Source organism: Leuresthes tenuis, unplaced genomic scaffold (assembly GCF_036924035.1).
Source record: "Leuresthes tenuis unplaced genomic scaffold, fLeuTen1.0.hap1 SCAF_7, whole genome shotgun sequence".
NCBI lineage: Eukaryota > Metazoa > Chordata > Actinopteri > Atheriniformes > Atherinopsidae > Leuresthes > Leuresthes tenuis.
Window position 1 is genome coordinate 23,994,153 of NW_027325361.1, and position 57,183 is coordinate 24,051,335.

At 39.0% G+C, this 57,183-nt stretch overlaps 2 protein-coding genes across 4 annotated transcripts; one reads left to right on the forward strand and one right to left on the reverse strand.

The window, feature by feature from the left end:
• Nucleotides 1-1,418: 1,418 nt before the first annotated feature.
• On the reverse strand, nt 1,419-25,800 carry gabra5 (gamma-aminobutyric acid type A receptor subunit alpha5). Of its 3 annotated transcripts, none has more exons than XM_072390072.1 (10): nt 25,342-25,800; nt 24,385-24,469; nt 24,062-24,186; nt 22,112-22,179; nt 21,460-21,680; nt 18,613-18,695; nt 8,526-8,669; nt 4,047-4,199; nt 3,535-3,746; nt 1,419-2,863 (listed from the first exon to the last, which is right to left on the reverse strand). In XM_072390072.1, the coding sequence occupies exons 2-10, from the start codon at nt 24,465-24,467 to the stop codon at nt 2,573-2,575; spliced, it is 1,380 nt and encodes a 459-aa protein (XP_072246173.1). In that variant the 5' UTR covers nt 24,468-24,469; nt 25,342-25,800; the 3' UTR covers nt 1,419-2,572. The 3 variants fall into 3 exon arrangements, with proteins under 3 accessions (XP_072246173.1, XP_072246174.1, XP_072246172.1); XM_072390073.1 differs by lacking the exon at nt 25,342-25,800 and adding an exon at nt 25,162-25,325; XM_072390071.1 differs by lacking the exon at nt 25,342-25,800 and adding an exon at nt 24,974-25,079.
• Nucleotides 25,801-29,269: 3,469 nt separating this feature from the next.
• gabrb3 (gamma-aminobutyric acid type A receptor subunit beta3) lies at nt 29,270-56,126 on the forward strand. Its single transcript, XM_072390074.1, has 7 exons — nt 29,270-29,323; nt 42,146-42,366; nt 43,254-43,336; nt 43,894-44,031; nt 45,638-45,790; nt 51,347-51,591; nt 54,149-56,126. The coding sequence occupies exons 1-7, from the start codon at nt 29,276-29,278 to the stop codon at nt 54,494-54,496; spliced, it is 1,236 nt and encodes a 411-aa protein (XP_072246175.1). The 5' UTR covers nt 29,270-29,275; the 3' UTR covers nt 54,497-56,126.
• The last annotated feature ends 1,057 nt before the right edge of the window (nt 56,127-57,183 follow it).

The window sequence follows — 57,183 nt, forward strand, 5'->3', positions numbered from 1 at the left end:
TAGGGTGTTTCTCTGTGTGTATTTATCCAGAGATGATGGAACATGGCCATCCATGTCAGCTATGTTCTTACTTTGATAACATGTCCTATGATGCACTAAATGTGATTCTACAACAGATATAATAAAGGCTTTTAGTGTTTCATTATCATGGAGCTTTTTGACCACTAAAAGCAGGCAGATGGAATCAGACAAGATTTATTGGAGTCAGGTACATAATGATAAAGACAAAGGTTGAGGTTTTAATGGTGACACAGAGCTTTATATTTATGATCTGCAAAGACCTTTTACAGAAAAACTGAAATTCATACTGGTCCATGAGTACTGTACCTCCAATGATCAGGGACGAGAGACTAAATAATTAGAGTATAGCTATACAAATATTTAAAAAAGAAAAGGCATCTGCAAAAAGATAAAAACTTGATAAAAATACATTAACAAAAACAGGGTCACAGATATTACCTTGAAGATAAGTTAGCATTCATATGAGCATTATTTATTGCTTCCGATATTTGCATTTAAAGGACAGCCTATATCTATAATTCACTTTAATGAAAAAACACTACAGTTTTTTCAATAGAGATGTCACATGAAGCAGGTGTTGTGGGCATCATGTAAAAAGACCTAGCTAAGACAATCAGCTTAGAAGAAGACGTTATTAAATTAAATAAACTGCAATATATTTTGGACATAGTTATTTTCTTTAGTTCAAAGATCTGATGGGAACACTGATATCAGTATCATATTTCTGTAAGTGATATGAAGCCTGTGGTGGATTAGCTTAGTGTAAAGACTTAAAACAATAGAAAACAGCAAGCTTGACTCTGTCCAAATGTTAGAATAATATTCATTCCTCAAAAATATATGGCTCACAAAAATCAATAACACTAATTATATTCTTGTTTGTCTTAATGTGTTTTCAAAAATTGGAAATAAGTAGTGGTTTTATTGAGGTCTGTCTAATAGACTTTTTACTTTTTGGGGAAGTGGCATTCAGCAGCCTTTTGCTCCAGCTCAACATATACTGGCTCAAAGATTTAAGTCATTCAGCTACAATGTAACTTGTTACTATTTAATTAAGCAGGAGATTGTAAAGCGTATCATCATGTGTGATCTCCAAAACAAATGTTTCAAATCATGTCTGTTTGTTAAATATCTGCAATGATTTTTTTTTTTTTTGGTTTCAAACAAAAGAATCAAACAAGAGTTAAATCATATTTATCAGATGGAGTAAAAGCAACTCCCAGAAAAACAGGCTAGTTATTTCATCCAGTTTCCTGTCTGTACAAAGCTAAGCTAAGCTAAGCTAAACTAAGCTAAGCTAAGCTAAGCTAAGCTAAGCTAAAAACATAGCTTCTTATTATCTTTATGCTGATGAAAAATTCAATAATTCAAGTTTGTTATTTAAAAATTATACAAACAATGTGACTTTAAAATTGTAGTGGAGCAAAACCATTATGATTATGACTTTTCCTTTTTGTCTTTTCATTAACCAGATGTGCTCAAGTCAGTTTGTTATCTTCATGGCGACTAAGTGATTATGCTCAAACCATTCAAATATTTGCAAGTTATTATCAAAGCTTATAGAAACAACAAACTTATCTAAAAATAATAAATAAAAATAACATTTAAAAAAAGCATATTATTTTCTGTCAAAATTGCTAAAGTGCACACTACTTGGCTCATTTCTCTATGAAGCACTACACTTGAGTTACATTGCGTCAGTATATGCATTACATAGAAGCTAACCCTATTGGCTAAGTGGCACTGTAAAAGCAGGGCATATATATACAAGTTTCTGACACTACCATCATACATGATTCTTAACTTGGTGACTTGGAAACAGAAATTACCACCATCACTTTAGCTTCAAATGTGTCCCTGTTTAAGTCTACTAAAGCAGAAACATAGATAAGCAAAACATACTGCAGTGAGAACTATTCATTCTAAGTCAATAGACGTAGGGAAAATGAACAAAAGCTGTCTACTACTGAATAAAAGCTCTAAGCCTAAGTGGGTGCAGGAGATTCAGTGCATTTGTAATGAGTTATCACACTCTGAAGGCAACACATTTAGCATGGCTATTCATCTGCTTTTAACAATGAAGCAAAGTTCCATGTGCCTCGGTCCAGCCTCACATTCCTGGACCTCTAGCCCATTTCTATTGTACAAAGAAAGAATTACAAAGGTAAAAGCCATTCTTCAGTAATAACACAGTAAAAATTTTGTTTGCATAGCATTTGGCCTTGCTGCACGTTCCAATATCAGAGACTCAAGGAGAAAATATAAATGCCAAATGCTAAAATTTGAAAATAATTTATAACAAATGAATTGCTTACTGAGTTCTGAATGAAGTGATTGATATAATTAATTTCTATTTATCTAAGTTGTTAATCATACATGTACAAAATCAATGCTAACATGAAGCAAAATACATGCAATGTTATCACATTAACCCCAAAAAAACACACATCTATGATACAAGGACTCAGTGCTTGGCATTGTTTTTGATTGCTTTCCAGTCATCAAATCCTAAAGAGGTTTTCAGAGGAATAAATAGCATTCATCTTAAAGCTTAAACAGCTCCTTTGATCACTGGTTCTCTATTGAGATACGTAGCCCAGTACACCAGGTTGAATGTCCCAAACAGCACGGGGAACACTATCCTGGACATCTTGTCAATTTTGCTCACACTGTTGTAAGTCTTTTTGGGGTCCGGGGCCTTGGTTTCTGACGGTTTGAGCTGAACAGCCGTGCTGTTTGAAATGGTGGAGATAGATGCATCCTTTGAAAGGTTAGCTGTGTAATTCACACCAGCGGAACAGGTGTTGTTTGGTTTCTTTGACAGAGCTAAAGGGTCTTTCTTCTGTGGAAAACAAAGAAAGCATTGACTCAAAAAATGGTGCTACACACTGTTCATTCAGCAAAATAAACATGTAGTTAAAAAAGCAGGCACTTACAGTACAGTCACATATACATTAAGAAATTAATACAAAAGGAAAAACATGGGGGGGGGGGGGGATCAATGTCCTCAGGGGACTAATGAACTGGCACGATGCCACTACACTGGCAGACTGAGATGTGTATTTATTGATCCATCTTTTTAAGTTCTAAATCATTCCTACTCTATCATTACTAACACATTATCAGGTTTGACAAAACTTTTCATTGCAACTTATTTCTCCACCCACCCCCCCACAACTCAGAAGAGGGAAAAGAAAGAGAGACTGGAGTCAGTTTAAAACTAATGACATACAATAAAATGAACCCACTGTGATCACTTCAAAAAGTGTTTTACCAAATATCCTTACAGATGCTCCATTGAACGATATCCTAATTCTTAGAAGTGTGAAGTTCTTCTTCAATGTAACTATGTAACTGAAGAGTAGCTGTTGTTAAATGCCTGTGTCAGGTTAGGTATTGATACTGAGGTCTGACCCAAATGTTGGAAGAAAACAAGAAGCAACAGAGAAACAGATGTTGTTAAACTGACAGATTTGAGTCCCCATAATGTGGCATCAATGAGAAAACACATACCTTGGGCTGTTGGGCCTCCATTGCTTTTTTTCCATCCCATGCCCAGCTCCTTTTGGTAAAATAATTCACTGTGGCGAATTCAATGAGGGCAGAGAAGACAAAGGCATAGCACACTGCGATAAACCAGTCCATGGCAGTAGCGTAGGCCACTTTAGGCAGGGAGTTTCGAGCACTGATGCTGAGCGTGGTCATAGTTAGAACTGTGGTCACACCTGTTGGTGGAGAAAACTGGGTCAGTCTTAGTCATCACGCTTGCAATTCAGTTTTTATTTCAGCAGATTTAGTCATGGAAAAAGCAGGGCATGTATCGGAGTATTATGGTCAGATCGTGGAGCAGCATCAGGGAAGAAACAGAGAAATATTCATGCACTAAGCACAACATTAAGGCCTAAACATTGTTGTCAAACTCTAAGAATACTCCTACAGGATACAGTATGAATACTAATGTTGCTCTTCAAGTTAATTACTTTAATCATTCCATTGCTTGATGCACCTGATTCTACCACACTCACCAAAGACGGTTCTTGCTGGCACAGACTCTCGGTTTAGCCAAAAGGAAACCTGTGACAGGATTACAGTCATAAAGCAGGGCATGTAGGTCTGGATGACAAAGTAGCCGATTTTCCTCTTCAGGTAAAAGTGAGCCATCATCACTGTGTATTGACCTGTTGGAAACAGTTTTGGATAAATACTGACATTTTAGTTTTCTCACATTCTAAAGCTCATTCTGCATATTTAAATAAATACCATGCTGTGAAGCTGGAGGATTAGCATAGGATGTAAAGGTATATTGTTGAGTTTGATTGTCTGATGACCAACTGTGGAAAACAATGTATCAGCATTGTACATAAAAGATAAGCCTTGTTCACACGTATATGAGTATTCTTAATAACAGGCCATTCCGTGCATTTCTACTTTAGATTTAGTCTGAGGCCACTGAAATGCATCTCTTTAAAAAAATCCTTCTAATGTGAGGATCTTTGGTAAATCCATTGGTTGTGTTGCAGTGTATACAGGGAGAACAAGAGGATTTCACGACATCAGAGTTTCCATTTTTGTGACGTCAGTGTGCCATTATCGCCTTTGTTAACATGAAGCAGTTTCTCTGGTATGGTGAGCAGCTGTACAAACTAAGATGACAGTGTGATCCAGCATAAAACACAAGAGGAAAAACAGAAAGTTCTGAAATGGTATAGAAATGTTTTGGAAGGCTATTGTGCAGGAGTGCAAATATGAGAACGATTTGGTCCAGACTTGTTGCAAAGATTTTCTACCCAGCTTTCTTGTAAAATCTCAGTGTGAATGTAGCAGCAAATCTTCCAGTGCATTTCCTGCAGGTGTGAGAGTGAGCACCCATTTAGAGTCCTGTTTCTGACCACCTGGTGAATGTTACGGTGTAATATTTAATCTCATTTTTAGCTATGTTTTGGTATGCCCTCATTTAAAAGAAGACAAAAAAAACTTTTTGTCTGAAAACAATAGCCAAATCAAAGCTGTGTGGTGTGAAACCAAAACATTAGGCTAACAGATGGAAATAAAATGGGTGGAATGGACTTGTACAGCGCTTTTCTAGTCTAACTGACCACTCAAAGCGCTTCACTACTACACACACTCATGTCTTAAAATACTTAACTACGTGCTTTTTTTTTCTAATCATTCATACACATTCATAGCCCAATGATACACTGGGAGGCAACGTGGGGTTCAGTGTCTTGCCCAAGGACACTTTGACATGTAGCCCGGGGAAGCCAGAGTCGAGCCACCGACCTTCCAATTGGTGGGTGACTGCTCTTCCTCCTGAGCTACAGCCACCCCTCAGAAATCCCCTTTAAAAATAAAACCGAATTGAATTGTTTGCTTGAAAAGCTGCATTGCATTGAGTTATTTTCATGTTTCTCAGTGAGCAGGTGTTGTGTCATCGCTCAGCACTTCAACTGTGATTAAGTGCTCCACAAATGAACTTCAGCTGAAGGAAGCCAGATGTGTGAACTAAAATATTCGGGGGGAAACAAAAAAACAGGTTGGTGGGAAAATCATCATATCCTGTTAACCGATGGAAGATTGCATTTGAGGGATTTTTTTTCTAAAAAAATCCTGTTGAGCTGTGGAGTCTGATAAACTATAGAAAATCCACAGATGACTGCTGCTTTCTCCGGGCAAAATCGGATTTTTCTGTCTCACTAATCCCTTGTCACAATCTGCATCCTGTATATCTCTCTCACTCTCTCTCTGTCTCTCTTTCTATGTGCAAGTGCGTGTGTGTGTGTGTGAGTTGCGAACAGAGAGTCCATCCCTTTCTGTCAGGCCGGGCCACTCTTGATTGAGGACGTACATCTTTGCCTCGCCTGACCGAGAACACTAAAACAGACCCGGGTCAGTAGTGATTACAAGCAGGTGCACAGATGCCTGAAGCAGAAAGGGGGCTGAGAGGGACTGAAGCAAAGTTTGGATGGTCTGTGCGATGCAACTAAGAGCATCATGTCCTCGATGAAAAGAGCACCTGTGTTGCCTTCACTCTGTGGACTACTAGCCAGCAGCCCTGCTCTGTGTTGGCACAGCCGGGGCACCTCCACTCTTATCTGACCGCCTGCTGGGATTGGAAGTGGATGGAAATCTTCAAGGTGTGAAACAATGCGGTTGTGGTGGATTTTACTGCTTGGTTTTTGGAGTGTCTGTGGGGAACTGCCATTCATAGCGGAGAACAACGCAGCTATGTTGGTCAACTGGTAAGTAAAGATCCAAACCATCTGTTGCCACTTTATATTAAGATCTGAGGGCACGGGTGATCGTAATGAACTGAAATGACAAGTTTTGCTTATCATAGCTTCAATTCTTGTATCTATATCTTCATCCTCATTTGGTAAACCTGAGAGGTCAAGGGTCACTTCTACCACAGAGGAGCACATTGCTGAGCTATTCTTGGCTTGTTAAAGAGGGTTTGAAACTCAGATTAGTAACGCTAATTAAGATCATGCTGGCTTAATGTGACTTACCACTTTTCTTGGCTAGTCTCTGCAGTGTATAAATAGTTACAGACAAGAAATACAAACCTGTCAGAGCAAGTTAAGATGAGCAATGCATGTACTCATCTGAGCTTGCTCTGACGATGGGTCTTCCACTACCAAGAGCATGCTTGGATTTTCTCCAATAACAAGTTCTCATATGATATCCAGTGTAAATATCTCCTGTCCTGACAGATGCAGGAAAAACTATGTAACTATTGCTGTTTACACTACCACTATAGGAACTCCTCCTCTGTGACGGAGTCACTACCAGCAACCAAGCAGCAGAAATGTATTATTCTTTACATAACAGAATTAAGCCGATGCCCCCCCCGCTCAACGAGCCTCTTTCACAGCAGCCAATCCCTGAGCTGTGACGTCACTCAGTAAAAGCACAACTGATGGGCCTGCATACGGATTAACCCTACAGACCCAATGGCTCAGACCAAGGATAAGTGATTTTTTTTGCCCCCCTCCCTTCCAATTCCACCCTCTCTTTTCTCTTGGCAGCCCCAGAGACAGCTGGCTATGTGTGGGAGGCATTCTCAAATCCTTGTGATTCATTCATTGTCTATATCCAGTTTGATTTGAAAAAAATTTCCTTCTCACATCTTTAGATGGCACACAGTGTAATAACACAAAGCTGAATAATAGGGTGGAGGCTTAAAATCCCAGCTCCTGCCTGAAGCTACTGTATGACTGGTGCTGTAATAGAAAAAATAACAGTGATTAAAAAAAGATGAGGGTACGCTTGTTGCTTGACAAGTGTGTGCACCTTTTAGATTTTTCATAATTTCTGCACAAGTATGACCCAAAATGTAATCAGATTTGAAAAAGTAAAAAAAAAAAAAAAGAGAACCTAATAACACCTAGAGGAAAAAATTATACTTTTATATTGAAAAAAAAAGATTAACCTTGATGGAGGGTTTCCTCACATGAACTGTTTGCTTAAGGTCCAATATTCCAAAATTGTTTCTTGAAAAACACGAACGGCCCATTTTAAATCAGGCAGCTATGTTTCCATCCAACTGTCAAGAAAATTTGAAGCAAAACTGTAATGTCATTGAAAAAAACATGGTCATTGGACATGTTTCCATTATAATAGATTTTATAGTGTCAGCAGTATAGATCTTTTTCACTTGGTTGTAATAAACAGCACTGTGGCTGTAAAAGAAGGACACAAACAAAACAAGTTGCCTTGACCACATACAAGAGAAAAATGGAGAGGAAATTCTTCTATAAAGGATGTCTTATTATCATTTAATGTCACATGAAAAAACCTGAGGGAAACCTGATTTGAGTCTTCAGACCTTTTCTTAAAAGGTGGACATGCTACATTGATAAATGCAGGAATTGGACCCGCATCATTTCTTGACAGAAATGACATTTCTACACAAATGAAAACATTAACTGGGTACACAGTCCCTGTGAACTCCAGAAAACTGCAAGCAGGCATTCATTTTCTTTTTGGAGAGCAGTGTGTTCTCTCCAGCCTTGACGTGCACACTATTGTTGCTCAGTGTTCACCTGCTGCTGAACTCATGGTCATTAACGTTAGACAGTGTGAGACTAACAGTGATCTCACATTGTCTTCATTTGTACAGAGTCTGTGTGGTTGTGGATTGATGGTGTCTGAACACTAAAATAAATGCTTTTGTAAAATGTTCTAGTTCTACTTCCACAAACAGGCGTTGTGAAGCTTAGACTTTTATATAATAGGGAGCCCTCTTGCACCTGATTGTCAGCCTGTCTCTGATTTTGTATGGTTGACAGTCACATACTTTTGCAGGTCATAGAAATCTAATTTTGGATAAGTTTCCTCAGTGAATGAATGAATAAACTGGGTTGTCTTTTAACCCTTTAGGAGAGAGAATATTGATAGTTTATTCATAAATGTAGTAAACTGTATGACAAACTTTCAAGCACCACTGAAAGATCAAAATGGCCATCTGCTGTGATCTAAGTCAGTTTACTGTCACTTCAGCACACCTCGGCTGGTGTAGATGTCCTCTGTCCCTGCTGTCTGTCCAATCAGATGATACTGGTTGAGCCTTGAGCCTTCCTCTGCCACCACCACAGACTTGGCTGCACCCTGAGTCCACGTGTAGACCACCTCAGAGACAGGATATGCATCTACAAAAAAAAAAATTAGCATGTGTTAAATTCAGATTTTTTATCCAAAGCCCTCTTTTAAAAAAATACATATGCAGTTGGTATCTGTAGCTGCATCCAAGAAGCATTGTGTGAGGGATATTATGTTGAGATAGCAGTGCATAAACTCCATAAGACTTACATGTATATTTACAAACTGAGTGGACGAAAAACTACAAGTACTGTTTTCAAAAGAGTAAAAACAGATCAGAAAAGTGCCATCGTTCACATATTCTCTCTTGGCACATACCAGTAAAACCATATAGGTCTAAATAGTTGACCCCTACATTGAGTGGATTTAGCCTGAATGTGGTTCTGTTCTGCTGGCTCTGTAGTGCTGGCCCCAGCTGATAATAGTTACATTCCAATATTCTAAAGGTTCTTCCACTCAGCGCTCCCCAAAATGAAAACAACAAAAAAAAACAAGAAAATCTCTGAACCTTCTACCTACTCCTGAAGCTAAAATCTAATTTCAAGAAATACAAATAAATAAATTGAGAAGCACATAGAGCTCATGTCTCACCAGTCCCTCATCCTCGGTAGATTATTTTCATGTTAGTGTGAGCTTGCACTGTTACCAGCTCTCAGACAAAAACAAGTTTGATAAATGACATGTTACGTGAGTACAATTATGTAACGCTGTGTTTGTGGTCATGTTAGTTTTCAGATGCAGGTGCTGTGGCATATTTGAGCCTGTGTTGAGAAGATAAACTTCAATAGTTCCATTATTCCAAACTTCCCGAACAAGCTGATTACTGATCCTAACATCCCAAATAGAGCTTAAATAAACTAAAGTGTCCATGTTGAAAGTGTAGGTCACCTCGTTACACCTTTTTGAAAACGTTTTTGGGTGGCAATGCTGTAATACGACATTGAGGGATAAGCTATAGAGTTTAATGTAGCAGGTTTTGGCGACACAGACTACACTTGGGATGAAATTAACTGAAAGTTTAAGCTCTTTGTTATGTAAGATAATAAGAGCCTCATCCTTTGTGACCTGGTTTTCCAGACAAGTTGCAACACAGAAACTTCTTATTTACATATCCTCTAAACAATGTGTAGAATTTTCTGTTAGCATTTTGCCCAGAAACAAAATATGTGGAGACACCCTGCTCCTGCAAATAAGTATGTTAGCCTAGCTTAGCATAAACACTTGAAACAAAAAACTGCTGGCTTGGCTCAGTTCCAAGGTAACAAATCCACATTCCAAGTAAAATGTTACATCTTACTTCATTTATTAAGTGTAAAAATGTCCTGTTACTTTACTTTATGCGCTAAACTGGGAACAGTGACTTTTTGGGACTGTATTGTCACTGTCTATCTGTGTTGGTATCTTTTTTTAAAATTTATTGGTGAATCTGTGGCCAGTCATTCCAACAAGTGCTTTATTAATGTTGCACACAGTGTTAACATTTTTGGAACTACATCTACTTTAATCCCAGGAGTTGATCTTTTATTAGTGATGCTGGACTGAATTTCAAAAAACAAATATTCACTCTCTTAACTGTCTTAACCACATATGAACACTTGGTCTGGATATGCTAAAGGCCAACCCATAATGAACTGGGTCGGCTTTTTTATTTCTCAATGCACAGGGTAGTCTTACAGACCTATACTTAGATAAAAGACTGCAGTCAAATGTTCTCTGCAAGTGAAAACACTGTGAAAGGATTTGTTATGGTGGGGGTTTGTTTCTTCTTATTCCTAATCAGGAGTTTTTGTGCCTAAATGTAAACAAACTGTGACTATATTAAAAAGAAGTGTGGATACAGTAAAACAAACCGGGCTTGAACTTTTTGTCTACAGTCCATGTGATTTAGTGTTCCATCACCCATCAGGTATGGAGATTGTCTGTTAAAAATCATCATCTAACATGATGCAGCTGTAGATCAGCTGAAAAATGAGGTATCCACTTCATTTCAGGGCTCCTGATCAAGCCTCAGTCTGCAAGTTTACATAATACTAGGAAAAAAAGAATTAAGACTCTTAAAATGCATCTAAACATGTTAGTCTGACCAAAAATTGTACAAAATCAAACTCCCAAAACGGGACTAATGTACGAGATAATGCAGTTGGGGATTGAAGCACTCCTGCATGTACAGAGAGTGCATGCGATGTCATAAAAATCGACAACTTGAGTTACGCCCAGTTTTTGCCACTTGGTGGTAAAAAAGAAAAACCCCTGGCTCACCTGGTTGCGAACTGACAGAGAACACATCTAAAGTGGTGAAAGGTTGTTGTGCAATCAGCTGCACCAACAGGTTTAGAAAGAAGTCGGGTTTTTCTTTTTACAAAAATCTCTCAAAGTAAAGAGGGAGCTAAATGGATTTCTGCCATTCACAAACATAACTGGGCTTGTTACAGTCTTGGAACATTTTGTGTCTGGTATTTTCTGGGGCAAAAATTGTTATTTTGCAATATTATGACAAACAACAGAAGAGATAAGGTGTTCAGCATCTCCCATTTATAGTCTGTGAAACTTTTTGTATTTTATGGAAAACATGTAACAATGCTCCTTTTAATCTGCATTTTGGATGAGTGTTAAATGTTGGCTTGTCAAGATGACCTAAGGGGAACAATAGCGGGTCTACTCTGCAAGTGACATTTTTTACAGAATGTGACCCAAAGTTTCAATTTCACTAATATAAATCAAGGGGGTAAAAGAAAAAAAGCTGATTAGAAACTGCAATAAAGTAGCAAGAAGTCTCAGGACTGTCCTCACATATAACATGGGCTGAACAGTGGATTCTATACCATAATTATTTTTATAGATTTCATTACAATATTTTGAATAAAATAAAAAGATGATCGTGCAAACCTATCCTTATACAAGCAGAATGTTGATATTTATGCTGACAAATCCCTCTTTGAAGGGCAACCAGACATTTGGACTTCTATATACTTCGAGACTTTCCTTTGTAAATTTGCCCATTGTAGAAATAACGTACATATAAACATCAGGAAACCTGATATCTGGCCAGATTTGTCATCCACAGATACTTTGGAGGGTCACAAAGCTATCATTCAAGATCATCAACTTTTAATTTAAAATTATCTTCATTTGCAACTTCCAATCCCACAAGTGGCAGCCACTCAGGAGCCATAACTTCAACCACTGTAGGTGTGGCAAGATAGAACGATGACCTAGGTGCATAACATTCTCCCACGGAGAAAATTAGAGGTGGCAGAATGGCACTGTCACAATGTCAATTGAGGGTCTGGACATAATTTGGTCAATAACTCGATTGCCCTCCTGTGCATGTTTACTGGGATGAGTTGCAGTTAAATAGCCACGTCAAACTCTAACCATAGCTTGACTCTACTGTGCATGAGCTGGGAGAGAGAACGTGCTGTTGTTAAGTCTTATTAAAGTAAAGCACAAAACTCTCCAGAATGCGGCAGCAGCACATTAACCCAACTAATGTTGTTCAATCTTTTAATACAGTAGCTTAAAGTGCATCTTTTATGTCTTACTTTTCAAGTAATAATACTTAAGCCATTACGTAATGCATCTTCAGACTTCCAGCATACAATTTGTATCCTTGATCTTTAGAGTCTCTGGAGTTTAAAAGTGCAGATCAACTCATAAGGAGCATAAAGAAATGAAATGTCAGTCGCACACAATATGATTTCTGCACTTGATTTATATAACGTAACTATTCCGTTGTCTGTAGCTCAGCCCTACAAAGTTTTGTTTAAGACAATGCTGTGCTGTCTTTGAGATGATAATCCACAGACTGGTTGATTCGGGTCAAACTAAATTGCAGTTAAGTCTTGTAACACCACAGTTGCTGGATTAGTGCAGCACTGTTAGATTGGACTGCACTGCGGTACGATTGAGAGAGAAACAGAGTGACACACACACACACACACACACACACAGAGATTTAGTGCATCTTCTTTACTGTACGTGTAAAGATTGTACGACAGTATGAGCGAGAGAGACTTCTGTATTTTGCAGAGCTTGCTTGAGTCCAGCAAGCTGAAAATCAAAGACTTGAAATACTTTACATCAGCATAAAGAAGCAGCAGGAGCAGCAGCTCTGTTTCATACTGAGTGTGACTGAATCTTTCACAGACCACTTACACATATACTGTAGCATCTTGGCATTAGTTACACCTGCCAATTGCGATACACTCATCTGATGAAATTACATCCAAACACAAACCAATAAATGGGACACATAATTGAACTTGTGTGTTTTAACACATAAGAAAATGTCAAGTATCACAGATTTTCAGCTGGTAAGTCTGCTTTTCCTCACAATGACAGTACTAAGTGGAGTTACTGCTTTTGGCCAAAAAGTAGTTTTATGCGTAATCCACTTGGAGGTTACTAATGGATGTACCTTACAACTTAAAATAACAAAAGAGATGTAAAAATTTTGATTATTGAGATTTAGAGGTCAGTAGGACAACTTAAGGCAGGAAAGCTCTTTGCTGTATGCTGATGGCACGAGGAATTCAAATGATAAATTCCTTCTTTATAATTATTCATTGTGGGTGTGTTATGGCCACTTTATAGACAGAAGGTGTAAACGTTATAATGCCAAAGTCTACTATATGTGGCAAATAAGGATTTGGGTCCTTGTATGGCAGCAAAACAGAACGTCTTAAGTCTTTTTTTAAAATGGTTCCAACATGCCTATCTAGTTTTTGCTTTCTATGACCACTTCATGTGCTTCCTGGACATTAAAAGATCTGTCCCTAGTCTAAATCTCCACTTAAAGTGATAAACAATATCCACAGTTCTCATTCTATGCAATCACATCTGAAAAGATGACACTTTACAGAGTGTTACACTGAAAGTGCAAAGGAACAGTGTTTTTCTAGTATGTTCTTACAGGTGGAGGGAAGACAGCAAGCAAGTTTCAGAGTTCATGTGTATGCATGAATGGTATTTTAGAACAGGTTTGAAAAACTGTAGTTGTCGTAGTTCTGTAGTTTGATGTGCTCCATACGAAACACTGAGAAGCTCTAACATTGTTTGTCTACTGTTTGTTCCCTACATCAGTGAAAATGACTGCAAGGCCACAAATAATGCATGAAATTCTCACCAAAAGCAGATTTTATGCTTATAGCAAGCTTGTCGTTTAAAGCCATGTAGTACAGCGAGATGAGTTCATGAAAATATTTATCCTGCAACAACAAAAAGATTTTTTTTAAAACTTCTCCTACATGTCAGGTTAGATTTTTCTAGATGAATCTGCAGCCATTACTGCTGAGATGTGGAACCAAACACTTTTATGTCAGAACAGGTGTGATTGGATTGGATGAATAGCAGCAGTAGGTCAACTGGGAGAAAGTGGGAGTTTTTTCCGGTCCAACAGCTCTGGTCTGAAATTGGTTCTGACCTTAGCTCTGTGGATACAGTAACATGTGTGCAATGTCTCTGACTGACCTCTTGTTGTGTGAATCACTGTGAAACTCACTATACTTACATACTTTCTCTGAAATACGTCTTGCACTTCAATCTGATAAAAAGCTGAATTAGATTTTTAAAAAATGTGTATGTAGTGTAAAAAGGAATTTGGGCCAGTAAACGTAGTGCCAAGCTGACAAGATGCAGATTTTTCCATCTTTAGCTGTCCCTGGATTGCATGAGGCTTAGACATGATGAATTACTGCGGATTTACTGGAGTCATTTATGTTTCTTGAAGCAGAGCCATGCAGCTTTTAATTTCTGTTTTCTACAACGTTCAAGATTTCTTTCAAGAAGAGCTCATAACTCATAGAAACAGGAAAAAAACTAAATTTGGTTGAACAATGCTATTTTCTTTCTTTTCTTTAAATAAACCTTTATTTAAAGAGGAGATAACCTTTTAAACACAAAATTTGAAATAGTAACCAAGTCTGATGTGATGTTATTTTAAAAATCAATATAAAAGAACTGTGAATCAGACGCATTTTCACTGTGGTTTCAAGTGCTTAAACTAAGTGTGATGTCACTACAGGGTGGAGATGTAGGCTATGTTACTAGTGGCTATAATTTAGAAGAAGAAATAGTTGTTTTTGAGGAAGGAAAATCAACAACTGCAGGAAAATGGAGACAGTTCTTCAGGAATGCCTCTGGGAATATTTGGGATATAATACCATATCTGGGCTGTCAGTAGTGTGAGTTAGTTGGGTGGGGGGTTTGCCATTTCATATCGAAAAAAGCTGGTGAATTGTTTGAATGTTTGCCTGACAATATTTGCTTATAGTTTCCGTTACCCCAATGCACATAAAGTCTTCTTTGAAACCTTCTCAAGCAAGTGTAAACGTTTTTAAATGGAAGTTTTTCAGTTTTTCTACCATTTCCATTCACCTTTAAGAAACAAACAGCAATTGAAACCAAGCTAGTGACATGCAATGTGTTAAAACAGTAAGCCGTAACACAGAGGCGATGCATACGCAAAGTCATTCAACAGCTTTTTACTGGTGGAAATACAATTCCCACTTAATGGTGGACACACTAATACCCTCATTCAGTACAAAAGATGCTTTTGTTTTGTTTTGTTTTTTAATTTTCAGTCGCTCTGTGGGGAGGTTTATGCACCAAAAGCACTTGGTTAGGTGTAGTATTTTCATATTCTTATGAATGAATTCTTACAAAGAAGCTCGTGAGAGCCTCATCACCAAGACATAGTGGTGCCAACATGTAATTTAAGCACATTATGTGCCTCCACCACAAAATGCAATACGAAGAGGTCATACACATTTTATATATTTCCTCTAGACAGGCTTTACATGAGAACATAACAACTGACATACTTTCATAATTATAGAAATAAATCTCAGAATTTAGAGAATGTGACTTAAAAGCAATTTTCTTATTTCAAATTTTCTTCTTCACGTTTCTCTTAAACGACTAAAAATCCTGCCCCTGTTCTCTGTCCATCACTAAGCGTAAACTGAGGAACATGTTCAAGTATGAAAGCGAGGAGCCTTACGACATGGATTTGGATGCCTAATTGTGAACATGGGAAACACTCGAACATGCTCCCAGGTGTGATTTAAGATGTCAAAAACAAGCTGTTGGGCTGAATCAGTTTACAAACTGTGTGGAATTCGGGAGATTATGTATCCTTTTGATTTCTATTTGCATTTCAGATAATTTATTAACAAGAGTTCTGAGTGAACACATCAAAAGATGCATTTTTCAGTCGAATCGTCCAAATGTAAAAAGGCAATGGCAGCCACAGAAACACCAATGTGTTTTAAGACAATATCCAGCACATACCCTGATAATGATCAGCAGACATCTGGGCTAAAACTTCCTGTTCTTTGCACCACTCTCTGTTTGAGTGTAGATTAATTAAAACAAAAAGAAAATACTCTAAATCGTTGTCAAATAATAATTCACAGTTTTCCGATATATTTCAGTTTTTCCACTTGTTTTTGCATTTATTGGCCAAAATTATTCATAAAATGTGAATTACTGAGCTTTTCAGGCAGTGGTAGGGGGAGGTTTGCTTACTTTTAGACAGAGTAACCTTCATTAGCTTGTTGCTGTTTGACCCTAATTTTTTTCACCTAAAGTCTTCTGACTTGACTTCATATGATAAAAACGACACAAGAGATTCAATTTTTTTTTAAAATGAGAAACTGACAACTGAAAGATAGAAAAGCTAAACTTTGACATGAAGTGAATTTACATGACAGCCCCTTAGCAGGCAAGGAGCTTCTTTAAGTGATTAGTGAGTAATCGAAGTGAAAACTCAGACAAAGCCATATGGTTTGCTTAAACGCAATGAAAAGCATCAAAGACAATTTTCTAAGGCACTGCTTCACATTTTACATCCATGGTCCATCTCCCTTTAAGTTACACCTCTCCTACAATAAAACAGTTTGACAGACAGAGGCCACAGTAGGCAGAGAGCTGCACTAATAGTAGTAGAGCTCATAGCATGAAAGGTGATTAACACAACAGCAAGGGACAGGTCTGCTGTAGCTTTGAAAGCCTTGAGCTCCTGTGTGAGTGCTGTCCATTAGGTCAAAGGATTAGCTGAGGTTAATGGGGTTTGAGAAAAACAGGACATACAGCTCAGTAACTTTTACAGCTTAGAACCTCACACGGGTTATATTTTTACGGTCACATTAGGGTTTAAAAGTCATTTTATGGTCAATAGAATACTTCTTGTTATTAAATGTGCACTCAGCGTAACTTTTTCATCCCCCACTGTAACAGATGATACTCATGCAAAGCTTATCAAAGCTGCTAACATACAAATACGGTGCATACCTCTGAGAATACGCGATGCCAACAATAAAAAATTAGCAACATGAACATAACATTTCAGAATGTCATTTCATTTCTGCAGCTTTTCTTTCTTTTTCCCAACTAATGTTTTAATATCAATCCACTGTCCATTGTCATGTAAATACCCAAATATAATCATATTTAGAATAAGCAATAGAGAAATCGAGCTATCTGGAGTATATACATGGACACACACACACACACACACACACACACATATATATATATATATTTATACATGCATGAACTATTAACCCCCCTTGAGTTGTCACAGCATTGCAGACACACACTTATGTTTCAGATGCTTGCTCTAGGCTCCAGAGTCCCCTGATCTGCTTAATATGAGCAACCTTGGTTTTTAGGAATACTGTTGAACACTTGTTTTGGGCTTGATCAGGTTGCTTATTTCTGTCACAAGATTTGGCAACACTGACTCCAACTGAGTTCAATTCAGATCTGGAAGGCTGTGGTAAATAGTAAACAGAATTTTGGGGCAAGCAACAAACCAGAGTAGGCTAATTCTCCGTGTTTTGAGGGACATATTTGTATTATGCTCTGCAATCAGGAAAATTAATGGAATGTCTGATATGCAGCGCATGTCAACACCATAACTGGAATATTGTCATTTTAAGATTAAGGTCAAAAGTCTGTTGCTGTGTATGTACACAAAATCAGTGTGTCTACAAAGTCTTTTTTTAAGCACAAACTCAAATCAAGTATAAAAACTGGCAGATAAAAATCCAGCAGCTGTTTTTTTGGCATCTTAAGAACTATTGTATCCTATTGCCATTGCAATGATAACAAATTCTTTGAAAGTCATCTATAATTTCAGTTACACTGAATCTACACAATATCAGGTATATGTCTCTGTACTTAAACTTAAGGAGAGCAGAGCAGTCATCTCAGCAACTCCAGCACTTAAAGAGTGATCTCTGTGTAAAAAGGAGCTTCTGTTAGCTGCCCTGATTAGCCCTGCCCCTGGTCTCTGCTGGGGGTTGGGTTAACCAAAGAAGGTGTGGGAGTAGATAAGTATCAGCGTGCAGCATGAGCAGCTCTGCCTCAATGGCCCAGGATCACCTTTCATATGTCAGAGGCAGGGAACACCTTAACTGCTAATCTTAAGCTTACATGGCAGAAGCTCCCCAGATATTTTTGCTCCACTGGGGCTATGTGAGTCAAACTGACTGGCTTAGAAGTCAGGTGGGGGGGTTGAGCAGAAGCCAGAAGGGTGGTTCAACTGTTTGTGTGCAAGGTGTACAATTTTTGAAGGTTATCTTGGTGGATAGTTTTCAGTGTGTGTGTGTTTCAGTGTTTCCTATCAAATGGAGCTGAACACAGTGAAGGAATCAGCAGAGCTGCCCTGACATGATGATTAATGGCTTAATCAGGAGTAGTGTGTCAGCGTTGAGATCTTATCTCCTGCACTGCCACCACAATAGCTTTGCACCTGAGGGACACGGGCTGTCAAACACACTAAGATACATCCGTCACTGTATTCTCTGCAAGGATAAAGACTGAGAAACTAAAGCTGTGTCAGATTGTCATGCTGTTTTTCTCACTCGTACCCTCATGTTTGTGGTTCATGCTCACTAGCATTTCAGACTTAAATTGTTCCTTTTCCTATTTAATTCATTTAACGCAGATATTCAATGAGCGCATTTTCTCAGAGGTCTGTTTACTCACAGCTTCCGAATTTAAGGGGACAGGCGTGGGCATCCATTGGAAAATCTTCCAGCTGCATGGGACACTCTGCCGAGATTGTGAGCCTGAAAGCAGAAGGGAAGCATCCAAAGATGGAAAAATATTTTTTACTGCAAAAAAACAAGACTTAAACTTCATGAACACTCCTTTCTCAAAAACACAATCATTTCATAAATCATTGTTCTGTTTAGGAGTAATCTAACTTTAGTTTGTCTTAATGAATGAGTTTCAGAAGATCAACAGCAGAGAAAAAGACATTTTTCATGAGCAACTGAGCCATCAGAGGGTCTTGTGATGAAACCAAGATGATGCAACTGTGAGTGTGAAGTGAGCTTGGGAGTATTACTTAGTGGAGAGAGGCTGCCACCTATCTGTGGAAGCATAGTAGAGCACAATTAAGCTTCAGTGGAAATAAAACGGCTCCCATTGTGGCTCTGACTGAGTAATCATGGAGCTTACAGCTTTGTGTAATGATGCCCTCTGCTGGCCATACTGGGAACAGTCACAGCTGTTAAGTCGCAAGGCTTCTCTTTGAAACCACAGGGTAGAATTACACTTGTGTGCTTTACAAATGATTTATGTGGCTATAGTTCTACTCCAAATGGATCCATCCATTTTCTACACCCGCTTAATCTGTCGGTTGGGTCGTGGGGGGGCTGGAGCCTATCCCAGCAGTCATCAGGCAAGAGGCAGGGTACACCCTGGACAGGTCGCCAGTCCATCACAGGGATTCCATGGATATTACATTGGATAGCTGGGGTTTTCTATAGTAACTGATGCATTCATTGTTTGTGACACTTTTGAGCCATTTTGAAAAAGGACAAAGTTCTGCCTTTATGTTAATGCAACATTAATATAGTATAAACACAAATCATATAGTATACATATATCAGCCACAACATTAAAGCAAGCTGCCTGATATTGTTTGAGGTGGGGGGCAGAGAACAGTGAAGATAAAGCCAGCACAGAGGGGCTTTTCAACATATTAAAGGGCATCAGCTGCCTCAGCTGTTTTAGTGAAAATTTGCTACACAGCAACACACATGTGTTGATAAGTGAGAAAGACTTTATAAATACTGATGACCCTGGAATTCTCAATAAGGTATATTACAGGGCACAATATTGAACTGCATGATAATCAGTCACCGGCCACTGTGGATTGAGTCTCAGTGTATGTCACCCTCTAGTGGATGATTCTAAGACATGAATGAGTTAGATATGATTCCCTGAATTTGGCATTTTTCTGGGTTGTGTATCCCTCATTTTTATTGGACATTTAAGACTTCTGCATATCTCAGCCCCTTTTTTTAAAAAAATAGGGATTTTTTCAGCAAAGAGGCAAAGCTTATTTGACTCCAGCGTCTAAAGAAAGAATATAACAGGTTTGTTAACTGCAGTCGGACCTTATGTTTAATTACAGTTGTGGCACTGATGTTCTTATTCTGACACTGGTCTACCTCGCTGTAGTCTCAGTGGTGGCAGTATGAGGACAGAGGGAGTTTAATCCTGTGTTTCGACAAACTGACTTTTCCACAATAGCTGCGTTATTATAAATCTACAGACTGATATTTCTCACACTGTCGGGGTGTCAGTTTTGCTTTTTATAACTCTGAGTCTTTTCTGAGCTTGACTAATTTCCACAGAAGGCCAGTGGTGCAAAGGCGCAGCTCGGACTGCCGTTTATTTGTCTAATATATACACTGCTAGCCTTGAATAAATCGTGAACAATAAGAACACTGCAGAATGGCAGCCAAACAAAAAAAGACAATTGCTACTATTTGTGTTTATTCACTCAGGTGCCTGATGTGCTTTAGTCATCTTCTCAGATATACAGAGTACTGCGGGACATTACACTGCCTGGATCGAAACTCTATGTTTCCTCAGAGAGATATTTTCATGGTACAGCAGTTATGGTGCTGCAGACTACAGTACTTGTTCTCTGTGCTAACGTAGGAGAGGGAAGGAGAGTAATGCAAGCATAAAATGTTTCTCTAATAGCCTCGTTCCCAGAACACAAATGCATTAATGGGCCATTGTGAACTAATTTCTATCAGCTTGTAGCATCAACAGTGCTGTAGATTTGTAGCTATTTTAAAGGGAGCGGATCAATGATCATTTTAGACGTGCAGCCATTTCCATCTGCTTAAACATCTTTTTTTATTATTTGATTTGTTGTCCTGATAAGATGATGACCCAGTAGTGAAAGGGTCTAAATTGGATGGGTTCCATAAAAGAAGGATACACCTCTTACTGTAGGAGAATTCGAACACATTTAACATCCATCCCTCTCTGAGTACTTCAAATAAGTGGATAAATATGAAGGGGAAAAGCAGTTAAAGCTTTTAAAACAACAGCCACTGCAAAATAGATGTACGCAAGATGTGTCTGTGGCATGTCGAATAAGCTTTAAAAAGGATACAGAGAGAGTTGAAAGCGGTAATAAGAGGAATGGATCGTGCAATTTTTCTGCCAAAGTGAAGGCTTCAGTGATGTAGAGATCGAGTTAATGACAGAGTGTGAGTAGGACACAAGTGCTGGGTCAAAGCAAACATTTCAAGTTCCCCTGACCTCCAGTTTACTGTACGAGGACAACATAATGACGCATCAGCGCACCACTGAGACATGCAGAATGAGTATGTGGGCTGCATCAGAGCAACAGGGGTCTTAAAAGCCATTAAACACAAAGAAGAGGCTGATGGAGGTTTTAGTCATCTCTTCGTTCCTAATTGGATTACACAACATGTCTAAACAGCACCATTCAGCTCTTATGAGTCAAAAGAAATGTTTATCCACCTTCAGTCCAGGAGGGGCCTCAGGGATGCATCTCACCTCATGGTGTACAGAAGAGTCCCGTCATCTTTGAGCCGCAGCAGCTTGTTAGGTGTGGTCATGTTATGTGCGATGGACTTTTTCCCATTGAGGAAGAAGGTGTCGGGGGTCCAGATATTGCTGGCCAGGAGGTTGTTCAGGGGCAGCATCTCCATCGGGCCTTTAAAGCAAAGCCTCTCATCTTTCCAGCTTTGACGGAAAAATACATCAATGGTGTATTCCTGCAGAGAAAAACTGCTCAGTCCCATGAAGAAAGGGGAGGTACAGTGGTGTATGTTAAAAGGCTCATACTCTTTGTACTGTATGTACTGAAAGAATGAGATAAGTATATTATGACACTGCACATAGGTTTAGCGTATATTCAAATGTATGGTGCATGCTGTCTACAGTGACGAATTAATCCAAATACAGGTTTCTTTGTGTAAGTGGGAGGATGGTGCAGGTGATCAGGTGAAGTCAGTCATCATATAAATACATGTCATGTGACTGCAGTTGTTTTTATACCTCTAATTAAAAAATCCAGTTAGGATCCAATTTACATTTTCACGTTTACTTTGTTGCAGTAATTTTCAGATCATTGAAATAATTATTTATTGTGTAAGAAAAAAAACCCGAAAAAAACAAATATGAGTAAACTGAAAGAGTTTCTCACCATTTCAGTGTCAGACACTGGACCAAAGCTTGTGACAAAGATGTTGGTTTTGATCTCTGTCACCTTCTCTGTGAGAATAGAAAGAATGTGGTAAAAACCTTGTTATTCCGAGTGTGCGCGCTGTTCGTGTACTGCCTGATAGGAGTTTTTAACTTCTGGTACATATCACTCAAGTTGAGTTGTTAGATTTTAACTCAGGTTTGAGGTATGTAGGATTGATCTGGCTTGTTTTATCCTGAAAACTAACCCAAGTTCAAGGAACGGTGTGTCACAATTACTGATATCTAGTAGTAAAGTTTGAGATAGAAACCATCTCAAACGCTGTCATTCCAACATCCAGTGTTGCCCGATTTCATGCCTGTATAAAAAAAAACACATCTAGTGCTGTGTTTACATCAGCAGGCAGAAGTGACTCAAGTCTGATTTTTCTTCCAATGATGTGACTCAGCTGTTTGGACACAGAAATCAAATCGCCACTTCCGATTTTCAAATGCTACCTGTGTCATTTCAGTATGTGGTCATAGATGTCTAAATCAAATCTTTCCAGTGGTCTCACATATATGTCACTTTTCTGTTGCTGTTGTTCAGGTAAAAAGGTTTCTATTGCACATACACATGCTGTTTCAATGGGCAATTGCTTGTAGTTATAATTGTGAACTACTAAATTGGACCTGTACTGAATCAGAATTGAAGAACATGAATACAAACCCAAAAGAAGCAACTGGGTTCTGAAAAAGAAGTCCAAAACCACATGACTTTACCTGAGATTAAACAGTCAACAATCTAACAATTTTTATATAGCCAACATAAATAAGAAATTACTCTATTGACTACATGGAAATATCCCACACATAGATCGGTCAGTGGTGTAAGAAGCATGTAGATCCTTAAAAGCTGTAATTCCACCATTTAAAAACACTCTTTTACATTGAAGTAAGATATGAGTGATGTGCAATTATTTCTATATCTGCACACTTGTTGCACATCGCCTTTAAAATGCACCCAACTGACACTTTGCTATATTTCATTCACATTTCAGCCACTAAATCCTCTGCATTGCTGGCAAAGTAGTTACACAAACTACTACTTTAGGAAGTGAAGATGATTGTTCAGGAACGATAGCATGACACACACTTGACGGCCTAACCTCAAAGTGAGCCCATAAAGAAGTTGTATCTTCAGGCCAAATTGAATTTTTTTATATTTTCAGACTTATCTGAGGTTGCACAGCAAATTCTATAAAATATACACAGTTCCAATCCTGCGCTTAAAGTATTGTTTTGTACTGTAGTTTGCCTTTTTTGCTTTTGGTGACTCCTAGTGGTCACATAAAGAAATCAGCACTTTTATCAAAATTAACCTGAAAAAAAATAGAGCCAGAATTACAAAAACAAGAATTTCCTTACTGAAAACCACAATGTGAGGTGACTGCTGCTCCTGATCTCAACATAACTGCAACATTAGATACTTCATTGTGGCTGTTTGTGCAGTGTATGTTTTTTTTTTCAAGAAATTAGTTTACGATACATGATTATTTAATGGTGTGCAGAGGGAAAAGTTTCTATTTATGGAATAGAACAGGATGAATGTCTTTTTACTCCGTCATGATAAGAACTTTCAGTTGCTGCAGAACAATAGACAGGCCATTAGACCAATGATAGAACGACTTACTCAAGGTTACGCTCGCACTGCTTATGAGTGTGTCCACAGCCACATTAAATCTTGGGTAGAGGAGGTCTAATCAGCTGAGCGTGTGTCTTTGTCTCTTAACACAGGCACAATTGTCTTGTCCAGGATTAGCAGAGGGCAGATGTTGTGAAGCGTGTGCAGACTAAACTGCTGCAATATTTCACACAGTTAACTCCAAGTGCCTTCATCATGCAGCATATGTGACTGTATTAATTACCCAAATGACCAGGGTGAGAAGGTGAATACATTCAGTGGGCATACCTCCCAATCCCGGGCGGAGTCTGTTGTCGTAGCCATCAAGCAGTCCGTCCAGGATGCGAGTGAAGATGGTGATGTTGTCGTTTAATTCAGCCTCTTTAGGAGTTCCGGTTACATCCTGTGAGAGGCTGGATGGGAGGTTGTTTTTAGATACAAATTTAAGACATAAAAGGAAGTAATGTAATCAAAGCCAGCCCTAACTTGCTTTACAATATGATCAATTGTTAAAAACATTTTTTCAGAGAGAATTTATTTTTCAATTAAGCTGTGAATAGGTCAAAATGTGCCTTTAGAATGACACCAGTTTACAGGAGTCAGTTTCTCACCCCAGACGGTAGGTGATGCTCACAAGCAGGACGCAGAACCACAGATGTCTCATTGCAAAGCTGTCGCACATTCCATCGCCCATTCCTGAAAACACACACTTTGTCTGTTTAAAACTACAACAACTGGCTATTTTACTACAGAGCTCACTGACTGTTTTAGTTCCAATAATGGAACTACATTTCAGAATTATTTTAAGTAAAGCTGCCCATGCTCTACTAGTTTCAGTATAGAAAATCAAAAATATGAAATAATATATAATCTGGTGTGTTTGCCATCTTTACGGCAATGTAACCTGGCATGTCAAAAAGAGAAAGAAAAGCAAATGGCAGGAATATGGAATTCAGCTATATCCATGTGCTCCAATACATCTGCATTCTTGCACACTCCAAGGCAACATCAGGATCTTTATAAGTTTGCTGATGTCTGACAAAAAAAAAAGAAAGAAAGAAACGCAAAGTGTCGAGATCTTCTCGGATCAGTATGTCCCTTCTCCCCTTCCAGCAGCCCACCCACATATATCTCACACTGCAAGTGTCCCACAGCTATTTAACTGATTAAGTTAAGTCCATCACAGGGAGCCGCTTCTACCTGCTATGCACATACAGTATCTACACCCTCTGTCCAAGATTCTCCCGCTTTCTGCACCGCAGTTGGACTCTTACAGTACAAACCCCCCTCTGTGCTCCTCCACCGCAACCCCGCTCACTCACAGACCCCCACAAGTCGAATAAATCCCCCCACCCCCTCCACGCGGACGACGCAAAGCGCGTTGATACCTCCTCTCTTGCTCCGGCTTTCATCACCAAGTGTAACCGGTGCGGGTCCACCCTGTTGTAGCAGAGACAAGGAAGCTCGGCTATTCTCCTCCAGCCACACGTCCCACTACATCTCACACCGTACTGGCCTTTAACAACGCTCTGCTGCACAGGCGCTGAGCCGCAGTTGCCAAAGCTTACCACACTCGACGATGCGCAGTCAAACTTCTCCGTAGATCTCACACGCAGATTGCGCTGCCTGGCTCGTACTAGGCATCAGTTCCTAAAAACGCCGACTCCATCCGTGCATATTAATTGCGTTTTGAGAAAAAGAGAAAGAAGATGAAAAAGGGAAAGGGGGGGGGGGGGGGGGGTAAAAAAAAAAGAAGAAGAAGGTGTTCACTAATTTCACTGACAGCGTCAGGTTTATTTCTCCCCAGAACGATTAAAAGGTTGGCAGCGAAAAAATAGCGGGTTCCCAACACTTCTGCTGACTGATCATCCTTTAGTTGGTCTCCGAGGAGCCGCGAGCGAGCAAGCAAGCTTAGCACAAAATCCAATCTTGTATCCGACGGCAAAGTGCGATGTAAAATGTGGACTTCGGTGTGAATTGAGCAGGCGAGCATGCAGAAAAGCGGGAGGATGGGTGGCCAGAGTGGAGGAGGGATAGAAAACGGGAGAGGAGGTGATGGGAGGGGATGAGGGAGAGAAAGAACCACGCACCGTGCTGGTGTTGATCATTAGTATTATTATGATTACTGTTATTAATAGCATTACTGTTATTATTATTGTTATGGTTATCATCAAAGCTGCTTTCATACACTTCACTCATTTTCCCTTTTACTGAGGTCTGGTTTAAGTGGGACACAAACCTGAAAACAGAGTCCTGATTTTTTGTTTAGTGGCCCAGATTGCAGGAGGCTACAATGTCACCCATCCTCCTGCAACACAAACAGAACAACTTTAGCTTCAAGGGTCAAGGTACTTCTCTTAAAGTTCACCACATGGTGTTGAGCCCCGAACTGCTTCACATTTTGCTTCAGAGCAGCCAGACTTTCTTGTAATCTCTCAGCCCGCATTAGTTCTCTCGGCTTTCAAAGTTTTTCATTGGAAATTGGCTGCTTCATTTTTGGAAGAATTTAATCTGTTAAGCTATTTACGACTGGCCCATGAATTATTCAAGCATAAAAAGGTACTGAACTCAAGGGATGAACCAGTGTTGTGTCTACACATAACAGACAACTTAGCAAAGAACCTATTATAAACTGTATCTTTAGGTACTTTGTTACTAGCAGCCTGTTAAAAAGACACATGATTCGTTCCCATTTCTTTTGTTCCTTAACATAAATTGACAAAGATTACACAGTTAGACAGACTTAAAATGTTATTTTTGCACCCACAATGTGATCCACAAAGAGCTACTAGTCAAAAACTTGGGATACATCAGCATGGTGTGCAGTGTGTCCTTAAATAATTTGAGAAAACTGCACGAGTGGAGGACAAAAGAAGGAGTGTCAGGCCTAAAAAACTCCAGTAGATGAACAGTATCTGAAAGAGATGTCTTTAAAAAACACAGTACTGTACAAGTATCAAGCGATGTTTGGGAAACTGTGACACTTTTATGCATTAACCCGTAAGGACACCCTGTGATCTTGACAGGGTACAATAAAACTGGACAAAGAAACACATCTCCAAACAAATATTTCCCTGGAACGAGAGCCTGTGTCAGCACTGTACCTGCAGAAAGTAATGCTTGCTTTTCTATTTTTACAGGAACGCTGTCGAAGGGAATAAGAAGCTGTATGCCATATACGATACAAGGTAAGAAAAACTCCCTAAATACTGCTTTTTGGAAGCCTGTAAAAAAAAAGAGAATCGTGTTAATTTCTTGATGTTGAAGAAAACCAGTGTTGAACTCATGAATAAATGGGATAAATTTGTTGGGAATAGTTCAGTTAAACCCCCCGCCCATTCCCTGCAGCAGCACTGAACTTCTTCCACGACAGCAAACTCAGAAGCAAACAGACAGAAGATCTCAGAGAGCATTCTTTGGAAATCCTCACATAAATAAATTAATCCTATATGGTGATCTTGTTTTGTTATATGCTGTTAGACTGGTGTACCAACAGCAGTACTGGATGGGATAGCACCATTATGGGGGTGAAGGTAATAGCTGGAAATAATATCAACCAAATGGTGGGGAAGGTCATGTTCAATATATGAAACATGTTGCAAATCACATACACACTAACAACAGGCATGGATAGGTGGAAGACAGACTCACAATAAAGAGCAAAAGCAGATGTGAAATTGTATGTTCTACCATGTGCTTTTCTATCTGTCGCTGTAGAATTGGTACGTAGCTGTACTTCTTTTAATTCGTTTTTAAAACTGGAAAAACAAATACAAAATGTTAAACAGATTTAAATCCATGCAGACTCCTCTTACAATGACACAAATATTAAAGAAATTCTTCATCCAGTTTTGCATTGTGGATCAAATTTGGCTGTCACAAAACGTTTAATAATAGCCGACACACAGGGTGACATTAGAAGGTTGCCGCAGTCAGTCAGTAAAAGCAAAATACAAATGTTTTGGTTTGACATGAAATGAAAAGCACAGGTGTAATTAGTAAAAAATAAAAATAAAAACACTGCATTCCACTAAACTATTAATATAAAGACAAAAATTAAATAAAAACATCTACTAGCACTGAGCTCTGGGCAATGCCTCGCCGTCCCACCCATGCTTTTACCGCTGAAAGTGCCTCCATGTTCCTCTGGTGCGTATCTAATGACAGTAAACTTACTTTAAGAGGGTTGTTAGCAGGCTAAAGAGGAATAGAACACGTACCGTTAGGTAGGCTACCTGGTTAACTGGCAGGTTTGAGAGCTGAACAAGCACTGAACAGGAATAAGAATTAGCTTCGCTCCACTTCAGCTGCAACCTTAAAGGAAGAACTTCATCACCTTTGGCCCTCATTTGAAATCCACTCGTGATTGCACCAGGTGCGTCAGTGGAAAGTTTACAAGTAAAGGCGAGAAAATCCAAGTTGCCCCCTTTACATCACGCCTTGAAGCTCTTGTGGAATGTGACTATGGACTATTTAATCAAGTTTGGGGTGATAATAATCCCCCGCCATGAAACACAGAGGTGTGTAAACACCTGCAGCTTTGGACCACCCCCTGGCACGCCAATGCATCTCCACAAAACTCATTCTCTGCCTCTCTCTAAAAAAGACACTATTATACTGATAATGTCACGTGTCCTTTAATCATTCTTGGGAGAGCCTCGCGCTCACTGACATCATTTCCAAACTCTGGAAACTCCTCTGAAGCATTTCTCTAAACCCGGGCGACAGTGCTGTATATTACTAACTAAAAGCGGGTCCGGGGATTTGTAATCTTGAACTGAGTATTTGACAAACGCTTTATAGGATGAGCTAACTCATTTGAGACCAGGCGCAAAGGATGGGAACACCGAGCAGCCAGCGCGAGGCTTTATGGCTCCGCTGCCGCATCTCAGCCACAGACCAACTCATTTTACAACAAAGTCATTACGTCTCTGCCTTATAGAGCATGCCAACACAGACTGAGCCTGAAGGGGAAGTAATGTGGAACAGGTCTCACTTTATGTAGGTGAGCTTGAGTTGCACCCACATTTAGTCATTTGTTGAACGCTGGACAGCTCTCGTTCATCTCGTTTATCCAGACAGCACACAAGGGATGAGGGGAACCCAGAGAACAGGGCTCTTTGACATTCTTTCATTGCCGCTGGTCGTGGCAGTGATGTGCTGTGCCCAGAGGTGAGTGTGTAGGTGTGGGGGTTAAAGCCGGACACAAGCCTGGGTGCCTGATTTCAGGAGGACTTACAACATTTGTTGTTATCTGTCTTTCAGCGTCAATGAACCGGGGAACATGTCTATCGTCAAAGAGACTGTGGACAAACTGTTGAAAGGATATGATATTCGACTTCGGCCAGACTTTGGAGGTATGACTCAGGTCATTTATTGGTGTATTGCCCTGTAATATCACTCCGATTGTTTCTTTATAGTTATTATTGTTAATAGTGTTACTAATGTTGTCGATATTCACTTTGATATTATTTCTTTTAAGGTGCTCCGGTTGCTGTCGGTATGAGCATAGACGTGGCAAGCATAGACATGGTGTCAGAAGTTAATATGGTAAGTTCACCGCAAATCTGATGCTCATCGGTGACATGTTCCCTACAGTCAAACACGTGTTAATGTCTCACAAGCCAAAAACAATGGGAACGTTTGGGTTGCCAGGTTGAGGAAAATCCCCAATTACTCGTGTTTTCCCATGTCTTAAAAATGCATTAGTTCATGTTTGTTACCCATTGACAACCCATATTTCTCACTTCCCTGCAAACCATTTTGTCAGCTCTGATATATGACACTAAGACATTGATACAGTAATCCATCGACTTTGAAATGGCAAAGTTGTTAATAGATTAATTTAGCTCTACATGCAGACTGCAGAATTTGGCTAATCCTAAAGATTGATCTCACTCAATGTGTTGTTTTTATGGATCACTTTGAACTGCTCTGTTAAGCCTTGGTAAATACGATCCAATATTTGAGGCTTATAACACTTTAGATATTGTTAGAAACTATTACCAAAATGGCTAAAACCTGCCAAAAGTCTTTCGTTGCAACCCAGGTCATCCAAACCTGCTCTTGTGCATGGCTCACAACTTAAATGCAAAAGAATCTGAAAAGAATGTGTTTTTAAAGCTACTTGTTACTGAGCATTACTTTTTACAGAGTGATGCCAAAATATTAGATCAGTCTTTTCAAACTAAAGAAATGAGAACAGTCTTTTAGATACGCAGACAAATACAAATGTTATTTTGTCCAGGCACTTTTCTGTTGGGTAGAAGGATTTTTTTCATTTACTGTGTGACAGTAGTTGTATAGTCGTACATCCTGGTTAACAGGCTGTTTGACTCTTGCAGTGATGCATTAATGGTGCTGTTGGATGATAAGGCTGGTAAGTTAAGTTGCTATGCCCTTTCTTTTTAAATAAAAATAACAAAAAAAGCTTTAGTATTATGTGCCAGTGTGTATGGGAACGCACGTTGAAGCTGGCACACTACGAGTTTTCCACAATTTAATGTCAATGCTATCTATCAGTGGACTGAACTGCTGACAGAGCTTGATGTCTGATCACATGGTCTGAGAGGAAATAGCCCCTGACATGCTGTCCTGACAAGTGTGTGTGATGAAATGTACTCGTGGTGCATTTTAATGCATCTCTACACAGCAGCACACCGTGGCTCAATAAGAACCACAGAGAGGCTGAACTCTCGCCTCCTGTGACAACAGAGATTGCTATTTTATAATAAGTCGATTTATTTCTTTATTTTATTTGTTATGCATACAGATGATGTCATTGCTATAGATAATGGGTTCCATTTTTAGTGTTACTGTTCATCTGAGAGTGGTAAATAACAAACAACAGAACCCCAAAACGTAAAACTTGTACTCAAATGGAAGATTTATAGCTCAGCAGGATTGGTCTTCATTTTATGTGCAAGCATCCACATTGATCGTCCATAAATTGCCATCAATCCAACAGGTCACCCAACAAAAAACAAAAACACCTTGCATGGTGCAGCATTACGGTCAAAACCTGCGTTTTCTTCCACCTAACTGACCCGATCTGACATGTGCAGTCACCTAAATGAAAGTTTCCAATTATTTTGTGATCGATGGCCAGCCACCAAGTGACACATATTGCACATATTGGATGAATTAGTGTCCTACACGTACAGTCATGTGAAAAAGCAAGTACACCCTCTTTCATTCCTAAGGTTTTATGGATCAAAATAGAATAGACAATCATCCAATCCTTACTAGATCTTAAAATGATATAAATACAACCACAGATGAACAGCAATGCATTTTACTCCGTGTCGTCATTCTTTACACAGAAACTAAACCCATAAGCAGAAGCAGTGTGTGAAAAACTGTAAACATCCTTACTGCTTCCTTATGAATTAAGAAGGTACTGATAAGATGCTATTAATCAAATGTACTTGATTAATTGATCAAGTGTGAGCATCTGGTCCTGGGCATTCAGGTGTGTGTTAGAGCAATGCCAAGGAGGAAAGGCATCAGCAATGATCTTAGAGAAGCAGCTATTGCTACCCATCAGTCTGGGAAGGGTTATAAGGTCCTTTCCAAATCATTTGGAATGCATCATGTTCCGGGGTAGAAGATTATTTCTAAGTGGAAAACATTCTTGATAGTTGCCAATCTTTCCAGGAGTGGACATTCCAGCAATTTCATCCCAAGGTCAGACTGCAATGATTAGAGAAACTACAAAACCCCAACAGCAACATCTCACTCTCTCCAGGCCCCAGTTAGCATGTTCATTATTAAAGTTCAGGGCAGTACAGTTAGACAAAGATATAGCTTGATACAAGTATAGCTTGCTTGGAAGGATGGCAGGAGAAAGCTTCTTCTCTCTAAAAAGAAACTTGATCTAGTATGATTTAGGTTTGCAAAGCTAAATGTCAACTGAACATAAGAGGTGTGGAACGTTATCCTTTGGACAAATGAAACCAAAATGGAGATGTTTGGTCATAAAGCAGAGCACCATGTTCAATTACTTAGTTTTTCACAGACTGCTTCTGTGTTCTGTCTTAGTTTTTGTTCAATAAACATTGATAAGGTGTCGTATGCATGTGTACACATACATACAACCATAGAATTGAAAGATGCTTTACTTTCTTTAGCACATGACTGTACCTTCAAAAAGAGCTCCCACAATAACAATAACTGCAAGTCAGAGTCGAGTCACAAATTGGATGACTCAATTCAACTTGGACTTTTACACCAATGACTTGTGACTTCACTTTGACTTTAGCTTCTTGACTTGAAAAATACTTGACATTCTACCGCAATTCCAAAATCCAAAAATGTCATATTTTTATATCATAAGTGTACTACACTTCTATTTATTTCTTGAATGAATAGAATGATGCTGTTTATTCTCAGCAAGCCTTCACTTAACTTCCCAAATGCAGTCACATGGCGGGAAACATCACATTACCGACTTCACAACAGAGGCTGAGAAATAAAGCTTTTAATGAACGTTAGTCATTATATCACATTTTAGGAGGACGTTTTCAAACACTTTGGATGCTTTTTTAATTGTTTACTCAGGTATTTGATCAAAACACAAAATATGATCTGTTCTTACTCGTTGATAGTGCCACGTATTGAATATCCAGTGTCACTACAACTTTTTTTAAAATGATTTTTATTCATCCTTGTTTACCCAACGTTCTGACAAAGAAGAACAAAACGGAAGGGAAGTAATTACATGTGTAAACTTAATAGATATTCATAGTCAAATGGATTTACATTTGGTGAGAAGCACATTATGGCTTATCTGGGACTCAAAACTCAAAGTTTAGGACCTGGACTTGACTTGGCACTTGCTAGTTTTAGGACTTGAGTAGAGTGACTTGAAACTTGCAAATTACCATCTTGTTTCAACCTTTGTCCAGAAGTTATTGGAAAGATATTTCAGTTTAGCTCCAAATCTGTTTGGATAACATCTGTTTGTACATCGGTGTGTACAATACACAGGAACTTCACTGGTACCTGGGGTTATATCTTCAGTATTGTTAATTAGCCATATTGCAAACAAATATTGGCTAAAAAGGGGCTTGTCTCAATTTTGTCTCAGCTTTTAAACTCCTTGAAATACAGCAGTTTGCTTTAGGAATTGCACAAGATTCAGTGTTATTCGGATTATGTCTGTGGACGTAAGAGAAATTTTGACAACTTAAATGTAAGGGTTGCACTTCAATAGACAAACACATCTTCTTTTTCCACTTTTTCTTTTTACTCATTTGATCTGAAAGTCTATAATCTATTAAGTGAAATTCAGCACTTCATGGGACAAATGTAATGGCCACATTAGAGTCCAACACCCTCTCTTAATTTGATAGTTGCTGGCTGCTTGGGCATCCCATGTGAACACATCCAGTCTCCTCTGTGGTGATCATATCAGACTGTCTGCGTTAATGACTCCCAGCATACAGATGGGGATGCAGAAAACCCATCTCCTCCTCAGGCCGTATCGGACACATCTTGAAAATAAACACTGCCTCGAGCATGTGTTAAAAAAATGATCTGCTGATGATAGAGATGATGGGACGACGTCTCTATGAGGCATTATGGAAACAGTCACCTCTTTGGTTTGTCAGCTGGCTAAATATAGCCTCACCGTCTTGATGGAATATACAGTGTCAAACACACAGGAATGTGACCACTGTTAAGACTGCTTGAACTATGCTGTTACCAAACATCATAGTTTCCATTTTTTAATGCCTAGATCTATATATTACTATTAGGGGATTCAGTGCAGCCTGGGTTTATCTGTGATCCTGAACAACATTCTGTTAAAGTCTTAAAGTCTCTTGCATGCATTGACTTCAGATTTGTTTTACTAACAACAGTATATTGTTGTACAACCACTTGGAAAGATTGTGTAAAGAAAGCAATGCACCTCCAAACGAATGTTTAGGGAAGAGTGCTATTGCAATTTAGGGTTTTTGTGAATCAAATCTTAAGAGAACCGCATGCTAGCATTAGCTAAAGATTCTTTGCTCGCTGGAGATAGCTTTACCGTTTTAACATTAAATACTTCCTGTTGGTAGTTGAGGTGCTGAGGCGCCTTAAAGACATGGACACCCACATTTTTTTGTGCCTGGCATTTTTACGCGTACAAATTTTGATTCACGCTAATTTGTCTGATTTAGTAAATCTGGCCCCATACACTTATTAACTCAGCTAGAGACATTCAGAATTGGACACATTTAGGGCTCACCCTAATATTTATGACGGATATCATTGTTTTTTATTGTCACATGCAAAAATAATAATGTAAAACAACTGATGACTTAGTTGCCTCTTATTTATCGAGGCAGCTTCAGCTTTTGTTACTTCCTCTTTAACATCTTTCTCGTTGTATTAAACTGCTGTAACTTAATTTCTAAAGCCCTTTGAGAGCAGTTTAATAAATTTGGGAGTTAAATGTAATCACATACACTAAGTATATTTTACTAGTGATTAAAGTGAAGAAATTAACCTCTACGAATTAGCTCCTGCTAGATAATACTTCTCCAACCAATCAGCAAGTTGGAGAAACCTGTTAAGATGATAAAATCACTGAAAGTCTCTGAAAGCCCTTGAAGCTTGTCATTTAATGCCTAAGCAATAAGCCTCTCTGTTTCTGTTCTGACATAAGTGTATTGCTGTTGTGAGTATTTAGTGATGGAACAGCTGCATTGTCAATCCAGCTTGAAATGTGAACCCAAGTGGCAGCCCAGAGAGTAGCATGTCCAGTGTCCTGGACATGCTACTCTCTGGACTTTGTGTTTATTTTTGTGGAAAGATGAGAAGTCTCAGTCATTTTCTGTGTAACTCGGGTGAGGACACACGTGTTCTGTGCAAACCCTTAGCGCCTACCTTGAAGCTTCAGCTTCAGAGTATATCGGGTTACATATTTCTCATTGTCTTCCTTAAAAGTATGTTTTTGTGTGCACATCGATGTGTGCTTATGTGCTGTTTGCCGTAACTGTTAACCTGTTAATAGGATCAGAGACTTCATTGACAAATAGACAGTAGATCTGCAATGCAGTCTGCCTTTTTATTGCTTCTGCTTCTACCTGGTGCTGGTAGAAGTAAAACTGTTTGTCTTCATATATTGTTCAGAAGCAGAACGGTTTGTTTTATCAACTGCAGTCTAGTCGTTTTTTTCACACCTTGGTGTGATCATTCAACTTAGTCTGACACAACTTGAAACTATTACAAAAGGAGGAATAACTAGTTTATCTAGGCAAAATAAGTCAGGTGGAGGTGAAGTTACACACATGACACAAGAGTTCAGAGTTAATCTCCCAGTTGACCTCATACTCTCTGCGCTTAGTTTAATTTGAAAGTAGACTTTTGTGTCGGCCACGGTTTGGTCAGGTTTAGTCATTAAAACATAATCTACATGTTTAGGGTGTGGAAAACATGGCTTGCTTTAAAGCAGTTTTTCATAATGCCCTGCCCAGTTCCTCTGCAAAAGACAGGACGTAGTACATGGTATCTGCTGTTGTATGTGATTATTTGACTTTGTTTGTCTACGTCTGTTCATCAGAGGAACATTGGTTCTAATTTAATTACACTTCATTGTTGAAGGATGGAGCATAGATTTATGGTTTACCTTTTAATGGTGCATATTAGATTTAATAAGCTGTGACAGAAGCCTTAAAAGAAGCCAGAGCGACAGCTAAGTCCTCTGTACTTATCCTGCTCGACTTATCAGCAGCATTTGACACTGTCAACCACAGTATCCTTTTGTCCATACTCTCTAGCATGGGCATCACAGGGAGAGCACACTCCTGGTTTGAATCATACCTCACTGGTCGGCCCTTCAAAGTATCCTGGCTTGGTCACACTTCTGCACACCTCGCCACAGGGGTCCCTCAAGGCTCAGTACTGGGACCTCTTCTCTTTGCCATGTACACCAACTCACTGGGACAGATCATCCGATCACATGGCTTCTCATACCAATGTTATACTGATGATACCCAGCTCTATCTGTCATTCCCACCTGATGACCACACAGTCTCAGCACGAATCTCAGACTGTCTCTCTGACTTAACCTCCCAAAAACTGAACTGCTTGTCTTCCCAGCCAAACCAACCATACACCACAACATCTGCATCCAAACCGAATCCCTATCTCTTGCTCCATCAAAGGTTGCTAGAAACTTGGGTGTCATGATTGATGACCAACTAACCTTCAAAGATCACGTTACCTCGGTTGCTCGTCCATGCCGCTTTGCATTACTAAACATAAGAAAGATCAGACCATACCTAACCCGACATGCCACCCAACTCCTGGTGCAAGCCATGGTCATCTCCCGCCTTGACTACTGCAATGCTCTCCTAACTGGTCTCCCAGCCTGTACTATGAAACCTCTGCAGTTGGTCCAGAACGTGGCGGCGCGTCTGGTCTTTGATCAGCCTAAAAGAACACACGTCACCCCTCTGTTCATTGAACTCCACTGGCTACCCTTAGCATCAAATTCAAGTCACTGATGTTAGCCTACAAAGTGCTTAGTGGAACGGCTCCCATCTACTTGAATGTTCTTGCAAAGGCTTATGTCACAACTTGGTCCCTCCGATCATCCCAGGATTGTCGTCTAGCAGTGCCTACACCACACCTAAGACAATTCAAACTCTTTTCATGTGTCGTCCCACGATGGTGGAATGACCTACCAAGCACTACCAGAACAGGGGCGTCCCTGTCCATCTTCAAGAAACTCTTGAAAACCCAGCTCTTCAGAGAGCATCTCCTATCCTAGCACTTACCTTGTACTTACCTCCCCCCTCTATCTTTGCACTTTATCTTTCTGCACTTCCTTCTATGCCTGCACCAAATCTCTACTCTATCACCTCTGACAGAGTCGGACTAGTGGGTTCCTTCTATGTAGTTTATTGTTAGCTTTTTATATAGCTTGTTATATCTTCATTTGTAAGTCGCTTCGGATAAGCGTCTGCTAAATACATAAACATAGAGCATACATAAACATTAATAAAATTTGGCATTAGCCTTGGCAAAGGAGGTGCCATTGTAGCTTTGAAATGCTAAATTATCTGAGGTCTTTTGACAGACTAATATACCATTTTAGATCATGGAAATTATATTTGGATAGATAAAATGTAAAGATGGACAATATGTTACCACTTGTGTAAAGTAACAAGTGAAGTTTAATAAACCAAACCTTCTTGTATCTTGTGGAAACTTGTGGAAACTTTTACTTAGAATTTTATTTAAAGTAATTTGTCTTCTGCAAATGCTGAAAAGAAACAAAAATGCATTATTTGTTCAACTTTGCAGAAATCACTCCTTCAGATGGTACCCACAATGCAGAGGAGCACCTATCCGTGCATATGAAGCACCTAAGGATCCTCCCAGAGGTGTTGTTACATATAGCCTCAGTATGAGTCAGCTGAAAGACAAATCCATCATGTGCTAAAAACTCCCTTCCATTTTGACACTTTAACATTTACCAACTACTGCCTGAAGAAAGTGTTACCCTTAAAAAACTCCTACCACAGATTTATATTGAAGGGCTTAGTTAATAAGTCAGCCACACAATGCACCAAAAAACAGTAGCCTCCAGCCTCTTTCTTCTAAGGTAAGGGGTCCTCCGCCAAAAAACACTTCTACAGTCCTCTTTATACTCTTTATAACATGTAGAGTTTTGCATTGTGTTGGAGCAAAGCTACATTTAGTGTTACACAACAGTGGAATGGGACCCTACAGGAATATAAACCCTGTGTGTAGCAGAAACACTCTTCTTTTCACTCTCACAAGGTGCTTCAAATAAAAATGGAACTTCAAGGGCTTTTACTGGGCAGAACCGCACGATTTCTCCGTTAAACAAGTTGGCTTATGCAGTCGTTTATATTCAAGGCTGCATAATGAGAGCAAACGCCTTAAATAAGTTGAGATGACCCCCAGCTGGTATGCTGCTTCTTCATGGCTTCAGGGCGTCAAAATGTTTTAATCATAGAATTCTATTTTGCTCTTTAAGTATGAAGTGTGAATGGTTTCACTGCAGAACAAACTAGATTGTGAACTATAGTTTAAAGCTGCAATAGTAGAATTTTTCATAATACTAACTGAATAGCACGTGTGGTGTTAAATGTGGTATTAGTATAGATGAACTCACAACAATCTGTTCTTAAACCCTGTAGCTTCCTGTGGCTTGTAAAACACAGTCACATTCAGCTTATTGTTTTAGCTGTAGAAACCAAGACCATATTGTTTCTGCACCTAATAACCTTTGTCTTAAGTCACAGCATGCAGGTGTTTTTTAAAAAAAAATCAGTTTTTGTTACCTGAACAACACTAAACACACAGGCAAAGTTAGCAGCTAGCATAAAACTGCAGTTAAAATGTACAGTTTTGTCAGGACATGGCTGTTCCTGCTCACCATAGTGAAGTGATCATTTTGCCAGCTTCAATCAGGCTGAGCAGTCTAGATTCACCATTAAAACTTAAACTATTGGCTATTTTTTTGCTGAATTTCTAAAAAAAGAAACCAGTTTATAACAAACTGAAAGGAGAAAGAAATCCAGACTGAGAGAATGCAGAGACTAAAATGTTTAACCGCATGATTTGCACAACACATCTGCAACACTACTGAATCCTACGGGACATTTAGCTGTCTCATGAAGTGATGAAAACAAGAATCACTGAGTGCTATTCATGTATTCCCAGCAGATATCTTGGTGTTACGTTGACGTAAACAATGTTTGACTGGCACACAGTAACTATGTCTGCGAAAGAGACTGTGAACTCTCCGAGCCGAAGATGACACGACAGTCACATCTTCCCACTGGGCCTCATTTACTCTCCAGTGCTCAGAACAAACCTTTTTAGTGTCTCTTGTGGTCTGCATGACAAGCAACAGCCTAAACTCTAATCATAGTAAGGAGCGTCAACAGGTATTTTCAGAATTTGTTTTTATAGCCACTGCGGTTGCCAGCATTTTCAAATCCTCCACAGAATGATCTTCGATAACTTTTGTTTGCAAAGGCAGATTATAGGGACGTAATTGGCATATTAAGGGATAATTGCCCACTATATAGACTACACTGACAGTTAATTTGCTAAAAAGCTGGACCATCATTCAATATTATAATTTTACAATATTCTGCATTTGCATTAGCTGATTTGCATTACCTTTCTGTTCCATACTGCATAAACACTGGCTCATTCAACACTTGGGCTATTACCAGTTGATGAGTCTCAGCCAATCATATTTATGCATCTATGCGGCTTGGCCACTGTAAGCAGAGAATTCTACTTTTCTCCCCCTACCACCCCAGGCTTCTCTTAGAATGCTATCATTTGGTATTGCTAATTTGTCTTGATCAGTAATCATGTATTCAAGCAGATTTATTCTCTTGATAAACTCTGTGGTGTTGCTTGGATTCTTTGAGTTCCCCTTATAAAAGAGACCTATTTTTTACAACAGTTCATTTAAGGCATAAATGTCTCCAAGTGTACTGAGAACATTAATTATTGAAGTTCTTGTTACCAGTGTGTGCAACTTTTTAGCTGATATCACAACTAAATGTGCAGCACATTCCATTAGTTTTCACAGTAATTAGATTACACATTAGCCATTTCACTGTATTGATTTAAATCAGCCATCATACTCAAACTTTTTTTTGTTCAATTATAGATTGTATTATGACAAGTGCATTAAAAGTAGATATTGAAAGCTCAAATTTAATTTTCTCCTCCCTAAGAAGTTTCCACATCAGGAGTTTAAAGTAGCCCCACTGCCCCTCTGACAAATGACAGGAGGGAGTAATGAGGTAAAAATGGCTGTCTATGTTTGAACTTGATCATTAAAAGTTCAAATGAGGAAAAATTGTCTCAACGTATGCTGCCTGTCCCACCTTCAAGTTTCCCAGGCATGTAGATTCCACCCCACAGACTGCTTATGAATAACTCATAGTAATTCAACATTATCCTTTATGTATCAACATTGATTCTAATCTTAGTGATGCATTTTTTGTTTTGTTTTTTCACCTCCTTTCTACCTTCAAATCAGTAATACTTTAGTATTCCCTAACAGTTTACTAGTCACTAACAATTCATTTTTAATGGAAATTATATTGATCCAGTGTTCATTATTATTAAATATATGCCATTGTTATAGATAGATAACAAAAAATAAATAAGTAAATCATCTGAAAGTTGAAGTGTAGCAGAGAGGAAGGTGTGGTAGAAATCATCAGACGTTGCTATCAATGGGTTGAGGTGTTTTTGTAGCTTGGCTGGTGAACCCTCTCTGTAGGCAACATGGACTGGAACTCAAAGCCAACACTTCAACGTCTCTCCAGCTGCAGTCTCCTTCCGCCCACACAGTCCCAGACACAAAGTAGAGAGGCACCAGAGCTATTCCTGCAGCCATGTTTTACATTTTTAACTTGTCTGACACAAATTAAAACACAACAAAGTATTAACAACTCAAAGACACATCTGTGTTATTTGGTTTGTGGTAATTAGCATGGCAATGTGTTGAATATGTTAGACATAAACTAGTATTAAGCTCAGAGCAGCACTGGGCTAACAGTAGGGGCTGGTTCGATTCATTGCCAAGTTGACCTTTGCTGCTCATCTGTTTCTTTTTTTTATGTCTGCCTCCTATTTGAATTAAGGCAGTTAAATGTCATGATATTGTGATGTCAATAAAGAAAAAAACATTTAACATTAATATTAACATGCAATAAGCTTGCTTTCTGTTAGATTTCTGCTCCAAAGAGAGAGAGAGAGTTATAACATACATGAGTCACTTTCTCTGCAGTCAGTATCTCACAGCGGACAGGAGTGGGCACCTCTGCCTTTCTTTGTAGCTGTCAACCTGTGCACAAATCAAAACACCTCAGTGTGGATTAGACAAGGCCTGGAACAGATCCCTGTGGGTTCCTGCAGGTTACACAGAGCACTGGGAGCAGGACAGCCTACGTACAATGTGGTGCAGCGTTGTTTCCGAAATGCAACAGCAATCTTCTAGGTGGCTGAGCAGATCTGCTGAAGTGGGATCTGAAGATCTCAAACAGACTAAAATAGCTGTGGTCCAGACATGGAAGGAGTGTGCTTTTAGATGAGCTCCATCACTGTAGTTTAAGAGCTGTTGTGTAAAGCTGATTCACCATCCCACATCTCTACTGTATGTGGGACGGCATCATCTGTTTGCAGAGTGTGAGGGAATTGGGAGGGTGAGGGCACCGCTGAAAAGACACAAAAAAAAAAATCAAACAGAGGTGTCTCCTGTGAGGGATGTTCTGGAAAATACAATATACGTACTACTCAATCTTCACCTCGTGTGACAAATCTAAAAATGCCACCTGTATGGCCCATAAACAAATGAAAACCAACTCAGTTTTGGTAACTAGAGGCAACCTTTTGACACACAGTCAGAGAATGAATATCTATTCTTATTGTAGACACCCTGAATTATTTATCGGATCATATTAGGGTCGATTACACTGACTAATTCACTCGCAGTTTATCAGTTGCTCTTTTGCGCCAGTGTTTTTTGTACAGAGTAAAGAGAGACAGAAGAAGAAGTAATTCTGTTCTTTACTTCACATAAATCAGGTCAGCGGTTTTTCAGGTGAGACCACACAGTCCAACCTAAAGCAATAACTAGTTCAGTGTAAGTAAGTAAGCACTGTATTGATTTTTAAATGTAGGCATTTTTTTCTGTTGTGCACACTGTTTATTATAAATATGCCATTCCAGCTGCAGATAGACATTTTCAGCATGGCCATGTTTTTATTTATTTCCTGAAACCTGCTTATTTATTCAAGAGAACATTAGTCAGCAGAACAAAGCCAAGCGAGCTAGTAAAGAGCTCCATTAAAGGCCTGGAAAAGCTTTTGTGTTTGACGGATCAACTTGAGCAGTAAGCTGCAAATGAAGGCTGAATAAATCATTGATGCCATCGTGTGTATGGTTGGTAATAAACAATGATATCTATCTATTAATAAGAAAAAAGTGGTCATTCCTAAATTGAAACATGGCATTAATAAGGTGCCTGCAGTAATGAAAATATGTTGTTTGAGAGGTAGCGTTTGTTTTTTGGAGGGTTTCTTATTGAGTTTGGTCTTGTTGTATGGTCACCCTGGGCAGACTTTCAATTCCACAAATATCACTTTTGTTCCAAAAACAAACAAACAGAAAAAATCCATCCATGCTCCGGGGTGCAGACATCAAGTGCTGAACTTGTCGACCTTCTTTGAGTGTTTGGCTGAAGTTTGTATATTTTCAGCCAAGCTGACCTCCAGAAATTACAAATGTCTGAAACAAAGTTACATTATTTATACTACATCCTGCGCCTCTCTGACTCAAGTTGCGTGACCGTGTTCTTTTTACTTCCCACAGGACTACACATTGACAATGTACTTCCAGCAGTATTGGAGGGATAAGAGGCTGGCCTATCTCGGGATCCCTCTCAACCTGACGCTGGACAACAGAGTAGCAGACCAGCTCTGGGTCCCAGACACTTACTTCCTCAATGACAAGAAGTCCTTTGTGCACGGTGTTACTGTAAAGAACCGAATGATTCGACTCCACCCGGATGGCACTGTTCTCTATGGCCTCAGGTGAAAACTTCAACAATGCCTGCATACATTTTTCTCCATGAGCCTATTCCGTACATGATGGTGGCAGGGCACGGTCCAGACACATGACCAATCACAGTTTTTTTGGATGGAGTTGGCCTCCTAAGCTTTTGTTTTTGTAAGAAAAGCATGCAGAAGCAAACAGCATTAAGAGACTTAATATGTAACAACATCAGGAGAACTGCAGTTAAGAGACAACTGTGAAGTGTTTGAATACAGGATTTTATAAGAACTTGTGATGTGTGACGAGGATCTGCTTTCATTCACACCCTAGTAGGGTGATATGCACAAAAACAGACTTAGACAACGTCTACAGATAAAGGCCTTTTTTTGGACTTGCCATTAGAGCATAATTCTCCTTGTGTAATGTAGATGCAATGCACTATGGATATTATTCACACTTATCCACACTTTGTACATTATGCATCTCTAATGGACAGAAATCAGACTTGGTTTTCCTCTGCCTGGTCCAATCGCATTACAGAAATAAATGCATTCACTCATTTTCAGCACCTCTCAATGTACTTTCAGAAATTAGCTATCAATCCATCTCCTTATTGGTTGGATTTACAATATCATTTAGCTCAGACTTAATCCTCAACACTTATCAAGCTGCAAAAGGCTTTATTTTCTGCGCTAAAGTCATTTAAGGCACATTAAACCCAATTTCATTCTAACACAGTAACTAGCATCTCATAACTCGAGTCGTACGTCGTTTGAACTGCGGCTCAAAATTGGATTCTCAGTAGAAATCTGTATCTGTGAGAGCTGTCAGCTTTTTTCTTTCACACTAATGAAAATGTATTTCTTTTGTATCTTTAATGTGTCTCCCCTAACCACGTCCTATTTTTGTTTCTGTTTTGATTCAGAATCACAACGACAGCAGCCTGCATGATGGATCTGAGACGATACCCACTGGACGAACAGAACTGCACTCTGGAAATTGAAAGTTGTGAGTTGAAGCCACACATTTTGTGCTTGGTAAAGAAATGCAGCCTTACTTTTTCATTACTTTAAAAATATGAACAGCGCTGTGATTCTCATAATAAAGAAAAAAAATTGTCACACTCCTCTGCTGATGGAGACAGGAACTGCACCAACTGCTGAATTGCACTGGATTTATTAACATCGTATCTCAGCGAGATTGCTTGCTGCACCCCTCCCCAGTTAAAACGACTTTGTCCACACAGAAGGGTTTTAAGCAGACAGTGATTTCCTTAGTAGAGCATAATAATAATCAGTCCAGCGTCATCCATCATGACGACATGTTCGGCCATCTGTGCTGCCATAAAACTATTGACAGTTATGGAACCCATGCATGTGGTATAAGTGTTTGCCTGCAGTGAGACACGTTCCCACAAAGATTTACATCTCATGCCATCAGTGAGGCATAGCACTCAATGTAAATCAGCTGAAGATTCATTTTGGCCATCCAATGTAACAAGAAGAGCAATTTTCAGGTCTTTTTCCGCTCATAAGACTCACACTTTGTGCCTAATTTTCTCATAGATGGTTACACAACAGATGATATAGAGTTCTACTGGAAAGGAGGAGACACTGCTGTGACCGGGGTGACACGCATTGAGCTCCCTCAGTTCTCTATCGTAGACTACAAACTGGTCTCCAGAAATGTGGTCTTTTCCACAGGTAAGTGAAGTATTGAAGTGTTCAGTATTGAAGTGTTCAGTTGAGTTCTGTTTCAGATAAAATTTATGAATGAAAGTCCTTTGCGACATCTTTCTCATGTCTGTGTCCAGTTTCATGCTGAACAGAAAAGACATGGACTGTGTATGTACAGGACTGATACAGTCAAAGTACAGGGTGCTGTTGGAGACCAGCAAACCTCTAAATGTCAAAGGATTTTGATTCAGATGAAGACGTTTCAGATGAAGACATGTCACAGCCTTCCCTTCCTGTGGTGGGAGGTTGGGGGGAGGAGTTTAAGCACTTCGGCTTCCAAACCGAAGAAGCCTTTCGGATGAGAAGTGAAACGTCTTCAAGATCCAGAAAGAAGTCCAGTTGCCCTTATTCAAGCTCTCATGACTGCAAATAGTCACTCTCACAGGGGTAGATAAAGTAGTATTGAACTGATTTGAATTGAACTGAAAGAGAGATCAACAGGAGAAATAACCAAAACTTTGTAAGAAATATGTTTTGATCATTTGGAATTAATTAACTGAATCTCTTTGTCAGACTTCAGAAAACTTAAGCAGAGATATGCTTAATGTTTCTGTTTTTTATCTTTATTTTCAAATGTATTCAGTCACTTTTTCAGCACCTTATAGAGTTTCACAAGCATAAGGGAGTCCCCCGATTGAGTTTCCTCTGTGTACAAACTGAACTTTCTCAGTTACTATATTTGCATTACACTTCGACCTCTCAGCATAATCAGGAATAACATTAGATTAGCAAATACCCCTCTGTTTCTTGAAGCTCCTGATAAATAATAGAGGATGTACAGTACCATAATGTATTCATGTATCTGAGTGCAGATAGCATGAATTATTCTCTTGTAATACAAGAAAACAGGGATTATTCTCACTGCTGAATTAATGACATGTAGGATGGATACTGTTCTAACATCTCTGCGGAGATAATACAGAGAGGGCTATTAGAGCTCATTACAATCACATTCCAATCCAGCACAATCCAAGGAGCGTCTATGGACGCTTTTAACATGTTCTCATGAGGTTTTGTTTAACAGATCAAAACGCATTCACAAATCTCAGTGCACATCTAATGAAACTTTGTTTTCCAGGAACTCATGTTTTCATTTACATTTGTAAAGATGCTTTTCATGTGAAATTCTTAATACTCATTTACAGCTGTTTCTGTACACAGTCTCATGTGCAAAGTCCACATTAAATCAGATTTGTAATTGTTTTTCTTAATCAACAGTCTTGCACTATAACTCCTCTTTATACCTGTAACAATGACCAAATTAATTATTTAATTTCCTCTATACATAAGTAACCGTAAAGTCATTTTGGATATAATGTCAAGTGGATATAATTATTCGTGGTATTTTAGTATTTGTTATTTCTTTGAAAACTATTTGAAAATGTAAGTGACTCATACTGCACTGGGGGCTGTAGACTACAATGACAAGCTTCCTTGAATTTTGACTTTCAGCAGAACCGTTGTAGCGTGTAGGTCAGTAGTGCTTGATCAGGCCACTGTTAGATAATCTCAAGACTAGGTTTTTCCAGATAATTTGCATCAGCTGATTCCTCTTCATTCTCTCGTCGTGCAGGTGCCTACCCTCGACTCTCTCTGAGCTTCAAGCTGAAGCGAAACATTGGATACTTCATCCTGCAGACGTACATGCCCTCCATCCTCATCACCATCCTATCCTGGGTGTCATTCTGGATAAATTATGACGCCTCAGCTGCCAGAGTTGCATTAGGTATGATGTATTTGTGGTGTGAATTAAAATTAGTCTGTTGTTGTTGGGGATCTAGGGGAGATTTCAGCAGAAAATACATGTTAATATCATGTGTCAAGTGAAAAAGTGTGAAAAGAAAGCAAGCAGTACTCACTGATACATTAATTTAATTTTGGTGGGAATAATTTTCTCTGCAACACCTCGCACTTTTCTCTTCAGATTGCTTTCTCTTCTTCATTAGTACTTGCGAGCATACACGGTCATTCTCGGGTAGAAATGGAAATATTATAAAACAGGAAATGGAAAGAGAAGAAAGTATGGGCAAGCAAGCATGAGATAATGTGAATATTGTGAAGAGATGGTGTGGATGACACAGCAGAAACTGTGTCTGTTTGAAATGGGCTACAGTTGACTGATAGCCTCTCTCTGCCCAAAAATGCTGTACAACTGATTCAACATTAGCTGTGAAATCGTGTCTAACTGCAGAAAATTTACTGCATCAACCTAAGGATGACAGGTCGGGTGTTTCTCGCCTGGAAAGTACATTCATTAAACTGAAAGAGGAGTTTTGGAACTTCTGGGTGTCACCGAATCTATAGGGAACTGTGGATGATGTTAACCTGTACATCATAATTCTATTGGACTTCAATATTAATGGTCTGGATCACTATAAGCCTCATTTGCATGATTTCCCATACAGCAGGAAGTTGTTTTGCGTAAAAAAAACAACAACTCATAAACCGACTGAATGCTACACATCCATCACCAGGCATAACAAAAACAAATTTATCAACAAACTGGAGAATTTAATCAAGGATCAGAATATAGCTGAAAAAGAATAAACCTCAGAGTTGTATTCTTTATATTCCCAAAACAGCAAATCCTTAGTTTCTGTTCAGATAAAAGATCACCTGAACTAAAATATAACCCTTGTGTGGTCTCTGCATTAGCGCCGGTTGGACATAGCACAGTCAGTCACATTTGGATAGATTAATATTCGATTAAAAAAGAACCTAGTTTGTTTCCGTCAGTCTGCTTGAAGCTGCTGCCTCGTGGTGTAATAAGATACTTAAACAGATCTTCCCACTTGCTTCTGGGACTGAAACTAATGGTGCATTCAAATGGGTCCGTATTTATGGAGAAAGTCCATATGAATGCCCCCATCTTGTTATATTCACGACCTCATAAGTGGAAATTTTATGAAAGTCCACGAGTCGTACAGTCAAGCTCAGAGTTTCATTTGAAGGAAGCATGAAATGAGTCTCAGTTCACCATCTGAAAACACTACACTCACCCCAACTCCATTGATCTCTGCCAGAATATTTGCCTTAATGGAAACCCTCATTCAGCCTCAGTGCACTCTAAGTGCCGCCTGTGTAAGGAAGTGCCCATTATTGCAGCAATCGTTAAGTCTCAGTTGTACATACACCACGATGAGATAAGCGTAGTATCATTCATGAGAATGATGGAATGATGGGCAGCTAGATTTGGAAGAGTCTCTGCTGGATCACACATCTTCAGGAAACACAAACCTGTGGTTCATCTGCTTCATAACTATCTCACAAAGAAGATGGTTGTCTGAGACATAGGGAGATTAATGCAACTTAGAATGCATTTACACTTCCTCTGTCATTCCAATTCAGTCTGTCTGTCTTATGATTCATTATAGGTTTCCGTTTCTTCTGCCATTACAATGGTGTGAAAATCCTTAGCAAACGTACAACCACAATTCCAAAAGAGTTGGGTAAAATGGAAATAAAACCAGGATGCAATGAAAAGCAAATCTTAAAAAACAACATTTTATTCACAAATATAGAAAACATAGAAAACATATCCGATATTGAAAGTGACCCATTCCACTATTATGTGAAGACCGTGAACTCATCTGGAGTTTGATGGCAGCTACACAATTAAAAAAAGTTGGGACAGGGCCGTGTTCACCCCCGTTGAGCATCTCCTCTTCTTTTAACAACAGTCTGTAAACGTCTGGGAGCTGAGGAGACCAGCTGCTGGGCCTTCATTCTTGTCTGAGTCCAGGGTCTTCTTTGTTGTGTTTTGCGTTTCATGATGCTCCAAATGTTTTCACTTAGTGAAAGGTCTGGACAGCAGGCAGGCCAGTCCAGCACTTGGACTCTTGTAAGCATGAAGCCATGCTGTTGTAGGGTCAAAGACGCGGCATGTCAATTCTGGTGTCCGAACCATATTTATAATATTAAAAAGACATAAAATTTTTAAAACACTACAGTTTGTTACTCAATTCTCCCCACTTTACTTATTTACATGAGTATTTACTTTAAGAAATTAAAATTTAAGAAGCTATTTATCTCAAAAGTACAAAACTTTCCTTCCTGGATAACGTCCAGGCTTAAAATTTATGCACAAAAATATGCTAAAAATGTCAAAAATCCTAATTAAAGCATCAATTATGTACTGGGCATAATTGTGTTGATGTCTGTAATGACACCTACAAATATAGTAACAACTCTAAGATTATTTACATTTTTATTCAAGAAATACTTTTGTCCCTGCTTTTGGACTCCCAAATGTCCTTCCTGGGTAACACACATAAAGTGGCTACATATGCCCATATTTGGAAATGGACTGTCATATTGCAAGGTGTTGCATCAGCCAACAGACCCTGAAGGACCCCTAAGACAGAGCAAAAGGTCAATAGGTCTCTCTTAAAATGTTGATATTTTACCTTTTCGGTCGGTCGTACATGACGTCCACAAATCATGTGTCTTTCTGGATAACGCTAGTATTTTTTACTTTTTAAAGTCATCTATTTCATGTAAAATATGACATTGATGTGTTGAAGATTAAGCTAATATTTTATTCAGTAGACCCAGTTAGTGCCTGATTATAAAGGAAATTTAGTTTATTTGTCCTCCCTGGATAACAAAGATATTCTGTTACCCAGGACATGTCCTCTGTTATCCAGAATGGACATGTTTTTCAATTCAGATTTTTATCACTATCTGTAGCTTTTTAGGCATTGATTTGATGTTGTAATGTTATATTAATGATTAATTAAACGATTAATGAGGCAATATTATGTATTTTTTAACTTTTATGACATTTTTTGTTATCTTTTTCAATGGTAACACCACAGGATATTTTCCGTTTCCTGTCTGTCTCAACTATGCTATCTAATAAATATCTTATATATATATATATATACATATACATATACTGAGCTAATCTTTATGTTTTTTTTTAATAAAGTTTTAGTATAGCTTTTGATGTTTGAGGGTCAGTTTTGTCCTTGCAGATGCCACTGTCTAATAAAGAAAGGCAGAGACTTTTCAGGGCCAGGAAGAATGCTGACCCACAAGCTAGGGCTGAGTATCTTGAGAAAAAGAGAGAAAGGTATTGTGATTTAGTAATGAAGAGATTATGCAGATCAGTTAAAAATGATAATACGTTAGTTAAGCAATGTGATGTGGTGTTTATGGTAGGGCATATTTCTTCTGGAGCATCGGCATCTTGGTAATTAATCAAACCTGTACACCATGTAATTTGTTTTATTTCTAGGTACTACAAAGATAAATCCAAATCTCAGCCCAAAACACCTATTCAGCTGATGACTCCTGCTGCTGCAAAAAAAGAAAAGAGAACAATGAAGGAATAATAAGAAGAGGGTTAGGGTTAGACTGAGACAGTCAAATAATTCAACCCAAATTCCATATTGTATTACAGTATTGTGTTTTTTGAGTTGGGGATACAATAACAACCCTTTTACTTACACTGTAAAAAAAAAAGAAGACATTTTCCATCTTTTTGGCACTAAATATTGTGTGACAAACAGGAACGAATGAAGCCATTTCACTATAAATGTCCAAATATATTACATCATTCTGAAAAAATGGGGTTTTCTGAGAAGTAATTATTTGTTGAGCTCTAACTGTAATTATACAAAAACTTTTGAATATCAACAATGATAGAAATTTTAATTAATTTTGAAAACCATTTACGTTACCCAGGAAGGACATTTTCCATGGAAGAAATCATATAATTCACTGAAAAATGTTTATTGCACTCTTAAAACAAATTCCTGTTGTTGAGTGATATACAAAACACCCTAATAATGATAGAAAGTGACTTAATGGGTATTTTTAGCCAATTTAATTTTTTTCCATTTGTAAAATCCTTATTCGTCTTTGACCCTGTAACAGATGCAGTATGTGGTTTAGCTTTGCATATAACACTTTCACCCTTTGATTAGTCTGACCACAGAACAGTTTTCCACTCTGCCTCTGTTCATTTTAAACGAGCTTTGGCCCAGAGATAACAGCAGTGATTCTGAATCATGTTCACACATGGCTCCTTCTTTGCATAGTAGAGCTCTAACGTTCATTTGTTGATGGCATGGTGAACTGTGCTCACAGACAACGATTTCTTCAAGTGTCCCTTTAATGCAGTGCAGCCGCGAGGGGCCCGAATATCTCGGGCATCCAATATTAATTTTCTTCTGTGTCCTTCGCGAAAAGAGATGTCACCAGATTCTCTGAAGCTAAAATGCACTGTAGATGATGGAGTATTCAAAGTCGTCGCTATTTTCTGTTTGTTTGGGGTTTTTTTAGACTGCTGAACCTCTGCACACCTTTGCTTCTTAAAGGTGCTTTTTTTACACCCAATCGTGTTACTGCTGTTGCCAGTTAAACTAATTAGTTTCGGCAGCTGCTTCTTCTACTACCACATGCAGTTCCAGCTTTTCGTTGCCACTTTCCACTTGCCACAAATTCAAGATAATAGTAAAATCTCTCACTTTCAACATATGTCAGGTTTTCTTTGTTCAGTTGTCAATGAAATATTGGTTTATGATACTTACAAATTGTTTTGCAAAGCATCCCAGCATTTTTGGAATTGGAGTTGTACATTTGCAGGAATATTACACCAAATTTCACATAAGAGCAATGAGAAATTACATCTGAAGTGGGACATTAAGGGATTATTCTGTGTTTTCATGTGAAAGCTCAATGTAGCTGCAGTAGTGGCAGATTTATCATCACTAGTTCTGTATTGCACTCTACAGTATATAAGGATTTTGTTGAATAACTACTTCCTCTGAGCTCTGAGAGTTTAGATTCTTGTGCGTCTCTTTGCTCTCTAAATCAATGCCATGTACCTTCTCTTGACTCCCCCACAAACATTGTACGGTGGAGCATTTTTCTTTTAATTATGTAAGCCCTGAATCAACAAAAGCAGACACACTGTCGAGGTTGGTGTGCCATCCAGAGGACACAAGAACAACACAGGCACATTACTGTCAACGGTGCATATTATTTAGAGAATGGCTACACCGCTGTTTTGTATTCGCTGAGTCGGTTCACTCGTTATGTGCAACATGAGCTGTAAAACATGCAGTGGAGTATTTTCTGCTTGTCGGGCTAAAAATTCAAGCTTACCAAGATACCTGATTCCATCACCTGCAGTTTAGAGAAATTAGTCTCAGTCAGACCGTCACTGAAAACCACAGTGTTCATAGCATTCTCATCAGTATACATTTCTTTAGAGATTCTATATTAGCAAACTACTCCCACGCTAATGTGGCATTTGATTTTCTTTCCTTTCCAGGGATCACCACTGTGCTGACCATGACAACCATCAACACCCATCTGAGAGAAACACTACCCAAGATCCCCTACGTCAAAGCCATAGACATGTACCTGATGGGCTGCTTTGTGTTTGTCTTCCTGGCTCTGCTTGAATATGCCTTCGTCAACTACATCTTCTTTGGACGAGGTCCTCAGATGCAGAAGAAACTGGCTGAGAAGGCACTGAAGGCAAATAATGAGCGCAATAAAATTGACAGGTCCAAGGTGAGAATCACTTCAAACAGCAAAAGGCGGTGACCGAAGTGTAAAACAGTTTTTACTACATTGTCATTATCGTAATTTACAGTCAAGCCACAAATCATTCACACCCTCGCCACATTTTAATGAGATCCTATTTAACTAGAAGCCTTCTATTTGCTGAAAATAATAATAACAAAATCAATTTAAACAAAAATAGCGAGAGAGCATGTTGGTCAGAATGGGGGGGGGGAGCTACATGGCTGCCAGGAATGTCCAAGGTAGTTCTTCTCCTGGTGAGGATGTTAACATGGTGGTGGAAAATACATTTAATAAAAAAAACACCAACTGAACAACATCCTGATTTCAAAATGTAGATATTGCAACCAGGTGCTTGATGTAGGGAATTCATTTGGTTTCTCGCCATGTAAAGTGCTCAAGACTTTTAGAAAGAAATTAAATTTAATTCCAGTTTAATTCCAGTTGCCCCTCAGCTTTGTATTTATCCCTGCTGACTGGGAGCAGGCAGCTGCTTTAGTCTCAATAACAGACAACAGCTTCCATTTTAAGAAGTCAGTAATTAACTTACAGCTTAGGAATGACAGCAGAAACTGCAAATGGTGGGATTGTGGTTGGAGAAGCATACATACATTACACGAATTATATGTTTTAAAAATATGAATATTGTTCTGTAATTTGAATCAATTGTCATTCACTGACTTAACAACAGACTCTCTGCCTCTACAACAACACTTTCTGTGTTTCTGACTTCATGTAAAGTTCAGCGAGCACACAGACAAGGGCCTTTGTGTTTGTGTTTTCTCTGGCTAGTCCATTCTGGAAGGATTCAATTTCAAGTTTTCATCTCTTAAACAGTCCAATCAGGTACAAGGGCGTCGTCCCTCACGTCGGGTGAGTGTCTGTCACTGCCAGTTGTGTCACGTGTGAAACCACAGCTGAAACTTTGCTGCTGCAGTGCAAAGTTTGACCCCCTCATTTAACAAAGAAACATTTTGTATCACAGCCAGTCATTTGTCTCATTGTGGTGCGAGTACACCCCTGTTAATACTGCCTTTCACCGTGTAGTGTTTCACTTTCTGTTGCCTATATGTGTGAACATTTAAAATTCTCCATAGTAAATGCAAGCAAACCAATATATCCATCATTGACCTCACAGTTCATGTGTTCATTAGTTGTGTTTGAATGTTTGTGCACTATTTAAATTATTTTATTTTATTTATTTTAAATTGTTTTTGGAATATGAGCTAAGACATCATGTTTCAGACAAGTGGTAAAAGTAGATAAAAAGAAACAAACCTTTTTTTTTTATTTCTAAATTTGAAAATAATGTTGATCAGTGGAAAAAATGTGAGCCAGTGAATGAGAGCCTTTTTACACAGTAATAACTGCAACACATCTGCAACTGTTGGTCATTTCTGCACAGCGGTTTGGAAGGATTTTGTCCATTCCTCCGTACAGAGCAGCTTTTACGCTGGGATGGTGTAAAAAGACAGGCCCAAAGCATGATACTATCACCACCATGTCTCACAGATGGGATAAGACACTCATGCTGAAGTGAGAGTTTTTTTCTTCTTCTTTCAAGCAGCTTCCTGGCTTGTCAACATGATCTGTGCCAAACTGCTGATGGGCAGCATTGTTCTTTTTGGAGAGCACCAGCTTTCTTGCTCTGTGTCACCCTTACCAGTTGTTCAGTGTTTTCCTGGTGGTGAACTCATGCACATTTACAGTAGCCAAAGTTAGAGAGGCCTTTAGTTTCTTAGAAAGTACCCTGAGTTCCTTTCCAACCAGGCAGACTATTACAAACTTCTTTGGAAGTTTAGTTATCATTGTTGGTTAATCCCTTCTGGAAAAGACCATTTGTCCACAATGACTGTGGACTGGGACTATGAAGGACGAACTCTTTTGAGCCTTATGAGCATGATCACCTTTTTCTTGGGTCCTTACAAATGTCCACTGACTTTTACAGATCCCCTGTTCTTAGAGTAAAACAGGTCACCAACTCACTGACTTCATACATTTAATTGACTTAAGCTGTTTTTAGAGTTTTCATACTTTTTCTGCATACATATGTTTAATATTAGGTTATTCCCTCAAAATATTTTCATCTCATTCATTTATTTCTATTATCTTGACAGATTTTTAAGACTTGTTTTATTGTCATATTTATTCTGAAAAATAGTCACAAGCTTGTTCCAAAACAGGCAGAAATAGAAAAAAAAACTCATCTCATACCTTGTATTTACCCTCTTGTATCACTCTGTTCACCTCCATGTTTGCCTGAGGTTTCAATGATTTGTTTGTTTCTATGTGGGAGCCATTCACTGTCGTGACATTAGAGTGTGACACATCCAGTCCAACCTTGCTCTGATTTGTGAGAAGTGATTTAACTTTGTGACAGAAAACCTGCTTTCGAAGGCCGCTCTCTGTTTCCCAAGCTGTAATCTGTCACCCTGCTGGAAGAGGCCAGCCTGGGAGCCCTGACGCACGCTGCACATGTGTTATCAGTCACTGAGGCCTCAACTCGCAGCTCATTTTTAACACCGCTGCTGTCTGTTATTTTCAGGTCGACTCCCAGGGGAACATATTGCTGACAACCTTGGAGATCCACAACGAGGTGGGAGGGAACGAGATCACGACAACACTGAGCGAGACTCACAACTCCTCCTCCATGATCTTCGACAACTCGGGGGTCCAGAACAGGAAGTCGAGTATGTCACTTGAATCTGGCCGCCTCAGCCTGGACAGGAATGCACATCCTAAGAGAACCCGACTGCAGAGACGGTCATCACAGCTCAAAATCAAAATTCCTGACCTCACCGACGTCAACGCCATTGACAGATTTTCACGAATTATATTCCCCTTCGTCTTCTCCCTCTTCAATGTGATCTACTGGCTTTATTACGTCAATTAACACACTGTGCTTTCTAAACCCATCACACTCTCATGCAAATTTTTGAATGAGAGATGACTTCTTTATGTGACACACGTGAGGTGGTTCATTCCGGAACGTTTTTTTATCACAGCAAGTGAAGACTTTGATGCGAGAGCTGTCAGATCATCACAGTCACGAGGATTTAACGACACAACACATGTTCTACCAAGACTCTCTGCTCCAGCCTCTGTGAACACCTGGAACACAGTTTGCAGGGTCGTATCTGCAAGAGATTTCTTAAACTACTTTAGATAACAAAAAATATCATTATTATATGTGGTCACATTATTGCGTCCTCTGCAACGTTCATAGTATTATTACAGCTGTATTCGTTCATCATTCTTCACATGAACAAATATGGGCAGATTGGGCAGATACTATTAATAAATGAAGAGTAAACTATGACTTTATGATCTTATAATGTTTTACAATTAAACCAGATTTGATGAGTAGCTCTGAAACTTTGGGAAATATGCTTGTTCGATCTCTTGTCACAGTTTGGTGAAACAATAATGCCACTGTCATGTCACACAGTCAGTTATAAAGTGACAGCCAGCAGCTTGTTCGCTTAGCTTAGCATCACACTGGAAACAGGGGAAAGCAGGCAACAGTATTTTCCAAAGTTTGAAAACGTACCTTTGATTTGCCTTGGAACCGATGCCAACACTCAGTGACGTAATGATGTTAAAAGATAACTGTGACATCAAATACCAGTTTAAATTAATGAACAAGAGGGTGATGGAACCCACACCAGCATTTTACAAAACCGCCATTCTCTCATTCACTGACATTACTACTTTTATTTTTAAAGTAACACCAGCAGTTGTTTAGCTTAGCTCATCTTAAAGATTGGAAACAACTAGCCTAACCATGCTAACACATTGGATCACGTTTGTTGAAGCCAAGCCAAAGCATAAAAACAATAAATTTGACAAATACAGCATTCTTTGCTGAATGCAGTATTTGCCATTTTCATGTTTACAGAATAAATAAACAGTGCTGTGTATTTGTGAGCCTTGCAGGTCACAGTTACCTTTAGGCCAGGCTAGCTGCTGCCTCTCTTAATGCTAAGCTACACAGTCTGCTAGCTGTCATTAGATGTGACAGTGGTATCTATCTTTCTATTTATCCCAATATATCAAACTATTTATTATTGATTTTATCTTCAAAGAAATTTACACACACGCTACTGCTTTGTGAGTATTGAGCAAGATCATGTACTCATCAACAAATGGACAACTTGTGTAACATGACTAGTAAAAACCCTCCTGGACGTTTGTAGTAAACTTGTACAATATCAGATCAGTTTACTCTAATTCACTATTTTGTCATTGTGCTCTCAGTATTGCCGACATAACATTTTATTGATTTTTGTGAAACACGTATTCACTACAGCAGAATTCATATGACAACTCATCTTTTTCTTTCAGAATGCATGTTGTAAAGGCACCGACCATCATTGTTTTGGATGAGATTTCTTGATTCCTCCTGGGATTTGATGTACATACTTTAACTGCACATTTTCTCTCAGCTCACGTTAATCACACGGCTATGTTGTCACCATTGTTTTGCTCAGTGATTTCTGGCCTTGCTGTTTTGTTTTGTTAGTCTTGACACAATGTTTTGATTTCCTATTTGTGATTGAAAATATAAAACATAAAATCACAGCTTGAGATTGTTTCCATTCTTTTGCCGAAGGCGCGGCGTGTGAAAACACCAAAGTAAAGAAAGGAACTGGGGAGTTTACAGTATCTGAAAAGGAAAAAAAATAAAAAATTTGCTGGCAGACACATCTTGCAGTGCGCCATCTGCACTGCTTGGTTGAGCGACTTGCAGCGCGTAGGAGTGACACCACCTGTCAGAAGTCCATGAAGCTCAGCCACACGTGTCCACACCCGCCCATAGGACCAAAGTGTCTAGAAGCGATCCCAAAAAAAAACGACAAACAGCACGCTGTCAGTAAACTTCTAAATATCTATCGTGCTTGATTTCCCCCAGTGGTTTTAAAAAAAAATTACTTTTACTTTATTGGCTCGGCCCATAGACAGTATCAATTAAACTGTTTCTATTTAGCATTATGAGCAGAGACTGAACTCATTAAACACACTGCAATGTCATAATAACTTTCATTAACTCTTACTTTTCCTATGGGATGCATGATTGGATAAGACATGAACAAATAATAAATTAAAGTGTTTTGTTTTTTGGGGGGGGGGGGCAGTAATGAGGGGCTTTCTTTCTCAAATCACAGCAGAGTTAGAAGTGGTTTCCAAGTAGCCTATCCAAATCATGTCACAGGGGGGAAACGAGGTTGAACAATTGAGTTAGCTAAAACATAGTAGCATTATACAGGGGATGACTGAAAAAAGATGCAAATACTAATGAATCATAGCGACAGATTTGTGGCAGTAACAGAAGGCTGTATGCAGGGAGGCTAACAGGAGTAAGAACGACGCTGCAGCGTATAAAAGCCACACTGAAACATTTTTGAAGCTGTACTGCACCAGGATAATAAAACAAAACACACCTCAAATCTAAAAACAATAAATAAATAAATAAACCTAACATTCGTGACATAATTTTAGGAGCATTATCAGATCATAACACAAAATTGTGGATTCCATGTGGTTGTAGTGTCATATTTAAACCATTTTCTCAAAGTATTA

Bases quoted from the DNA above. Each gene is read 5' to 3' on its own strand.
- gabra5 (XM_072390071.1), bottom strand. The intron at 18,696-21,459 runs GTGAGATGCATC...TTCTGCTTTCAG, and splicing joins ACTCTTCTGTACACCATGAG to GCTCACAATCTCGGCAGAGT. The intron at 2,864-3,534 runs GTATGTGTTTTC...TGTTTTCCACAG, and splicing joins TGGAGGCCCAACAGCCCAAG to AAGAAAGACCCTTTAGCTCT.
- gabrb3 (XM_072390074.1), top strand. From the start codon at position 29,276: ATGAGCATAGACGTGGCAAGCATAGACATGGTGTCAGAAGTTAATATG. The intron at 45,791-51,346 runs GTATGATGTATT...TTTCCTTTCCAG, and splicing joins AGCTGCCAGAGTTGCATTAG to GGATCACCACTGTGCTGACC. The intron at 51,592-54,148 runs GTGAGAATCACT...TGTTATTTTCAG, and splicing joins ATAAAATTGACAGGTCCAAG to GTCGACTCCCAGGGGAACAT.